The sequence below is a fragment of the Eschscholzia californica genome, unplaced genomic scaffold (assembly GCF_041429995.1).
Source record: "Eschscholzia californica isolate CP2 unplaced genomic scaffold, dmEscCali1.0.p SCAF_1, whole genome shotgun sequence".
Taxonomy (NCBI): domain Eukaryota; kingdom Viridiplantae; phylum Streptophyta; class Magnoliopsida; order Ranunculales; family Papaveraceae; genus Eschscholzia; species Eschscholzia californica.
In genome coordinates this window covers 75,373,938-75,445,526 of record NW_028238198.1, presented here as the reverse complement: position 1 = coordinate 75,445,526, position 71,589 = coordinate 75,373,938, and the positions used below count along the sequence as shown (strand labels likewise).

Here is a 71,589-nt window from a genome sequence, read left to right as displayed (position 1 = left end):
TCATCAAAATAAAGATCTAGCAAATATGAGATGTAAATGGGGGTGGGTGGTTGGTGATATAATAATAATGATAATAATAACAATAAGATATAATTTGAAATCATGGTTGCACTTAGCCGATGAGAATTGGGCTACCAATATAGTGATTGGTCTCAGCAAATGTTCGACATGGATAACATGGTCACAGGTCGTTTCTTTCAACATTTCAGATAACATAGTCACATGTCATTTTTTTTTTTTCAGTATTGGAGACAAATAATTGAATTTTAATTCATTTTTACTACATCAAAAGCATATTAGTTCATGTTAGGGGAGACTAGTTAATTCTAGTTACCTCCAAGAAGGGCAAAATAACTACAAGTACTTTTAGGTCATAATAACTAGTACAATTTTTATGTCATAATGTACCAACTACAATAAGCTATGTAGCCAACCCATCTCTAGAAAAAGATTGTTTTTATTATTGATTATGCTAAACATAATTTCATACTTGTACTAAGAAAATGAAGAAATGAAATACATGTACAAAAAATAAAGAAATTAATGAGACCAATAAAGCTGAAATCTTACAATCATTTTTGAGTGTGAAAATTCTCAAGCACTTGATGGGTGCATTTGACTTGGATACAAGAAAAAGAAGGGTTGGTGTGTTTGTGTAGTGAAGCAACCAAAGCCCTTGATATATGGAAGAACAATTGAAGAGCAACAAGAAAACTATGACAGTAAAAACAAATGATGTGGAAACAGAAAAAAGGGTTAGAGAGTTGATGATATCTTACTTTTATGGTTGAAATGGTGGTGACATAACTTAGTGGACTCCTTTAGGTTGCTTGGGTATGTTTCCAAAATTTTAGTCATGGGAGTAATTATGTTTACCTATCTAATCTTAATCATTCACTCAAAAATTATGATTGGTTGATCTAAATCTTATGAGGTAGCTCAGCTAGATTGTATGTAGTTTCTTTTCATTTCAATTTGTAATTTGAGTATTTTAGGACCATTGGAGTTGTTTAAACTTTAAGAATAAAAAAAACATTTGTGACACCGCATTGATCAAGTGCCATTGTTATAGCGGTTATAAATTTATGACGGTATATTAACTTTTGGTAAGTGGATTTCAAATATGACGGCTACAACCTACCCTAACCCTAAAATAGATCCGCCCTTGTGAACATGATGGGAGAATAGTCTCACATGGGAGAATTGGAGAAGGCCTATCTAGCAACCCCACATGTCTATCAACAATGAGCTTTTCTGAATGAAGGTGGAGTTGTTTAAAGGCTCAGCCAGAGGTGCCTCTATCTACCGCTTGAATAACATCAAGGCCGAAAACCAATAAGAAGGACAATCTTATAGGAACTTCTAATTTGGCTACAGGCAGGAGCAAACCATTAGCCTCCAACCCTGTAAAACTCGCTTAAAAGGCCCAACTTTTGATAATTCAACCCAGCCCACGCTCGTTGACGATAAATATTACTCCATTTGATTTTTAAAGGTCCCATAAATCCCAATCTTATGCCCCTTAATGTGATATTGACCAACATAACTTGGGGGATACCTTAAAATCAACTATGATGCCTCTTGGGATAAAACCTCTCCACTAACTTTTATTGGTAGTGTTATTACTGACCATGTAGGAACACATCTTGCCAAAGGATCCACCAAACTCCTCAGCAGATCAGTAGATGAAGGAGAGAGTAAGGCTTGTCTTTTTGGAATCGAATGGGCTAAGCTTCATAACATCAACAAAGTCATCTTGGAAGGAGATTCAATGAATGTCTCCAACTTTTTGAATGGAAGAAGAAGTTCGATACACTGGACTGCAACTCACGTTCTCAGAGAAGCAAAGAGCATAGCTTCATCTTTTGAACAAGTTAAATTTTTGTATGTTAATAGAAAGTTTAATGGCTTAGCTCACAACTTAGCTATTAGCTCTAGGAAGACTAATGCTTGTTCTTTTACTTGTCTTCCTTCATGCTCCTTTTCCCATTGTAATATCTATAACTTGGATCTTAATCAATAGATGTTACTTTGTCTCAAAAAAAAAAAACCAACATAACTTGGGAGAGGGTATGAAGTTTGGTATACAAGTGTGAGTTCAAATTCAGTAAGTATTTATGCATTTTGGGTAAGCTCAAAACTGTTGTAGGAGCCTCCCATCTGTAGCCTCACCCCTACAACCTAGGAGGCGCCTCCCAAGCACCCCCTCTTCTTCTCTTTGTCGTTTGTTCTTCTTTCTCTCTATACTGTTTCTAAAACCAGAAATTTCAATGGTGATTTCCCAATTACATTACTATGTTTTCGTAAGTCATGAACGACCTTAATATCTGCTAGAGTTATAAGTTTAATTTCTTCCTCCCCATATCTTGAATTCAATTCCTTCATCCGTTCTAATATTATCAAACATGTAGTTCCTAAGTGCATTCTCAACTAAAATTGATGATGTTATTAGAATATTAGTTCATCAACAAATAAAGTTTTATCTTTCTGCAATTTCTTGATCCATGAAATGAAGAACCCTAACAAATATCAAATGGTATTTTTGTTTTTTTGATCTTTTGAATCCATGAAACAAAGAACCCTAATCATGAAACAAAGAATTCTAACCATGAAACAAAGAACCCTAATCATTAATTGAAGAACCCTAACCATTATCAAATGGTAATTTTTGACTTTTTGATCTTTTGAATTCATGAAATGAAAACCCTGACCATGAAACAAAGGACCCTAACCATGAAAACACAAGGGAGGATGCATGAAACCATAGATTGATTAGAGGGCTCCCACAATCTCAATCTAAAACTAAAGCAAGGTCTCAGACTGGACAATTCAACTCCTCTCCGGCTGCCCACTCTAAAGAAATGCACTGGGCCGAGCGGGGGGCACTTACAGCTGTCGGGAATTGACTGTAGTCCAATACTTTTGGGAGGCTCCTATAGTAGTTTTGGGAGGTTCTTACAGCACTTTTGGGAGCTGGCTATAGAGGCACCCTAGGAGGAAAAGAAATCAAAATAAAGTAGTTGACCATGTCCAAATGGGAGTCCACTAATAAGGTAGAAGTCAAAACCCCGCCAAAAATCGTGTTGAGCACAAAAACGTTTCCCTTCTTCAAGAAGCTATTTTCTCTCTCTAAAAACTTCCCTCTCTCCCCCCCCCCCCCCTTTTAAAATCCTCGATCTCGATCTAAAGAAATTATACGAAAATGGCAACAAACAAACTCAGAGTAGAAGAACTCAGGGCCCAACTTACCCAACGTGGTCTTGATTCCTCCGGCACCAAACCTCATCTGGTAAACCCCCAACTAAAACCCCTATTTCTCTCTCTCTCTCATAACTATTTTTACTTTGTTCATCATTTTGATTTTTAAAAGTTCATTCATTTATTAGGTTAAAAGACTTGAATCAGCACTTGCTAAAGAAAATAAGGATATAGATAAACAATCAACAGATTCAACAATAGGAGATGATTCAGTTACTACTAAAAAGAGACAAAGGGAATCTGAAAATGATGATGATGATTCTTTACATGTTCCTCAAAAGGTTAAAGCAATTGAGACTCTACGTGATATGGGTATTCGTCAATTAAGAGAACAAGCTACTCTTTGTGGTATTTCGACTAGTGGGTCGAAAAAAGAACTCTTAGAGAGACTTTCTACTGATTTAGACCCTGATGTCAATGTTCAAGGTACTACTTGTTTTTGTTGCAATATTTAGTTTAGTTTTTATGGTAATCAAACTTATGATCTTCAAGAAATTTTAGCTCTAGGGTACTTGTTTATTTTGATTTTGGGGTAATTAATTCATAGTAGGAGAACTCAATTATTTGAATATCTAGAATAGAATTTGATTATTGTAAATCAAATGAGGATTTCGGAAAACACTTTGATATGTTAGGCATTTTGGTATCGTAATTTGTTTTAATTTATAGGTTTCTTTACATTCTGTGAACTTTACATAAAATTACAGTTTTCAGTCATTCATATTAATTGCATTTTTAAAAGAAAAAAGCAATTAGAAAGTGCATTTTGGGGGTACTCATTTCTCATCTTGAGAACGGTCTCGCGATGTCTCTTTAGTTTTGACAAGATCTGGGGCCTCTCCACTTATTGCCAATTAGACTTGAGTTGAATGTCCACGAACTTGATACGTATTAGGAGTTAGAAGTTAGAACATACGTGATAGGCCCATTTGAAAACATGTGGTCCGCTTCACCTAGTAAAAAGAGACATGTTTGGCTCAAAGAATGCGACATGTGAGAATACCAATGGAGAAATTGAAGTCCCATGACCAGATCTATGGCTTCTCTAGTCATTCCAAATTGGCGTTAGTCGTTGAGTTGTATTTCTACAAACTTAATACTCTTGCAATTAGTTCCAGATAAAGTACTTATGGGTTTTCCATTTTCATAATTTATAATATTGTGGTAGATAAGAAAGAAGAAGCAGATGGGAAGAAGGAGAAATTGGTCACGGCCACAAAGAAGGGTGCTGCAGTCTTGGATCAATATCTCCCCGATACCATAAAGGCAAACTACCATGTTTTGCAGCATGTAAGTAACCATTGTACTTACACATATGGTCTTCATTTGAGTTAACGAGGCAGTTTAGTGATATCCTAATAAGTGCAAATATTCTTATACACAAAGCTGAAGTTTTATGTAGTATGGTACTTTGTTACCTTTAACTTTAAGTTTGTTCTTTCTCTTCATTGCAGGGAGATGAAATCTACGACGCAATGTTGAATCAGACAAATGTGTCACACAATAATAACAAGTTCTACGTGATTCAAGTACTAGGTCTTGTTTCCCTTCCGTTACCCTCTCTTGTTTTCTTTATTTGAACACTCTATCAAGTGCCCGTTTTTTTTCCTAACGTGAGCAGAAGTAGAGTAATAGACTGCATGTTTTCCTAAGTTCGTAGTGCTTACTCGGGCTGTTCAAAATGAATTACAGAATCTGATGATGGTGCCAGCTTCATGGTTTACTGTAGATGGGGGAGAGTTGGAATTAAAGGCCAGGATACGTTACGTGGGCCTTATACATCACGAGATAGTGCTATTCAAGAGTTTGAGATGAAGTTCTGTGACAAGACCAAAAATCTGTGGTGTGACCGAAAAAACTTTGTCTGTCATCAGAAATCCTATACTTGGTTGGAAATGGATTACGAAGAAGCAGAAGAATCAGTTGTGAGTCTGTTAATGGAATTCTCTTCGTCTTGATACCTGTGTACCTGAGATATGTGATCTTCTACAATGTTGCTTAATCTGAGTGTCTAAGCTTCTACACTTCTAACGTTTTTTAGGTTCCGGAAAAGCTCAAAGACTCTTCCATCGCAATTCAACCTCGGGAGACAAAACTTGAATCTCGCATTGCTAAGTTTATATCTCTTGTTTGCAATGTCAATATGATGAAGCAACAAATGTTGGAAATAGGTTAGTTATTGTTCTATATCCCATAATGGTTTTAGAGTATTTCTGGTGTGACGTTTCATCTCAGTTGAGAAACTGGTCGATTGAAGTCTCCGCATACTACAATTCGCAGAGAAATTGATTTGATCTTTCTTATTCTTTTCAGGGTACAATGCTGAAAAGTTGCCTCTTGGTAAACTTAGCAAATCAACAATTTTAAAGGTACTTCTGGTTTAATATAGAATAGTTTAGATTTATGTTTTCATCTACGACTCCTTGTGATTGCATTAGTATGATTTATCTTACAGAATCTATTAATAGCTGTTTTATGGAATTGTAGTTTCTGAAAAGTGAAAACTGATTACCTTCCAGAATTTACAGATAAATGTCATTTCTTCTTTGTAATACTAATCTTTTTTTTTTTTTAGTACTTGTAGGGTTATAACGTCTTGAAGAGGATTGCCGATGTCATTTCCAAACCCAACAGAGAAGTACTTGACCAATTGAGTGGGTATGGCATATGTACTATTTTATGATCAAGATTACCAATCACTTGAGGGCCTTTCTATCAGAATGTCATCATCTTTTGTCATTTTTATTCTAAGTTTATGTAATGGTTTTATTGCAGAGAATTCTACACAGTTATCCCTCATGATTTTGGCTTTAAGAAGATGAGTAAGTTCCACTCTTGTTTTACACGTGACATGGCTCAATTGTTCGTTGTATGTTAATTGTGAAAAAGTGAAAGCTTTTTAATATGAATCCATATGATGGCAGGGGAATTTGTTATCGACACACCACAGAAACTTAAACATAAGCTTGAAATGGTGATTCCCATCTCTCACTGATTCCTTTTCTTCAAGCCTTCTTATCTTCATTTTTCTTAATAATTCATATTTTGAAGTTGTTCGAAGTCAAGGTTTTTGGGGCTAGATATTGCCTCAATTTGCAAATAATTATGGTTCTTTCCGTTACTTATGCTTAAAAGAATCGAAGACCACTGATCATCCTATAGATTGGCAATTAGGTTCAATATTCACCTTTTTCATTTTGTGGAGCATTTTAGAATTTGGTTACTATCTTTCATCATTTCAGTATGCTAGCATTGGTGAAAATGTTCATATATGTTCTTCTTGTAGGATTTGTAAAATTCCCATAAACCATGTATTAATTGCTCTGAGTTTATTAATTTTAGTTTGAATTTCTTGTGTAATTGAAGGTTGAAGCATTGGGAGAAATTGAGCTCGCAACTAAGTTGTTAAAGGATGACATTGATATGCAGGTACTCTTTTTTTCTTTGTGTTATTCCATAATCAATCATTCATAGTTTTTCTTTATTCCTCTAGTTCTTTTGCTCTTTCTCTATTTTCATAAGGTAATTGGTGAACATAGGTTTCATCCTCCAAATTCACATATGACCTAATTTGACTCTTCTCTAATAATAATAGGAAGATCCATTATATTGTCATTATGAACGTCTTCAATGTGACCTCTCACCAGTTGATGTTAAGTCAAAGGAGTACTCTATGGTAATTTCTTTTATTAATCAAAAGAAAATTAGTTCCATATACTGTATTATGTCCTTTTTCATTTAATTGGAATTTGGCGTTCTTATTTATCAGATAGAGAAGTATGTTCATAACACTCATGCAAAAACACATTCAAGTTATACTGTTGACATTGCACAAGTCTTTAGGGTATCAAGGCATGGTGAAAATGAACGGTTCCAAAAGGTAATAATTTCTAATGAGAATTTTATCCCTAAGATACGTATATTAGTTACTATTTAATATACTGAGTTCGTTTCCTACTGTTTTGTACATGCCGTAATTCACTTTTGCTTGTTTTGCAGTTCTCTAGTACTAAAAATCGAAAGCTTTTGTGGCATGGTTCTCGACTTACCAATTGGACTGGGATTCTGTCTCAAGGTACTTTGAAATAACTTTCCTACCCACTATAGATTATTACTTTTCTTGCAAAAGCCCGTTTGGAAACAACCACTCTGGTTTAAACTCAGAAATAGACATTGAAGGTCCTACTGTAGTTGACTGCTAAGGCTAAAGCACAAAACTATAGTTTGATGCCTTGGATATTTCAATCAGCGAAAACTTGTATTTGGATCATATGCAATGATATGTTTCATACCCTCATCCAACCTTTTGTGACTGAATTTCTCGGAACCCATATAATGGTTTTTTTTTTTCGATTATCATTTGTATGTTAGGAACTTAGTACGAGTGAAGGATAAGATAGATAAAGATACTATCTTTTGTCCATAAAACAGGTTTGCGCATTGCTCCACCAGAAGCTCCTTCAACGGGTTACATGTTCGGGAAAGGGGTTTATTTTGCCGACATGTTCTCAAAAAGTGCAAATTATTGCTACTCTTCTAGTGCATCCAGGGCTGGTGTGCTTCTTCTATGTGAGGTTGTTCACTTTACTGAATATTTTGATTGATTGAAATACTGCAGGGACATTCCATGGAACGCTCCAAAAAACGATTCATATTTTCCAAATTTAATACATGAACTGTACAAGACAAGTATCTATTTCAGTAACCTATGAATTGTATTGCTTCGACCATATGTGAACTGGAGACTTTTTTCTTTTTGCAGGTGGCGTTAGGTGAGATGGCTGAGTTATCATGTGCAAATTACGATGCTGATCAGTTGCCAGATGGAAAACTAAGGTTCGCCTTCCATCTATACGAATTCTAACTACATTTAAATGTGAATGATTAGCTATACAAGAATAGTTCCACATGGGCAAAGATAAGTGTCTCGATCGTGTAAGTAATATCAAAGACCTATATGCTCATCACCAATTGATTTGAGTTGGATGTACATTAAATATGGTATCAAAGCTAGGACAAATGATAGGCTCAATAGTCGTATATGCTCCATGTCACCCACTATAAAGATGTGTTAAACTTAAAAGCTCCACAGCTAATGGAACTTTAGAGAATAGTCCGACATGGAAAAGGAAGTTCCATTACCAATTGGTTTTGAGCTCGATCTAGGAGTAATCTAATACCACTACAATTTTTTGCGTTTGTGATGTTTATTGCAGCACAAAAGGAGTTGGTTCAACAGAGCCAGATTCCTCCGAGTTTGAAGAACTAGAAGACGGTGTCGTCGTTCCTCTTGGCAAACCAAAGGAGAAACCTGGACGAAGGGTATATTGCATCTCATATTAAGCGCTTAGACATGTTTTTGTTATAATTGCAAAATAATCACCCAGATAGAAATAAATTACGGAAGAAATACAGATTTGCCTGAAGTAGAACTAAATGCGGGTTTGTTTCAATTATGATTGCAGGGTAGTTTGCTGTACAACGAGTACATAGTCTACAATGTTGATCAGATTCGAATGCGATATCTCATTCAAGTTGACTTCAACTACAAGTGATAACATTTGGAAGTTTTCCACAGTTGTATTTATGAAGCTCTCATCCTCATAGTTAATGAGAGAAGACAAATTTGCAAGTTTGGTAGCTTCTTCCTATGTATTGTGGTTTTTTTGGGGGTAATGATGTATTAAAATACTTTTTTCCGAGTATAGTTTCTATGATATTTTGTTAGTCTACTTTACTCGTGTTTGCTGATGTTGTTTACTTGTTCTGTTGTTCATGAGGTTTTTGTTCTAGCTCAGGTAGTATTACTTCTGCACTCATGGCGTTTGGCAGTACTAAATCAATGGATATCCGAATATTCGACATCCCTCATCCATATTAGAATTTTAAAAAAATATTCGAAATTTCAGATATCGAATACAGATTCGGATAGGCCGCGGCTTTGGGGAATAAAAGAAAATCTCGGGGGAATAAACATATTTTCGTTTTAAACCAAAATTTGATATTGTTGTTATTAACCCCCTAATCTTCATCTCCTCACATCTTCATATCAAGTCACAAGAAAAACAAAGTAAATCAACCCACCAAATAATATATTCACATTATTGAAGAAAGAATTTTTTTTCACAAATCTCTTTTAAAAGATTCAACCAATCCACCTGCTCCTCTAAAATCTAAAATTCCTCTAAACTTTCATATGACTATCACCATCTTTACTTCATCCAAAAAATTCCAGGATTTTGAATTGTTAACCTTCTACCCTTCATTGAGAGTTAATCACCATCTCCATGTTTTCTTTTACAGAATAAACATCAGAGAAATTTTCTTTTTGTGCCTAAATCTCAATAAGAAACTCCAAGTTATTGTTTCTATAGAAACCCTAAATCAGGGAGATAGATATAGATAATTTAGAAACCCTAGATTAGGGAGAGGAGAGAGATAGAGAGAAAGAAAACGATAGAGAGAAGGGGGAGAGAGAGAGAAGGGGGAGAGAGAGAGAACGGCAGAGAGAGAGAGGGGGAGAACGACAGAAAGTGAATGGGGGAGAGAGAGATAGCGACAGGGAGGGGGAAGAGAGAGAGAAAGGGGAAGAGAGAGAGAGTTTGTTAGAGATAGGGTTTGTGAGATTTAGGGGGTTCACAACAATCATATCAATTTTTGGTCTAAACAGAAAATATGTTTTATTCCCCGGAGATTTTTTTTTATTCCCCAAAGCCGTGGCCTTGGGATATTTCTTATCTGATATCGGATACACTAATATCCGATCCAATAAATATCCATATCCGATAAGTAATATAAAAAACTAATAAAAAATTAAATTTATTCATAATAATATATAAAATGTATTGTTGAGATTTATTATTTAGATCTATAGGTTAAAAATTTAAAAATTTTGTTAAAGTTTCCGATATCGGATATCCATTAATATTATTGGATTCGGATATTGATTTATAATATCCGTTGGGTAATTATCGGATATCGGATAGCTTATCGAATTCGGATACGGATATGCAATCCGATAAGCTACTGTTTACCGGCCTAGTGCCAATTAACAAACATATCTATATGAAGTTTGTAGACGTTCAAGTTTTTTTTTTGTTATGGAGTAGACGTTCAAGTTAAACCATTTAACTATGATAGAGGGATCCTTCATCTTATATGACAAAAATGTTATTTTGTTCGAGTTATAGGCCAGTAAATTCCTAATAGACTTAGGTAGACCGACAAGATTCAGAGAGAGAAAAGAGATTCTTTATCATCATAATTGGTCGAGATTTGTTGGCTTACGAGACTTCACAAGTGCGATAACAAAAACCACTCAAAACTTAAATGTGCGACTTAAGAGTGAGAGAGAGATTAATTATATTTCTATTAAGATATCAGAAATGTTCAGAAGTATTGAGACATGAAGAATTTAATCAATCCCCCCTTCCAAAAAAACAGAGAAATACATGATGAGTAACTTAAATATCTATTATATGACCTGAAACAACAGCTGCTAAAAATCAGGACTAGCCATTAACCAAAGTTAGCATCATAATAATGTCTTCAATTCAATTTTGGCAAACACTAAGTTCTCTATTAGTTAGCTTCTTTGAGCCTTCTTATTAAAGCATCTAATGATTTCTTCTTAGTATTCTGCTTAAGTCCTCTTCCACCAAAGCTTCCAAACAATCTATCTGAAGGATCTTTCAATTTCTCTGATATTATAACCAATTTCTTATAATCTAAAGCATTATAATTCTTTTCTCTAATCACCGGATTAAGAAAATTCTCTGGTTGATTACTCAAAAGTAAATTAACCAATTGTCTTGATTCAACTAACGCAGATTTCAACTCGTTCATTTCTACTTCTGTAAAGAGATCACCTTGGTTATCGGCAAACGATTCCAATATCTGAACATCGATTTCGATCCCCGTTATAGCATTTAGATTGAATCTTTTCACTATATCTCCACTCAAAATCCCCATAATCTTTTCTGATATATGAGTAAGAACTTCTTGTAATACCCTTTTTAGTACCTGAACTGGAAGAATTTGCTGAGCAGTTGACACCAAAGTTTCAAGATATATGATCACTTCATTTACATATTCGTTTCCGTTCGGTGGAGCTTCATCTGCCATCCAATTGATATTTTCTGTTAATGACATAAACCCGTCGACTTTTTTCTTCAGCATACCAGAGAGCATTGATTCAGCAGCATCTCGAGCGTTTTTTAATGGAAATTTACTTCTACCTCTATCAGTCATTCTTAATGGGATACCCGAAAGTTGTGCAGCATGACGAAAAAAGAAATCACAAGCTCGTTCTAAAACCACCATATTTGCTGCAACTTGCATTGCTTGAGAAACCCCATGAACACTTGAATTTATAAGGTTTATTAATGCTTCATCTAAAACTTCGTTAAGAAGTCGATCCAAATACTTTTTGACGATGTCATAGAAATCTAGTTGCCCACCGTATGACATAAAACTAACTGAATCTTCAATAAATGATCGAACTAGACGACAACAATCAGGAACTGTTGATGAAAATGGAGCAATATAGGGAAATGCAGGGATTATATCAGAGGTTTGTATTTGGAAAGATAAGACATTCATTGAATACTCGTATTCCTTTTTCATTAACATCTGCTCAAAAGTATCGACAGAAAGTGCTTCTCCAATCAATTTACGACAATCGGATAATAAGAGTTCATGATACTTGTCTCTATGTTTGCTAAGAACGTCGAGCAATGAATCGACTAAGTACCCATGTCGACGTAATGTCACTCCTAACAAGCTAACATAATCTTTAATCAATAGTAAATGGTTTGCTGTTTGCATTCTAGAGAATTGATCTTCTAAAACAGAACACATTTTAGTAAGTGCAGTTTCCCAAAGATTTTCGACTTCAAGTTTCGAAATCAAACCACCACTAGTCCTTAAAATCCTATCTTCTACTATAAAGAAACCAGCAATTTGGGCAAAAAATGTTTGATGTGATTCAAGAAAAGGAGTCATTGAAGATACCTGAAAATCTGATGTTAATTGAAGTTTTCTATTCTCAACATAATACTGTTTGAACCTATCCTCTAACCCTAGGGTTTGATGAATGTGATATGCTCTATAAAGAGGTGTTAAATCAAATCCACCTCCACCATTACTAAACTTCTCATAACCTTCATCTCCAAATCCACCACTATTCTCTTCCTCATCTTCTTCTTCCAAAGCATAAACACAATCTCTCAAACTTAATCTACTTTGTTCTTCAGCTTGGCGTTGTTTAATTCGAAGTTCTTCCTCTCTCTGTCTAGCCGAAGACGCTTGTCCAATGGCTAATTGACCTAAATTCCTACAAACAATTCTAATCTCAACAAGCCAATCACCAAATTCTTTATTAACTTTAGTTTCAATATGAGATCGAATCAAAGGAATCTGTTTCTCTAACATTATCCGAATCGTTGAAGAAGAAGTTCTTTGTAAAAAATCTCTCTCAATCGTATCAACACACTTCAAAGCCATATAGAAATTATTACCAGATAAATGAAAATTCGTTCTAGAACAAAGTTCAAGTAATCGAACACAGATCTGAACAGATTCTAAAGCTAATCCAACATTATTACTAACATTTCGAGTTTCAATGAACGAATCAAGAGAAGTAAGTAAAGGAAAAGCGACGGATTGTAAAACCTTATTTGAACTTGAAAGTGATGATTTAAGTGAATCAACATCAGTAAGTAAAGATCTAAGATCATCAACAGCCATAATAAAATCTTGATAATGAACTTTACAAACATCTTCGATCTCTGATTCTTTAGATCGAGAAAATTGACGAAGACGATGAAGAAGAGTTTCAGGTTTACCTGATGTAAAAGCTTTACGTATAAATGGACCTAAATCTTCGCCATTACAGATCGCTGAGAATAAGAGAAGTTCATCAAGTTTGTCGGAATCGGTACCGTCGATATTATTGACCGGAACGACTTTCCGTCTGGTTTTCGGTGACTGCATAGTTGAAGAGTAGTTGGTGAATAGAGAGGGAAACTCGTTTAAGAACTACTCCGAGATCCACGAATTACGTTGAAAGCGGAAGATTTAGAGAGAGAGAGAGAGATGGAGAGTTTTTTTTAGAGAGAGAAAGAGTGGAAGTGGTTATGGTGGTGATGGAAGGAGATTGATGTGGACTACGAGGATCTGACTTTGACTTCTATGGTGACTACGATTGACCGTCAATTTTGTAGTTGTTGGAGTTTCTTATAAGTAAATGAAGGCCCTGAGGGCCGAGGGGTACATGGGGCAATTTATAAAGAGCATCTCGAAACTGCTACAGGCGCTCCCACATTCCAACAAACCAACCTTGGGGTGGGAAGGTACTCGGGTAGCCAATTAGTTTTTTTTTTTTTGGTGTTTATGTCAACACTATCAACCACTTGAGCAACCAAGTGTTGACTAGTAACCGAATTGTTAGATATCCGATCTAGAGCTCTTGAAGGCCAAATGCTAGCTTCTCCGGCCACTAAATTAAATGGACTACCTATAAGCAACAAAGTAAATAAAAGCCCAAGCTAGCATGTAGCAGCCTAATAGACCCGAGCACCTTTTTTTGTTGCAAAATAGACCCGACTACTTAGAGTCACTAGATAAGGACTTAGGTACAAGAACAACTCCAACCCAAACCTCTCTTGATGCCTAAAATTTGAATTTTGAATTTTCCCCTTTTCTACCAATTCAACAACCATATTAAATTTCTCATTATCTGTAAATACAACTATCTTTCTCTACAAACTCACCAAACTTCTTCTTCTATAACTTTCATACTCTTTTTCTAAACATTTCATCTTTCTCTACCATGGGATACGGATTTTACTTATTGAACTTGATGTTTGAAGAAGATGAATTGGCTCGAAAAGGGGAAGATGATGATCGTAAAATGTTAGAAAAAATAGAAATGAAAGTTACGCGAAAACCTTCTCGTCATGTTGGTTCTGTTTCGGGTCACCAAACGATAGATCATAATAGACAACTTGGTCATGAAACTATTATGAGAGACTATTTCAATGAAACTCGAACGTATGATGATGCAATGTTTCGCCCACACTACCAGATGAATCGTGGTTTATTTATGCGTATTCTTAATGCGGTTGGGGAATACAACTCCAAACTCACCAAAAGAATTGATGCAATGGGTCAAAAGGGATTGTCACCTCATCAAAAAATTACATAAGTAATGAGGATGCTTGCATATGTAGGTCCAACCGATTCACAAGATGAATCTTGTCGGATTGGTAAGTCTACTTTCATTGACTCTTTAAGAGAATTTGTAATTGGAGTTATCCATGCCTTCGACCCTAGATACTTGAGGGATCCGAATGAGTCGGATATATCTAGACTCCTAACACGTGGCGAATCACAAGGATTTCCTGGAATGCGAAGGAGTATTGATTGTATGCATTGGGAATAGAATAAATGCCTTGTCACATGGCACAGAACCTACACTGGCATGTCAAAGCCCCAACTATCATCCCAGGAGAAGTTTTTTTTTTTTTTTGGAAAAATCCCAGAAGAAGTTGCATCGTCAGATCTCCATATATAACATTCATTTTTTGGGATGCATGTAGCCTGCAATGACATTAATGTTCTTGAACGTTCATCGATTTTTGATAAACTGATAATGGATGAGAGTCCCCGGTTAATTATGTAGTGAATAACACACAATATGATACGGGTTATAATCTTGCTGATGGAATATACCCTCAATGGGGTACCTTAGTCAAAATTATTTCTAATCCATATGGCCTGAAAGAAGCATACTTTGTCAAAAGACAAGAGTCGGTTCGAAAAGATGTTGAACGAGCTTTTTGTGTACTGCAAGCTCGTTGGGGAATTATTCGGGGGATCGTCACGTTGGTGGGATGTAAATACAGTGAGTGATATCATGAAGGCGTGTATCATAATGCATAACAAGATTATTGAAGACGAAGGACCAAATGCTACAACTAATGTTGAGGGATGTAAAATGGGTCCGACATATCGTGGAGAAACTTTAGCGGACGAATTGCTTGATCGTCTTGGGCAAGTTAGAAGTCAAGAAATTCATACCCGGTTGAAGGCAGATCTTATTGAACACTTGTGGAACACTTTTGGTCGTTGGATCATTAATAAAAAAGTTTGTTTATTAATGCATTTTAATTATTAATGTGTGAGTAGTAATCGTCTTTAAAAAAAATTAAAGCTAATATATATTTTCTTTTTAAATTCAGATCGCTCGATGTGATCCAACAACCGGATTTGTTTCTGATTATTTATTATTAGAATTGTTAGATGTTGCTTCAAACAATTTGATAGTCTTAAACTTTTCAATTATTTTGTTATCTTTGATTTAATTTCTCTCTTTTCTTTAATTTACTTGATACCAATCTTCTGTTTTTGTGCAGGATTTAAAGTTATTTTTTTTAAAGGAGATAAAAAAAAGTCTTAGTGGAGAAGATAAACATTTTTGTGGAGACGCAAAAATAATTTGATATTTCTTTATTTTTGTGCAGCTCTTTAAAGAGAGTAATGTGATACATGTAATTTTTTTTTTTGTGGAAGTTACATGTAATTCTTTGGCATTTTGTATTTTTACATTTTTTTTTATTTTTGTGTAATTTTATCTCGGGTGTATTATTTTGTTCATTTAGGTGCATGTATATTTACAAATTACAACTCATTTAATTCTCTTAACTAGAGTTTTTCATGCTAATGTGAAACTATGTAACCTACCTGCTTGAAGATTATGTTTTTAGATTTCAATTTGTTTATTCAATAGTTTTTTGCGCAATATTTTACTAATTTTTCTTTTCTTTGGAGAAATGGTGAAGTTGTTTCATATTAGGAATATAAAGAAATGAATTTTGTGATGTATGGACATCTTGGTATATTTATTGACCTGATATACGTGCACCGCTTTGATGTAGTCGGTCGCGATAAATAAATTGTCACACCACATTCTATCTCAAAGGTCTTAGCCTAAAGGGATCTTGTTAATGTATCTCCGCTAGATACAGTTATATTGCTCTCTCCCTCTTCTCTCTTCTCTGCAACTCTCTCTCCCTTCTTTATGAATTTTGGAATCTAATATCAAGATTACTGAAATTATATGAGTTCTTAATTGGCAGGCAAGAATTCGAGATTGTTACCGAATACCGATTACAACGCCAATCAAGAGGGATTTGTCGTATGGCGCGGGAAAAACTTTTATATATAACTCCGATCTAATAAGTTTTAATTGAATAAGTCGGAAGCAATGTTTATCCATGTCGTATTACAAAGAAAAAGAAAAGTACTAACATAATCGACTCCATTTGTAATTTTCTCTATTCTTACCCATTGACATGCTTTTAGGGATATTTCTAATTAAACACAAGAGGTTTGATTTGGTATTATAAAACAAAAGTAGAAGTTAAGTTCTCAATTTGAGAATTTATGATAACTGTATATAAGTTGATATGTAGCAACAAGAGTAAGTAGTTAGGGTGGTCAGAGCTCAGAGGTATATTATTGGGGAGTTAAGTCTCAAATGGAGAAAGCTCAACAAAAAAAAAAGTCTCAAATGGAGAAAAATCCACTTTTAACAGTAGAGATAGGTCACTTTGAAAGTTTGAGGTGGTCACCCATTGTTTAATAGGCCAAACTAGGGGTGGGGATTTGTCTCGATTACCCGTCCACAGAAGACTATTCATCTGGTCGGGACGGAACGGGTGCAACTCAAGTTTGTCCGTGCGGACAACAAGACAAATTTGATAGGCATCTCAATTTTTCTCAGAAAAATGTCCGCCCATGTTCTTTTTTCTAGCTGGACAACATTTGGTCGGACACTGGGTATATATCGTAATTTGACCAAATCACTAAAAAAATCACTAGTCCTATAGTCTTTCTATTGAACACAGTACTCATCCAGTGCCGACACGAAAGGAACGTAGCGAGAGAGAAACCAATCATAAACCTAAAAGCCACGTAACCTCCAGGAGTCGAAACTAACGACATACAAAACACAGTTGGTGCAGAAAGGGTCATAAGAAAAGTACACCCATATCTTGGCCCTAACAAGTCACAAACAGCTCCCGTGGCAAGCCTAGAGAAGATACTCCCAGAAACGGAAGCGATACCAGCATCGCCTTTCTGTAGGTTAATATTATCGCGAATAATCGGAACAAGTGGGGCAGCAGCAAATGTGGAAACAAAACAGATGAATAAAGAGATCCAAGAAAGATGAAAAGTTCTCATGTGTAGGTTTGCGATACCAGCATCGCCTTTCTTTAGGTTAAGATTATCGCGTTTAAACGGAACAAGTGGGGCAGCAGCAAATGTGGAAACAAAACAGGTGAAGAAAGAGATCCAAGAAAGATGAAAAGTTCTCATGTGTGGGTTTGCGATACCAGCATCGCCTTTCTTTAGGTTAAGATTATCGCGATTAAACGGAACAAGTGGGGTAGAAGCAAATGTGGAAACAAAACAGGTGAAGAAAGAGATCCAAGAAAGATGAAAAGTTCTCATGTGTGGGTTTGCCAAAGAGAAGAGTTTAAAGACTTTAGTATTGTGTTCAGAATCTACTGGTAAGTCAAAGTTAGCTGTGTTATCACTTGGGACCATTGGAGATGCAACAGAGAAAGCAAAGGATTGTTCTTTACCATTTACTCCATTCATGGAGCTCCCTGGAGAACCCATTGCTTGACCACCAGCCATGTTATTGTTTCTCTCACAAACACACACAGATCTAGAGAGACAAAACAATGGGTTTAGAGAAGGAAAGGAAAAAAATAGAAAAGATTCTAATGGTTTAGAAAGAGACAGAGAGAGAGAGAGAAAGAAAAAGAGAACTAGGTAACCACTCACTAATTAAACAACATACTTAGAAGTAGGTCTTGTAATTGATGGTATTTTGGGAGATTGGGAATGAGTTATATTTATACTAGAAGAGAGTTGACATTATATAGTATTTTTAATATGTGAGATATTTATTAAGTAATGATATAGAACAAGAAAACTAAGCGAATTATGGTCAGAATTCATCTGTGATTTGATGTGGTTTCCTGTTTCATGGATCAGAATTATGAAAGTACGAATCACGACAATCTGTACAAAATTTCTGCGCCTAGAATCTTCACAGTTTTTCTCGTTTCTTATCATTTTTCAAGTGGGTTTCTCATGTTAAATTATAAATTAATTATTATACCGGTAACTATGTTTTGTATAGGAAATCTCTCTATATACATATTTACATACACTCGTAACGCTTTGAAATTCTGAAATAATGCGCGCTTCAGACTTTCTCTATGCAAGTCTATCTGTGAAAACATATACATGTCAGATATTCAATTTATATCGATTTTTCTTTTCTGCTCTTAGATGTTCCTTTCGCATTCGAGAAATTTTAGTCATCCCTCCGTTTAGTGCATCTCACAGCCCTCCGCTTGATGTGAAGACATGTCACTTAAGCGTGGAACAAATGGAGAGAGAATATGCTCAAGTCAGACGTCGTCACATCGGGCGGAGGGACCGAATGGAGGATAAATAAGAGAACCCAAGAAGGCGCATCCAGATAGGAGAGAAACCTCTTTGTATATACCCAAAGGGCAGATTGCCTTACTTTTATATTCATCTGCCATCTCAGAAGGTGTGATTACCTCAGCTACCTTTTTTTTTTGTTGAACTAGATTACCTCAGCTACCTAGTGAAAATACCAACATAATCCCTTCCCCGTATGTATTAATAAACACATTGTTTTGAGATATCAACTTGTCAACACGTCTTTTAATTAATCAACAGGTCCCCACCATAAGTAATAAGAGGAATTTTTCTCAAAGAAAAAGTAATAAGAAGACTTTAATGACAGGAAGTATTGAAAGAGGAGACTTATATTCTAACCGCCACCGTAATTTATTAATCTATAATTTATCTCAAATTGTTCCCAACAATTTTATAAATTTATAAACAAATTCGTTTTTGTTCAAAAATGTTTTGCATTTCTTCTTTTACATTTGACAAACACATACACTAACATTTTGACTAAAACATTTTTCAATTTGTCTTGTGTACAACGAAATGGTTCCGTATTTTTCGTTTTATTTTTCGCATGTTTTTTTATTTTCGAAAGAAACAATAGACTAATGCACCTTTTAATTTGTCTTTTGCAAAAATTAAAATATTATGCATAATATCCTTTTTATTTGACAACCCCATTAACGGAAAATTATATTTTGGTCAATGCATTACATATGTTGTTAAAAACATAATTATGTATCACTACAAAAAGCCCGTAGCTTATACATTTGTAACGACCATAGCCGTTACAAAAGACTTTTTGTGACAGCTTTATGGATAAAAGCCGTTGCAAATGGTTCTTGTACGACAAATAATAGACTATTTGGTGGTTGAGCCGCTACAAATAGTCATTTTAAAAAGAAAAAAAAATCTTGGAAACACGTTGAAAAACAGTTGCTATATTTTACGACTTTTTAATGATTTTCCCTATTTGAAAATCAGAAAAAATTTGACCCAAACAAGATAACTCATTCATCATCGGTTAAACAAGAACTCAAACAAAATCAAATTAAATTAACTAATAAACTACTTGAGAATCTCTGTAAGTTTCCTAAGAGATTGATAGTTGTTAATTAAGTAACAATGCAACACTGAATTAGTTACCAAGATCTTAAATGCAGATCTCTAAATGCATTTAAAATCTTTACAAATAGTATGTGATAGGTTTCATACGCAATGAGAGTTCGAGCAAATCTCTAATCGGCTTGGATCCAAGTTTTTGCAAACTGTTAACAACCCTGTCAAAACGATGAATATAAGCATATTAGCTCCTGCATTTGTTAATAAGTGTGGGAGAAGTCTTACCTCTTGAGCTAGCTTTTGGGGTGAAAGAGGCCCAAAACCACCCAACACTGGTATCAGAGCCCGGATAATAACAAGTCTCGGCCCAATAACTATTGAAGTTAAGAGCCAATGTGTGAGGGGGAGATTGTTAGGTTAATCCCACATTGGTTGTGGAAGGGGCAGGGTGTGTGTTAATAAGTGTGGGAGAAGTCTTACCTCTTGAGCTAGCAGGGGTGGCAATTTGGTCCGAACCGGCGATTTTTTTTTTCCAAACCCGCCCCTAATGGGACGGGTTTTACCGCCCCGTTAATTAAACGATTCGGGTTTAGTATGAAGTTAAGAAAAACTAATCGGGTTCGGGGCGGGTTTGGTATTAGATAGTAAACTCCGCCTCGAACCGATAAGTATGTTATATATTAAATATATGTTTTATTTAAGGTTATGTTTCTAAAACTTTAATCTTATATTATCAATTTAGTTACTTATGTTTTATATTATTTAAGTAGTTGTAGTGTTTATGCAAAAACTCAAAGTCTTACAAAATTTTGTTAATAATTGTTATGTTACTTCAAACTAAAATAACTTGTGTGAAAAAAATACTTTAAACCCGACCCGATCCGACTCGTTTTATATTAAACGGGGCGGGGCGGCGCGGTAATGGTTTAACAATTTTTAATTGGGACGGTTATGGTAAATGAATATCCACCCCCATTAATTATTGGGACGGTAATGGTAAAACCCGTTTACTAACGGGACGGAGTTGGGAAGGGGATGAACCATCCCAAACCCGCCCCTTGACATCCCTAAGCTAGCTTTTGGGGTGAAAGAGGCCCAAAACCACCCAACAACATTTAATTTTCTTTTAGCATCTCTATGAAAGATTAGCATTCTTATATGATAAAACATAGAGAGAATGTGACTTGAGATTTCAGTGTAACTTGATATAAGTATGTAAGTTGAATTCAACTGAACATCCTTAACAAAAAAAATAAATAAATTCAACTGAACAGTGAGTACCTTACTTTCACGGTTAATCTGAATAGTGAGATGTTACTTAAGACTTTGTTGCAGCTTGATATTCTAAGTATATAAGTTAATTTGGTGATGCATTACAATGAGATGGCACGTATAATATATTACATGTTGTACGCAGTTTCTGGAGTTAATAGGGCCGCAACCATTTTCTTGAGGTCCTCGCCTAGGCGAGTTTAGATGAGGCAGCTGCCTTGTCATCTTGTCCTACGCCTGATATCAAAATGTCTTAAAACGGTTTTGGTTGATACCGTTCAATGAATGTGTTAAAAGAATAGGGCACAAATCAAATCGATGATAAGAATATGTAACTGGAACAAATCATAGATGTTGCCCAGATTTCAATCAGGAAAAGATTATTACCCTTTTACAAGAAAAATACTGTAATACAAGAAAACGACAGATGAGACCTAGAAACTGATAGACGAGTCAGTTCCCTGCTACACTCTCGAGTAAAAAGAAGGTAGAGGTCAGAATAGTTTAGAAAACTCATCAGCGCATTTGTTTTTTCCATCTTTGACAAACATTACGGACATGTCAGGTGCTTCAGAGTTTAGAGGGCCACGAAAAGACAACAGAAGTAAAAACTGCAACATCTACGTCTCTTCATCCTCATAAAATTTGATAAGAATGCGAACACCACTAATAGTTAACAATCCTATTTTCGGCTATATAATAGATGCAAAAGACACCACCAATAGTGATATACATTACCTAATAAAGACAGGATGGAGAAAGAACAGTTCTCATAACAAAAGGAGAAATTCTATTCATCCTTCCATTTGGTCCCTCCCACAGCCCCGCTTGATATGGCGACATATCACATGAGCGTGGAACAATTGAAGATAATGGTGAAAGTATATGCTCAAGTGATATGTCGCCACACTAGGAGAGCTGGGGGAGGGACCAAATGGAGGGATGAATAGAATTTTTGTAACAAAAGACAGATTTGAAAAGGTACAAATTGTTATTCAGACATATCTACTCAACTGGAAGTTAATGTTTAAGTTCAAAATGGAACGAAAAGTGGTAGTTACTTGATAGAATTAATTACCAAATCTATTATAATAAATCAGCTCGGTCGGTTAGGGAGGGATAAGACTGATCGTCCATTTTTGTTGGGAATTTGATAGAGATCACATCCGACTGCTAGTATAAAATCTTCTTTTGTGTAAATCGACTCAAAATAGAAGGGTATTAGTGTCAATAATTAATTTAAAACTCGGAATCAATTGCAATCTCCCTAAACTATCTTTTTGTTCAAACTATCAAAATTACTCTCCACGTATTTTCTCTCTCACGATCTCCCACAATCTGTTACACTTTTTTTTTTCCTTTTCTGTGTTTCTCATTCATCTTCACCCGAAAGAAAAAAAAAAACAAATCCAATTCAATTTTTTTTTAAATGCAGGTTTCTCTCTATATCTTTACCTATGGTGTAAATTAGAGTTAAATGTGATTTACAGGCGTTAGCCAAAAAAAATTTGCCGTGTCCTACGGACACGACGGAAACCTAGTTACATATAAAGGTATAAGAAACGATCAGATTATTATCTTTTGTTTGGGCTTTCTTTATTGCCTTGATACCTGATAAGCATGTCACTCGATAAACCATTTGTAAAAACGTCCACATGGGCTTTGTGCAAAACATTTTAATTTTTGTCTGGTTTTAGCTCATTGGAGATCCCTAGCTGTCTTAATATAACTTTTCTTACAACCAATGCTGCTGGGCTTGGGCTTTATCTTGCCTGGATTAATCAATAAGCATTTCTTCAGTAACTGGGCTTCGATTAGGAAGCTGAACTTTTCTAACTATAACGGCACATTTCCTCCCATCAAAACTAATGACACCCTTAAGTTAGATTATCATCTAGTTAGCACAGCGAAAATAACCCACATAAACACAAAAGCTTATGCACATATATATATCTAATTACAATTAAATTAATTAAATTACTCCCCCACTCGTTTTGACAAGCACTAGCGTGAAAAAAATTACCCATTTCACAAATAACAAAAAAGCGAAGTAGAAAAAGAAAGTCAAATATGTCAAACGAAATACACTATATAAAAAGAATCAAAATTTAAATCATGGCTCTCGGCATTGTTGTGAGTTCACTCATTCGGCTGCACATAAATATCTATTTCTCTTGGACGGTTGCAGAGACATGGGCTTTAGACTTGGGCATGGGCCTGTTCAATTTGATGGTGATTAGAGGACAGAAGGGGTTCATGTTGGTCGATACCATTAGTTGATTTTCTCTCCGATTTTCTGCAGCAGGGGAACTTGTAAATGGCATAAAGAATCAGCTGAGCTAGTCCAAGTATGAATCCGGTTCCGTTTGGTATCTGTTCCATGAAAAATATCAAAATTCATTATATAAAATCACATTTGGTCTCTGTGGATTTGCGTCAACTTTTCAACAACTTTTGGTTATAGTGATCACCAAGTTGGTTTCCACCCTCTATGTAAAAGATCCGACACACAGAATCACATCCCTTAATGTATGTTCACATTTCAAAAAAACAAATAAATAAATTGTGAAGCATATTCACCTAATGACCTAAAATTAGCTTTTGAGGTGACCAAGAGACTACCCCAATACTGGCACCAAATAACATGGTCAACAAATTTGATAAAAGTAGCTAGTCTACCAAATTAATAATGGATCATGTATGACGAAAAGACATCGGTAAACTATAAACTCTCAATTTGAGAGAGAAATGATCAAGTTTTCAATTCTTTCGACAATTTCTTTTACCAAATTTACACGAAAATTGGCCATTACAGTTGCTCTCTTCTTTGTTTTACTGTCACTTGTCAGGATTTTTTCTTAATACTCACTGGAGAATATAGGACCTACATGGCTACATCATTATGTTATCTCGGAAGGGACATGAAAAATGTGGTGCCTGGTTGGCAGGGCCGTGCCTGAGAATTTGAGGGCTCAGTGCCAAAATTTAGTTTGGGCCTTCTATATAATCAAAATATAAAAAAATATACACAAATAATAAACACGCTCAAAATAATTTGACCATGTAAAGATAATTGATTGTTTATTTATTCACTCAAAATGTATTGTTTGAAAAGGCATTCGACACAAAAAAAATTTACTTGAAATTTTTCTCCTTATATTTTTAGAAGCGAAATCATCAACTAACGGTTCGTAATCATCTTGTCTAAGAATCCACTTTCAGTGCAGCAAAGCTAATGAAAGAATTGTTCCACTCACAATTTTTAAGAAAAAATTAACTATTAAGAACTCTAACAGACTAATCAATTTGATAGAAATTTAGTCGTCATGGAAATAGATGAGTTTTTTTTTCAAATGGAAAGATATGATTTGTAATAAGAAAGGAAAGAAGAAAAAACAATATTGTAATGTGTAATAATAATAAAAAGATAGATCGAGAATAAAATTTGATAAATAAAAAAAGCCCAAAAAAAACTAGAAAGAAAAATCCTAATACCAAGAGAAAGTAGGGAAAGAGAAAAAAATTTAATATTCCTAGCTAGGTTTTACCCTAATTACTTTACCCTAATGGTTGTAAAGTGGGGCCACGGGAGTTTACCCAAATTTAATTGTTGAGTAAGGTAGAGAGAGAAAAATTGAAAGGGACCGTCAGACATGGTTGTAAAGTGGGGTCAGGTGAATTTACCCAAATTACTTTCTCACGGAAGGTTACCCTAATTGCTTGCCTCTTTAATTTTGACTTCCCTTTTTGAGAGAAATGAATTTGACTTTCAAATGGGAAGGGAAATTAACTTTTTTGGGCCCACTGTGAGTGGGGGGCCCAGTACGGTTGCTCTGCCCGCACTGGACACCGCACGGCCCTGCTGGTTGGTGCTATTGCTACCTTCTAATAATATTATATATAAGTCGCCTACTCATCTTGGCTCCATCTCTCGTACTCTTTTTTTTTTAAATCGACCTCTCTACTTTTTTTTTGTTGAAATAATTATCTCTCTACCTTATCAACACTTTTTATTCGTCTCTTCAAATATGAAATATCTTACCCGATCCCTCTTAATTTTATCGCCCGCCCTTTAAAATATTACTAAACCTCTTACCAACTACACCCACCAAGTGGATATATATTCCAATATTGTAGACCTAATTTTTGTTTTTTATTCTTAGTATCTTCATCATGGATTGAATCGTTTTTGACCTCTTACAAAAGAAATTTAAATTCTTTAAATCCTTTTTAGAAAGAGAAAGGGGATAATATAGGCAATTCGCTCAAGTTCTTTATATTTTTGTAGGAAGAAAAAATATATACGTAGAGAGAAAACTTACTCCGAGGAAAAGGTCTTTTTGAAGGTAAGCATAGAAAGCCCAAACCCCACCATTCAAGAATAGAAAAAATGAGAGAAAGAATGGCATGTACTCCACGCTCTTACTTGTCACCACCATTTTCTGTTTACACGACAAAAAATATCTAAAATTAATATTACTTCACAATATAATCAATACTTTATCAAAAAATTAAACACATTTTGTATGATATGTTTCATATATTTTGTTTTTGATAAATCAAATAAGACAACAGACATGACTTTGATGAATAGCATATTTTACTTTTTTTTTTTTTTTTGTTAAGAAATAGCATATTTTACTTGGTTTTCGTCATTTATCTAGATGAGCAATAAGTGTACTCATTTTGTGTTTCTAATGATAATGATAACCTTTGGAGGACGACAACTAATACTCGAGATAGGTTGGTAATAAAAAATAGAGCTATCACTGATAAAGCCAAGGTCGTATCTCTCACCTTCACTCGACCACTTGCTCTCTCTCATCACCTTATATCTACCTCTTGTACTTGTATATCAACCGAAGTTGAAGAACAAAAAATAGTTATGCACAAAGTCTCATTGCACGAACCCTTCTAACGTGAGGAAAGTAACTACGAGTTGAATTAGTTAAAGTCTACGGCCAATCTGAATACAATTCCCTCGTGTGAAAATGTTGTTCAATAGATAATTTTGGTAGAAGAAACTTGCCTATCAATCTCATGTGTTAATTTGCAACAAAAAAATAAAATAAAAAGGTGGATGTAATGTGGCTGTCAGATCTTGTCTTTTATCTAAGGATTTATTCCAATTGATAGTTGGATATTATAAATGTGAAGAAAAGTAGATCACAAATTTAATTAAGGAATTAATTAACCAAAATTACATAATGCTTCTCCCAACATCTAAATTTCATCCAGTGAGTAAATTTTTTTACTCAAATATGTACCAATTTTTTTCATACAAAAATCATATTTTCTTTAGAAGATTGAATTTTATTTAACCTGTAAATTCCACTATTATTGACAACCAAGGGTTTTCATTGGAAATAAATAAAATATATATAAAAAAAATTATCGTCCGAAAAAAATCAAACATAAATTAAACTAACTTTTCTGAAATCTTACTTAAATGGTCAACACGAAAAAAAAAAAACCCAAAATCAAAAGTTAAAATTTTGCTCTTACCATGACTCCTAGAGGTGAAGCATACATAACAATATTCAATCCTGCACCCAATATTCCTATTGCAGTAATACGAAGATTGCCTTCCATTGCAAAATGTGTAACTAAAAACACCGTCAAGAAAAATCCCACATCCAGTCCCCCTGCTAATACTGCAGTCTTAACCTGAAACATTCGTAAAGATACGAGTTATGCCTAGTATATTTAGACAAACATATATATTGGAAAATACTTACCCTTGATTGTGATGTGTTTGCATATACTAGAAATAAGATGATGTATATAATTTCGACGATCACACCGAACCCATTAATGGTAGCAACAAGATAAGAGCCGGGTCTTGTAAGTCCATAGTAAGTCCATAGAGAAGAATTCAACAAAGTGCAAATGTAAGGTAGGCTTTCGAATTCCTCTGTCGATTTGTTTCTAACTATTCGATAAAACGTATCTCTGAACAAATTAAGAACATTAAATCACATAATCAAAATCAATTGATCAAGATATGTAAAGTTATGAAGCATAGATTTTTAGTTGAGAAGAAGTTTAAAGGAACTTACATGGGAGAAAGAAAGACCAGAAATGAAATTATGTTTCCTGCAAAAGATAAAGGTGAAATGGAAGTAGTCAGAAATTAAGGCTTAAGGAATACACAAACAAGTCACATGTTAAATTTGGAGCGGATGTGAATGTTTTTCAATTTTCTTACCTATTATTCCAACATAGAAACTAAGGGCATCCATCAAAGAAGAGGAAAAAGAGAGAGAGAAAGAGAGTTGAGAGAAAGAGAGAGAGAGAGAGTTGTGTGTGCTGATGAGGGCAAGAAATAAATGTCTCCCAGAAAGAAGGTAATGTATTTGATATTTGTAGATGGAATAATTATAATAACATCTCTGGTTGTCCTACATGATGGCCTGGACTTGTAAAATGGGGTAAATTCTGTTTTCTCTCCCCACCTGTGATCAACTAAACATTTTGGTCCCTTGATTGGCCAACATGGCATTTGATCCTCTGACTAACAGTAGTTACATTTGGAAAAAGTTAATTACAAATTTTGGTTTCAAGTTTTTCGATAACATATGTGTTGCATTCTCTTTCCCTCTCCACCTCTCACATCTTCTTTTCATTCTCTTACTCATGGTTTCTCAATGGAGACATACGTACATGATTTCCAACAATTGAAGTCTCACTCGCCGACCGATGAAAATGAAGAAAGAGGAAGTCACTCGTCGATAAAAACGAAAGAGATTGAGAAGTAGGGTTGTCCCTTTGTCTCTCTCTTCTTAAACCCTAATGGATATTGAGGGTGAAAATGATATATGACCCGCCCACATACATGCCCTATGTGATTAAAAGGACAAGGGGTAAAATCATCATTTTATATATCATTTTGCACATGAGAAATGACAATTTTGTTCCTTGTCATAAATGAGGCGCTCAACTTTGACGATTCGTATCTGTATGGAGGGAGGGGGCTCGCTCTCCTTACTATATCCTGATCAAATGAAGGTAGAAAGGTTAGAGTTCAGAATAAGATAAATAAGGGTTCTTCGAGTCGTCTCTATTTCTATCTCTCTTTGTTTCAATTAGTCGGCAAACTTCATCATCGTCAAAACTGAACTTTCTCGTAACATAGAGTGTTAACTATTGGGGTAAAGCGACCTGTTAGACAACCTAAAGAGCCAGTTGGTTATTTTTGGGGCAAAATAGAATTAACACTTTTCCAATTATAAAATTTCATGCCACGTTGCCAAACAGAATGGTAGTTGGGGGATACATAAATTTGGATAGGCATGTTTACATGGGTAGTAGTCTTTGTTCCTAACCCGAAAGTAGGGAAAGGCAGATCATATACGGTTGTACGTTGCTCTCCAGGTAACCCAGCTGCCACAGGCCCACAAATATGTGGATTACAAAGTGATCCAACCGGGTAAAATCCGTATCCCATTGACCCGTAAACCCGGGATAGACATTTTTGGACTTGCTTTCAGATTGAGTTAGCTGTACATACATGGACCCCACTTGGTGGACCCTCACCTGTAACTGTGAATCACATGTCTCAAAAGTCAAAAACTTTTAAATTTCTTTTATTCTTTAAAGAATTCCCATTTATCATTTTTTAGTACTTATTTTAAAATGAGTACTTTATCAGGTTTTAATTATAAATATTTGGATGAGGACCCGATCACAATAAATTTGGTATCGACAAAATTTAATGGTGAGCACATTTCTCCGATAATCTTTTCTATTTTAATCGCCCATCACATGGACTAATATTTTATTGTTACAATGGAGTACTATTATTTTGCCAACTCCTACCGTTTGACACGATCATTAAAAAAGTTAGTCTTTATGAAATTAAAGTCGACACGTTCTATGTTACTTAAATATGGTCCAATGTGTCCCTTGCCCCATTAGACTATACTTGTGTTGATGTCTTGCAACAAAAAGATAGTTGTGTTGATGTTAATAAGCAGTCTCATTCAATTTTGTTGTTTTTTTCATACTGTCTCATTCAACTCTGGTTGTGTTTTGATTCCATTATATACTTATTTATTTTTTGTCGTCGCTTTAGGATAAAAAGAAAAGTTTGAGAGACATAAAGATTTAGTCAATCAATATTGATTTTGGGGGATACAAATATTATAACCAAAAAATTCACTTGATTGTTTGTGGCCCCTAATCTTCGTTTTCCTCTTCACCTCTCCTCAATCAACACAACTTTCAACTACCACCACCACCGTTTCCGACCACCAAATTGTCTCTTTCCCTCCCATTATCTCTTCTTAATCGTCTTTTCTCTTCATCTCTTTCATCACAACTACGATCTTCTTCTTCGTAGGGTGAAAAATTGTTTGCTCGACACAACTGCAGAATTACTCTCGTTACGAGACTCACCATTGTCGGTCTATCCTTATAATTTTAATTTTTCGTAGAATTTTACTAACAAATCATCGGAATTTGATCCCGAGCTTTTTTTTCCCTTCCAATTCCAACTCCCCTTTAACCTCATTATTGATTATTACTTAGGTTAAGTTCTGATGTTAAACCCACGTGGTCAATTTCAGCATCCATTTTCTCTTAAGTCTCACCTACATTTTATGTTGATTTGTTCTTTACCATCAACTTTCTCAACTAAAACAAACATAATTTCCATTTACCAAAATCAACTAAATCATCAAGATCCTAACACTATGTATTAAAATCAGATTGAATTGCATAAGTTGTGACTCAAATATACTATAAAGTTTTATGCTCAAACGAGTAGTAATTAATTGATTATGAGAAGGAGTATCGCCTTTTAGGTCAACTGATGAGGGTATCTTTACCTTTTTCGTGTTGCAAGGGGTTTCTTAACAATTTGTGTTTTGAAAGATCTTCCACATTTGTGGTCAAACGTCCACGCGATGTACTCCGTAAGTCCCGTGGGCCCGACCATGTAGTCTTCGAGGTCTAGTATTTTAGAGAAAGAAGGAAGTTGGAGAGAGAGAAAAAAAAAATATATATATATATATATATATATATATATATGGAGAGAGAGAGGGAGAGAGAGAGAGAACGAGAACAAGAAATATAGAGAGAGAATGAGAGAAATGAGCAAAGAGGTAGTACTAGCAGCAAGAGAGAGGGAGATAGAAGGAGAGAGACAAAAATTGGTGGCCAACATATGGACAACCAATTATCTTATATGGACAACCAACTATCTTATATGGACAACTATTTTCGGGTCCGGTGCAAGTCAACTATGTTTGACTTAATTGAAGGAGACCACTTAAGGCCTTAAATATTAAAATAGTAATTAATCTGAGGACCATTAACTAATACAATAGTTAAAAATAGAAAATATAACTGTCATTCTTCTTCATATTCTTCATCACCATCTTCTTCTTGTTAGTCTTATTCTTATTCTTTTACGGCTACTACAAATAAATTACAATTTCTATCACTTTACGATCTTATTTATCAAATCCTAGATGGATGAGGGGGCTAAAACCCCTCAATCTCCACTCAAAGTTCTAACTTTTATTATTTTATTTTGTATGTATAAGATAATTGATTGTCCATGTAGAGTCATGAAGATTATGGAGCAAAAGATATCAATTTTTGGACCCACGATGAAGAACCCTCTGTGTCAAATTTTATTGACTAAATTTTTTGATTTTTCTTTATGACTCAAAGCCGTGACCACCTTTTTATTTGGGTCCGTGGGTATATAGCCCAAAATAATGTTAAAAAAGGATTTAGGGTCCAATCTTCCAAAAAAATGGATTTTTAGTCCTTTTGCTCTTGGGACTAAAAACCCTTAATATATATTACATAATTCCTTCCATGTCCTAGTCGTTTTTCGCGCGATTCTAATATGTGGGGCCGGGCAAAATTTTCAAACGGTTTAATGTACCTTGATTTTAGGATAAATTTAGGAAAAAATGGATAGATTCTCACGAAATTTTCTCTCTCTTCTATAATCTGTTTAGAAACAAAATCCAAACTTTTGCAAATCAATTTTCTCTCTCTTCTTTACAAATTTAATATGTAGATTTATTAGCCAAAAATATGGAGATTTATTAGCAACAAATCATAATTTCTCTCTCCTCTAAACAGATTTCGAAATCAAATTTTCTCTTTCCTATTATCCGAATCAATCAGAAACCAAAATCCTAACCAAAACCAATACGTCATCACCACGGATATTTCTAAATCAATTTTCTCTCTCTTCTTTACAGATTTGGAAACCAAATCAATTTTCTCTATCTTATTATGGAAATTTTTTTCGATTCAAAACAATTTTCTCTCACTTAACTTTCAGATTTGGAAATAGTATATAATCTAGGATCAATTTAGCGTGATTTGGGGGTTAATATACAAAACATATATGTCACTTTCTCTCATTTAACTTTTGGTTTTGGATATAGTATATTTTTGTGGGAACATTAAAGCAGCATTTGTTTTCGTTTTTACTCATACATAAATACTCATCAAATACAAATTATGAAATAAATACGTAAATTATGTATTATTTATGACGAATAAACCATCATTTGTCAAGTATACAACGTAATTTATCAAATGTATTTGGGTCTTGTTCAGTAAATTACACATAATTTCTTTTACATTACACATAATTTCTTTTACATAACACATCGTTTACATTCCGTTACAAAAAAAAACGTACAAAATCTTCTCTTGTTTAATAATGGTGCCCATCCATGTTGCCCTATTGCTTGGAATGCTAATGGAGGGGGCCGAATATGAGGCTTTTCCAAGGAATCATGATCAAGATCCATTCAAGTGTGCATTTCTTATGAAATATTTCGAGGAGCCAATCAAAAAGTCAAGTAACAAGAACAAGGGTATTTCAAGTTTGATTTGCTTATTTTGATTTGATGATTCTGCCTGGAACTCCATCTGTGATAACAAATGGAGAGAGATTAATACATATAAATTATATAAAAAAGTATATTATTTACAATAAATTACATGAACATTTACGTAAATTATATGTAATTTATTTCAAAGTACACGGGATTTACATATATAAGCGAAGTTGTTCTAACAATGAAACGAGTACTGTTTTTGAGATTAAAGCATAATTAATGTTCCATATAATATTCATGATATTCGTGATAAAGCATATATAATTTGTCAGAAAATACATATATCATGTTCTCATTTTGAAAAACATTGTACGGGAGATGTTTGCATAATTTACTATAAATTATGGTAATGTACGATAAAGTACATGTACTGTTAATTCTGTTATGAGGAACCGTACGAAAAAACCACGTTTCATAAATCCGTACGGATTGAAAACCAGATCTGAAGAAAAAGTACGAATATCATTAGGTTTAAACTACATATCTAAAGATATCTGATATGATGATTGATTGCAACAATAAGTATACTCGATTTATAGGAATTAGTAATGAAGGATTATCTCATCAATATCGAAATCATTAAAGAAACTTTTAGAGAGAGAAATACAATAATAACATACTCGATTTGAAACAGAATCATTAAAGAAGAATTTTGTTTACCTGAAAAACAATTAAGAAACTGATTTTGAAAAACTCTAATGAATATGAAACAATTTCTTTGTTTTAATGGAAGATTTTCAGTAGATTAAGATGTAGAGAGAGAGAATCAACTACTATAAACTGAAATGGAATCACAAAAACTTATATTGATTTATGTTTTACCTGATTAACTTGATATGAAGAGACATAAATGGAAATGGAGTTCTGAGCTTGTGTATTGGATTAGAAGACGAATGTTTGAAAAACAATCTAATGAAGATGAAACAAGATTTCTGAGTTTAATGGAGGTTTTGTTATGTGAATCGGATTTAGAGAGAGATAATAAAGAGGTTTCGGTTACTGAAAATAATGAATCACGTTTCTTTGTTTAGAAACGTGATTGGAGAGGGAATGTGGGAGATAAAAATGGAAGAAGATCTTTATAGATTTTGAAGATAAATCAGTTATAATATATATTTCTTTGTTTAAAAACGTGATTGGAGAGAGAATGTGGGAGATAAAAATGGAAGAAGATCTTTATGGATTTTGAAGATAAATCAGTTATAATATATGAGGAAGGTTAGATTAGGAATTATGATTTATTTGGTATTATAGGGATTTGTGTTTTTTCTCTAGATGACACCAAATGGACTAGATATCCATTTATATTATTTTTTTGGTTTTGAAACCTTTTATAGGATTAGAGAGGACTAAATGTCTTTTGAAACCTTTTATAGGATTAGAGAGGACTAAATGTCTTATTAGAGCCCGTTTTTTGGGCTATAAACCCAAAAATTCTTTTTATTTTCTTTTCAAATTTATTTTTTCCTAATTAGTTGGTACTGGGCCTTCGGGTGCCAATATTATAGGCAAGAGAATGATTGGCCTTAAACGTTCATGTGGAAAATTGTCATCTCATAAAACTTCTTTTTTTTTTATGAGAAGTCATTTCATAAAACTTGGGTTGAAGAATGGTGGTGGAGTAGTGGACCATCTCTCCAGGGAAAATCAGGCACAACTGCTTTGGCATCATAATATATTTGGGTCCTATATGAATGATACTTGTACATCATTGGTCATTGTTTGTATCTCACTGACCCAAAAGATGTTTTGTCATTTTGTAGATGTATCTACGACGTGATTGAGTTCTACTTTGCGATGGGGGGAGTCTAAACTCGTTAGAAGACTCTGAATGATTGTTTTCATGAACGATTGGATATTTAAGAATTATGACCACCGTCCATCTTGTGAAGAGCTTCGTGATTTGAATTTTATATGTCAATTTCGAAATAACAATTATATTCTAAACAAATTTATAATGTGATTTAAATCGTAGCTTAGCAGTAAAATGTTTAGTTATGTGCAAGTGTTTAAATCCCCCAGAAATAGTATTAGAATTTTTTTTTAACACGAGTTATGTAGGACTCTAATTTTTAATTCACCAACTTTTGGTGAAGTGGTTGGACACTCCTCTTAAGTCCATGAGGTCGTGGGATCGAGTCTCGGTGGAAACAGTTTGCCTTCAAGATTTATCTTATGTAATTTAGGCCATAAATTATGTAATAATTTGTCCGGTTTCGGGCCTCTTTGTTGGTGGGCTTTAGGCCTCATTCATTCTTAATTTACATTAGGTTGTTATCGTGTTTATTACATCTTCATGATGTATAAATGTATTGTAACGACTAACGTAGATCGTATTCCAACTCTTAAAAAGAAAAAGAAAAAAAGATTAATTCTACTTGGAGTCTCCCAAATATTTGAAGTGGCCTTGGAGGAGTTCCAAAATTCTGCTTAGATTATATTTCCAGTACATTTAAATATTTCATTTTGTCCACGGTTAAATATGACCTTACTGTCTTAAACACGATTTATATGGATCATTTCTGGCCTCCTACAGTGGAGAAACTAAGGAAAGAACTTAACATATTTGAACAGACCATTTACCCATTTTTTATTTATAAAGTTCTTGTAACAACCCCTCCTTCCACTTTTATGAACTGACCATGAGAAAAGGGTTACGATCGAATCCTCGATAATTAATTGATTGTAGAGAAGTGGTGAAGGTAGGTGGTGGTGGTGAAGTGAGAGAGAAAAGATGGTGATGCCGTGATGGTGGTTCCACTGGCTTTGGTGGTGGTGACCGCGATGATGGCAATACTCATGAAAGTGGTGGGAGTGTCTGCGGGTGGAGAGAAATTTTTTACTGGCACCATTATTATTTGTGTTAAGTTTGGCCATTAACTTAGTTGATCACTTTTACATGTTCTAGTAGGAGGGTGGGGTTCGTAAAACCAGTGGTGCACCGGTGCCTATATAAAAAATAAGAATTAGAGAGTTTCCGTAACTTGGATGTTATAGTGACGGTATGTCAATAGAATTAGTGGTGCCAAGTTTCGCGCGTTAGTGGTGGGAGCCCAAGCCCAAGCGCTTACCAATCAAAGAAGAGAAAGTCTATTCACCACCCTCTGAATCCATCAAGATATATAGCGTGAATCTCAAGGAATGGAGATCTTGAAATTGATATTAGTTACTTTCTCTGTTGAGAAACAATACGACAGTACGCACTCCTCACAAGGGACTGATAGAGAGAGAAAAGATGTCGGAGGAGAAGAAGAGAGGCGGAGACGGGGCTGATGCAATCTCCAAGCAATTCTCCGATGAGAAAAGATCTCCTGAAGTAGTAGCAGAAGCAGTCAAGAAGAAAGCGATCATCAAGAGTGCTGATATGAAGGAGGATCTGCAAAAAGAAGCAATAGATTGCGCTATCTCTGTTAATCATTTTCTCTCTCTCTCTGTTTCTCTAATATCTCTATCTTAAACTAGGTTATGATTTTCTTATTAGTAGTTTTTTTTAGTAGGTCTGATTTCGAGATTGTTCTGATTGAACGATTAATTGGATTTGCTGAAATCAGGCTTTTGAGAAGCTGAATGTGGAGAAAGAAATCGCCGAGCATATCAAGAAAGAATTTGATAAGAAGCACGGACCTACTTGGCATTGTATCGTCGGTCGCAATTTCGGTACTCTCTCTCTCTCTCTCTCTGAGTAATTACTTTTTTTTTTTTTGTTATGGATCATTTCAATTTGTAGTGCTCAAATTATGCTAATTATTTAGTTCACATAATACTCATTGATTATTAACTAATGACATCATAATGGATATGTATATATATATATCCTTAGTTTATGGCTGATTTAATGATTCGTTCTTCGCGAATTGTTGTAACAAAAAACGTTAGACTGGCAAGGAAGTTGAAGAAGATAGCCCAAAATTAAAGTGATTGGAAATGTACTACTATTCCACTAATCCAGTGATTAGATACAAAGCACCAGCTTAAGCTTCAATTTCAAATGGGTTTTATTTCATATGGTTGGTTTCTAGAGGTTGTGGTTGACTTAAACTATATAATATATTGCTTGGACTAGCTAGTTCCGTAGACAATTCTCTATTTCTCCATTCTCTTGAGTTACTTTTGTATATGTTAGAAAATATGTCATCTTTTTCATTTCTAATCATTGTTTTCCTAAATTTACATTTTATGGTATTATAACCTTCGACAAACCCTAGGTCCTAGCCACATGTAACGGCGTCCACCTGATAAAGTATTTTCTTTACTCTTTCACATGCTGCGCCACGAGTTAGCGTGTGCTAGTGACAGGCCCCGTGAATATGTTGGTCAGGATACCATACTATATGGTATTTGCGTTCATCAATGAAGTCACAACTCTATTTTTTTTTCTTTGCTACCCCGGAACCAATCTCCAAGGTATTCTGGTAGATTGGCAGATTACAGATACTAAGTCTTCAAATCTTCACTTTTTATTTCTACCAAAGCAAGAAAGATGAATCATCTTCATTCAATGTGATGCCCTTTGCACATAACAACTTTTGCAGATTGAAGGTGTTCGTGTTATACATTGGCTTATCACCTTATCTTTTGCTTTTGTTTTCAGGGTCTTATGTTACTCACGAGACAAATCAGTTTATTTACTTCTATTTGGATCAGAAAGCAATCTTGTTATTCAAGTCTGGTTGATTTTCATTGCAACAACGACGATTATGATGGTGAGTTTTATGTTATAATGCTTTAAGATTGTCTGTATGTATGGATTGAAAACCTAGCTTGTGAAACATGTAGTAAGTACTCTTAGCTTAATTTGTATATTCTTGGCTTAAATTTGTTTCTTCTTTAAGTTACTAATGTGAACCTCAACTTCATATCCACCTAGCATATATAATAACAGATTGTGAACAGGCATGGTTATAGTCCCAATATCACTTTTGGGCTAGGTGCAAGCTCGAGCTTAGAGTCGTGGCTTTATTTGGGTAATTTTTGTAGCATTTGCCAATAACAAAACTCTGTATTTGTCGGGCGTGAGTACAAAAGTGAAGCTCTTAATGGGTAGGCCTTGGATCTTCATAGCTAAATAGAGTTGAAGATGAGCTTGTTAGGTCATAATCCATTTAATAGACATCTTAAAGATCTTGTTGATATAATGCTTGAACTCACCTTTTTCTTGCCCTTCCATCAATTCTTTCCCCCAGCTAGGTCTAAATCCAAGTACCGGTTAGGTGTATCTGTTAAAAGAAATTGTAGGGTTCACCTGTTCAGTTTTCAGAATTAAAACATGTGAGAAACTACATCCATTATTACATGTACCTATTACATTAATGAACCCTAAAAGACCTCTACGAAAATGTTGTAGGCACCTGGATTACACATGGACCCTCATTATTTGTGCTTAATCCGGAGGCCTACATGAATAAATAGCCTTAGATTCTGGGTCGATGTATGAATTGTCCAGAATCAGATCTTAAGTTTTTTATTTTTATTGTCTGAATTTGATTTGTCCGACTCACAATAAATAGTTGCTCGGCATTTAGGTGAGTCAGACATCACAAATCCACAAAAATTCATATTCTGAAATTTACCCTAACTTAATTAAAACCTCAAATCGGACTTTATAGAAGAAAAAAATTAGATGTTTCTTTTCTAAACATAAGTGTTAGGGAGTATATTACTCCTATGAGCCAATCACTTTCACCTATCCCATCTTTCACTCTTCCAAAAACTGGAGAATGCTAAGTGGTACGATGACCATTTTGTTGGGTTGTGAACAGTGTTTGTTTGTGTTGTTTTGTTTCAAGCTTGTAGGGGCCAGTAGGGCACATTTCTGGTATGTAAAGACATACTCCAATATTTGAACTGTTCACTGAATTCGAATCATAATTCCATTTATGCATTTAGAAAATGTTTCCACTTTCCACAACAGTCCCTAAATTCTTTTCATTATTTGATGTAAATAACATAAAAAAAAAAAAACTTGATTACAATTTAAAATCAAATTAGGGTGTAACAGCAACACACATTGATTCGATTTTCAATCGCTTGGGTGAAAATAATCTTTTAGAATTTGAGTGATGATTTAAAAGACTATTTTCGCACGTCTCCTTTGAGCTAAACATGTATCTTTTGTTGGATGTCTAGGCTTTGGGCTATCATGTTTGAGACTTCTGCCGTTTAGTATTTATTTTTTTCGAGCCAAAGATTAGTTACTAGTATGATATATGATTTTGTAACAAATTTATTTTTAGTCTAACACCAAATTGTTGTTGACTACGTCTAATTCATTTGAATAAATAACATTTTTTTAGTTGTATGATAGCAATTTTGTGACCATAGTTCTCACTTTTTTCCCCTCACTTCATAATATCTCACCATTAATAATCATTAACAAAGTAATTAAGAAATTAAGTAGACTATAAGCCTTCAATTACCAAAATACCCTACATTTTAGAAGCTAAAGACAAAAAGGGTACAACCGGAATTTCAAATACTTTCTCTCTCATCTCTACTAAATTCATTACACAAATCCATGCCCTCCACCTGTTCGATTACTGTTCCTGGACTTGCTTTGACGATTGGATGATGATGATGGTGATGAAGAAGATGATGAATAGTTCTCTCTGTTTCTGTAACTTTCTTCATCTTCATCATCCATTACCATCTGCTTCCATCTGCATTCTTCACTACAAAATGCTTTATCTCCTCTGGTTTTTTTTTTCAAATAAACAAAATCAAAGTTTTGTTAGTAGATGATTGAAGTTGGAACTCAAACAGAAAACCCACGATTTGATTTTTAATGGGTAGTTAGGAAAATGAAGATCTGGGTTTAAGCTAAAACCTGTAAAAGTAAAGGTTTAAGATGAAACCCAGAGAAAAAGGATGGAAATGGAAGTTCGAAAATAGAACTTAGAGAGAGAGTGGTACTCACTTGTACATATAGATGTCTCTTCCAGGCAAGAGTCTATGATTGCAGAGAGAACAAGCTTCAAGAAAGTTGATTGTTGTGATTTGTTGAGTTGATGGTGATGAATGTGAAGAAGAAGAAGAAGAAGAAGAAGAAGAAGAAGAAAAAGAAGAAACAGAGGAGGGTTTGATGATCTTTTTTGTTTTGTTAATAACTTGTGGGAAATTTTTGTTACTAGTATTTACCTTTTGATGATGAGGTTCAAGGATAACACTCAACCCCACCATCTCTCTCTCTCTCTCTCTCTCTCTCTAGAACAACTCTTTGTCTCTCTGTGATTTTGGGGTGGTGGTTTTTGGTGGCTTTAAACACAAAGAAATGATGAAATGAGGGAGAAGAAGAGATGGGTTATTGGGTAGTAGTGTATAGGTTTAGGTTAGGATCCGAACCCGTATAGGAGTAGTAGATTGGGCTAATCAGCAGCAAGGACGAATATCGTGGTGGAATAATCTAACTCTTGTGCTATTTTACAGCCACGTATCCATGTCATTAATCCTTGACTCTGACCCCAGGTCGGGTTTTAACCCTACCCCTCTATCATATAGTCTGATAGTTCAAGACCTAGACCTTGATTTGGGTTAATAATCCTACTGCTCCTTGCATTGTGCCTGGTGTTTGAAAGGAATTGTAACAAATATACTAGTACAAGAATTGATGTGTAGTTAGAAAATCAAAAATGGTGTTTGCCCCGACAATGGAGAAAGCATTTGTACTTTTGTAGTTGGCTCCCATTAGTTCGGGCATGTAGAGAGGAAAATGTTTCGATCAATGGGAGTCGCATGCATCAACTTCCTGGTTGTGGTCAGCCCTCATTTTCGAATCAAATAACATTTCTCTTTGAATAACTAATTTGACACTATGTTTAACGACCGAGAATAGTCGGCCCAAGCCAAACAACTTCGCTTTGTAACATGCGTTGAAATTGTAGGTTGACTACAATCTTTTGCATTACGCAGGCTGTATTTTTTGACCAAACATCATAGTTGATACTATATTCAAGGTATTAAAAAAATATCATTGTAGATGCACAACTAAACGAGTGAATAGTGTTATGTCATTGTGATTATATCAATCGACAAAAACATGTCCCTCAATGTAGAACACATGTTTCCACGAGTATTTTTTTGTTGAAAGATGTTTCCACGAGTAGCTGAATATGAAAAGACGAATTGGAATTTGAGGTTGGTTATATGAAGAAACATATGATATAAACATGGATTTTGTGTGACAAATTGATCTCAAGGATGTGAGGTGAAATATCTTATAGATAGTTGGTTAGTGGAGTGGTTGAGGTTTGATTCTAATAATGCCATTTTCTATTCATAGTTTACGGTCGATTCGAGGACGATAATAGCATGTTGATGACGAAAGAGTGTGTTCAGATAGCTTCAATTTAATTAGCGGACAATTTAAATAACTTAATTTCGATGACGATAATAGCATGTGTCTATCAATTTCGATGCCATATGTGGTTCAATTTCGGTGCCATATGTGCTTCAATTTCGATGACGATAATAGCATGTGTCTATCAATTATTTTGTTTTTCCATTTGGAATTATGGCTACAAATAACTTAATTTTAGAATTAGAAAACCAATCAATCTATATTCAAAGGGTCTTGAATGCTAAACTCTATCTCACAAAAACTACTATACTATATTTTAGAGGACACCCTGTTACTACAGCAATGCCATATGTGGTTCAAAAATCTTGTTCGGGCATGAGTCCACTAATAATTTGGCACTACTCTTTTCCCAACCCTACACAACCATGTCTTCATTGGGATTACTTCCCTGCCATAATTATGGGGTCACTTAGAATTTTCTTATCCTAAAGTGTAGGGGAAAGAACACTGGATATGTCATGCTAACAAACCTAAAAACCATAAAAAAAAACTTCATGTACTTTACATATTCATATACTATAAATTACACTAGAAAATCTAAACAAAGGACTATGGGCACAAAGATCGGAATAGGGGTAGGTTTTGGCCCGCGGTCCAGAATTCGTCCACGTTTGCCCGCGTCCGAACGGACCATGGACTCTGATGACTTAATCGGTCAAAATCCACCCGCCCAATAGATTTTTAGCAGATATACACAGGCAAAAAGGCCTAACCGTGCACAATTCCAGTCTATTAATTTATTTGTTTGTAATGTCTGATTATCCTTTCGAATCAATATGAACCTTTATATGTTTCCGTCAAGATGGTACATGTTTCGGTCAAGATGGTACAGTTAGATTAGATGCTATGATATATAACCCTCAAAATCATGAGATATCCAACCCTTTCTTCCACCTTCTCTTCGACTCTCTTTCACTCTTGTCTCTTCCGATCCTCGACGACGAGACCCTAACCTTTGCTTCTTTGACTTTCTAATTTGAGAAACCCCATGTCCTAACTCTAAAATCGACATCATGTACATTGTCAACGGAATTTGTAACTGATTATCTTTTATTTTGGTGTTATTAGTATGTTGATTCTGTCCACTAAGTTAATAGAATTGGTGATTTTGTAATCATTCTTTTATTTTGGTGTTATTAGTATGTTGATTCTCTCTTTCATTCTTTTGTCAAATTACAATGTGTAACTAGTGTCTGACTGACCAGTGACCGGAATGTCTAACTAAAAAACCAAATACGGGTGGACACTTTCACAGAAAAACAAAACACAACAAGACAGTCTGGTTGTCCGAATGGGTAAGTCTGAATTGCATTGGGCAAGTCTGAATTGCATTTGTTCTGCCTACACCGGATGAGTATTGTCCCTACACTATCCGTCTGGACCGATTCCGACCTCTAAATTGGAATTAATGAACTCAAGGCACTGGAATGTAAAAGAGTTACCAACCCATAGTTGAAATAATGATTTTGGACATGAGAGGAATGTAAAAGAGTTCTACCAACCCATAGTTAAAATAGTGAGTTTGGAGTGTGAGAGTATTCATGTACCGTAATGGCGTAATCGAAACTTAAAATTTAGAGAAAGACTATAACTCTTACCACTCTAACCAAGAATTGTTGGCGATAAAAAAAAATTGTCTGTAGCCACTTAAAAATGATACATTTCCTTGTGTATCAATAAAAAACTTTACTATTACATATCAATTTAAAAATGAAATGACTAACGTAATAGAAGTTCCAAATTTGAGATGTGCACAGAGATGAGAAAGTAAATATAAGGTATTAATGGTATTGATTTAGGTTGTCATAGGTAATAAATAATAAATTTGTTGGGTTTTAAGTTCTTTATTACGAATTTAACAAAAAAAAAAGAGTTATTTATTATGTTGTTGGATTTTAGGACCCTTTCATTGGTAATCTCATTTCGCCCGTTATCATGCTTATCACATATATGTATGTATGTTATGTAATTAATAACCTAAAAGTAAGGGTTAATTCTAATTTGACCCCCTAAAGATGACCAACTCACCAAAATGTCCCCTTAAAGATGATCAACTTCTAAAATAGCCCCCTAATTCATTTTCCGTCTGTTTACCGTTAGAAATTAATTTTTTTTCTTTTTCATTACCAATTTTACCCTTCTGACATACTTCCAATATTTATGGTTTCAAGATCATTAATCATGTCATTCATTATTAAATTCCTGTTTTTCTTAATAATTAATTTTTTTTCTCTTCCTAATTAATTTTTTTTCATCTCCTCCATCATCTTCAACATCTTCTCGTCCCCTTCAATAGCTTCTCATCACCTTCATTACCATCATCATCTTGAACATTTTTTTGTCTTCATCATCATTATCTCTGGAAATGAATCCATTTGCTTCTCTATACTTTCTCTAAACTAGTTGGGTTTTTTTTTGCTTCTCTGTACTTTCTCTCTCTACCTTCACCATCATCATCATCATGATCATCTCTAAAGATGAACCCATTTGTTTCTTTGTACTTTCTCTCTAGATTATTTCTTTTTGCTTCTTTGTAATCTATCTCTCTACCTTCATCACCATAATCACCATCACTATCATGCCTGTAAACAGTAGCTTGTCGGATCGGATATAGGCATATCCGTATCCGAATTCGATAAGCTATCCGATATCCGATAATTATCCGACGGATATTATAAATCAATATCCGAACCCGATATCCGAAACTTTAACAAAACTTTAAATTTTTAACCATTAGATCTAAATAATAAATTTTGACCATACATTTTATATATTATTATGAATAAATTTAAATTTTTATTATTATTTTATACTACTTATCGAATACGGATATTTAACCGAATATTAGGGTATTCGTACCCGATAAGCAGATATCTGAATCCGTATTCGGTATCCGAAATTTCGAATATTTCTTAAAAATTCGGATCGGATGCGGATCGGATGTCAAATATTCAGATATCCATTGACAGGCTTAATCACCATCTTCTTCATCTTCAACATGTATTTTTATCTTCATCGTCATCATCTCTATACTCTCTCTAGATTAGTTGTTTTTTTCTTCTTTGTAATTTCTCTCTCTAACTTCATCACCATCATCATCTTTATTTTCAACATTTATCGTTATCGTTATCTTCATCAACATCAGCTCTAGAGATGAACCCATTTGCTTCTCTATACTCTCTCTAGATTAATTTTGCTTCTCTGTACTTTTTCTCTATAGGTTTGGATTTTGAAGCAACAAATCTTTACCTTTTCTTCACCCAAATCTAATCCATCTTCAAGTAGTGGTGATTTATGAGAAATAAAATAAATTTACAAAAAATGATTTAGAGAAAAAAAATCTAAAAGAAATGTTGAAGATAGTGATGATGAAGATGAGGTAAGTATTGAAGATGTAGTAAGAGATGTTGAAGACTTGATATTGAAGATTTGGAGAAACAAGAAATAAAAGACTTGATAATTGAAGATTTGGAGAAGAAAATTAAATTGAGAGAAACAGTAAAATTAGTAATAAATTGATAAAATTTATAATAGATGTTTCTGGGGCAATAAATATTGGACAAGTAATGTCAGAAGGGTAGAATTAGTAACGAAAAAGGAGATGTTAATATTTGACAGCTAAATGGACGGAAAAATGATTTAGAGGGTTATTTTAGAAGCTGGTCATCTTTGGGGGGCTATTTTGGTGAGTTGATCATCTTTAAGGGGCCAAAATAGAATTAACCTTCAAACTGAAACGTAGTCCATTTCCTGATTACTGGACTACAAACAGAAAACAAAACTCATCGGCTATTTGGCTTTTAATGCTTCAAGTCAGAGACACCATCAGGAAGAACTGTTGTTGGGAGGTAGGTAATGGGGAATCCATACGAATTGAGATAGATCCCTGGGTGCCTACAATACAAGGATCCATTCCACAAGTCAATCATCAAAGACATTACCAGATATATTGCGTTTCAGAACTAATGATCAACAATGCATGGAATGAAAATCTCATAAAAATTATATTGAAAAGGAATCGGCAGATAAAATCCACAAAATACCCACAGAAGACAAACTAATTTGGACGCCCTAGATCAAAGGTCAGTTCTCATGAAAGTCGTATTACAAAGGATTAATATCAGATCAACAACATCAACGAACTCCATCAGAATTTTCATGGCAGAGACTTTGGAACAAAAAGAAGGGGAATTTGGCCAAAACTCCCTAAGAAATTATGATTTTGGTTAAAAAAGATTCATCAAAGTTTTTTAGGCTTCACCTCCCTGATGGCAATTATGTAATTTTCAATTTCAGTAAAAAGACCAACTTAACCCTAGTCTAAGAAAATACCTTGCAAATTGCAAACACCTTGCATGGTTTTTGCAAACACCTTGGATAGCCTTGCAAACAAATTGCAGAGCCTTGCGAACACCTTGCAGAGCCTTGCAAAAACTTTGCAGAGCCTTGCGAACACCTTGCATGACTTTTGCAAATACCTTGCACAACCTTGCGAACACCTTGCAAAGCTTTGCAAATACCTTGCAAAGCCTTGCAAACACTTTGCAGAGCCTTGCAAACACCTTGCAATGCCATGCAAATTAGTTTTTGAATTGATTTAACATGAAATTTGTTACAAATTATTATATTTTGTCTAGTAGAATTTTGTATCGAAAAACTAGCTAAAACTCATACAAATTCATAATAGTCATTTTATAAGCTCTAGCACCATCATTTTACTTTTCTTCGAAAAACTTCCAAAGCTTTCATGAAATTCTCAATTTGAACATAAATACCAACCATGATTGTCCAAGAAAAAAAATATTTCTCACATGCATTTCATCTAACAACTTTATAGCTATTTCAACCAACCTACGTCTTGTATAACCAACTAACGTTGCATTCCAAGCAACAACATCTCTTTCAAGCATTTTATCGAACACATTGCTTGCATCAACTATACTTTCACAACTTCCATATAAATCTAACAAATAAGTTTGAACATAAACATCAAAACTAACAAATTGTCATCCATCATTCATAACTCAATGAAAATAAAGCAATGAAGAAGTTGTATTATACCTTGAAACACTATCAAATTCTCCTTCCATTGAAAGTATATAAAACTTTCTCTCTCTAGAATTTAGAACCAAAAACTAAATCAAACCCCTTAAAAGTCTCTTCAAACAACAAGCAAATAGATTAAATCACCAAAACCTAAAAGCATCAACCTATCTTATAGCCAAAATCGATTCAAACCCCAGAAATTTTAATCGGCGTCGACAATCCAACTTGGTTCGTTCATGAGAAAAACTCATGTTCCTGATTTATTAGTTAGATTATTACTAGGTATTTCTAATTGAATGAAGGGTAATTTTGACTCTTAAAAAGTTGGTGCCTTTAAAAACGTCCTTCAAGCCTATTTTTATAACTTACTTGGGGCCTAGCTAGTTAAAAAGATGGGTTGTCTTTTTAACAAAAAAATACAAGAAATTGGGCCTCCGGCCCAATTTCCTTAAAAAGAATTGAACTTAAAGTACTGGTATTTCTATAGAGATTAGTAAGTAATGGTTTACCTCTCAAGACTAACATCAGGAAAGGCAACATACAGATAGATCCTCGATGTATTTTGTGAAACAACGAAGATGAGACCTCCAGTCATTTCTTCCATTCGTGTCCAAAGCTCAACGAAATTATTCAGCTAGCAGCAGACTTCGAACCACCCCTCACACAAATGAAATACAAATGATCAAGCATCTGGTATCAAATACAAAAAATGAAAGGTGATCTACATATACCTGCTTTGGGGGTTTTGAAAAGGCAAGAACAACAAGGTCTTTCGAGATTTAAGGTTAGATCTTAACCAGATCCTCCATCAAGCAAAGATGAAAGCGAAAAACCTCACAAATCTATCAACCATACTTCCTGATCTAGAAATGACTATCACTGATCGGATCCCTCCGCCGAAAAATGTTATTAAAATCAACTATGATGGAGCTTTAAAGACGGAAGGGCGACCATTGAAGTAGTGGTAAGGAACCACCAACACGATATTATAAAAAGAGAAGGCAGGAGCGTCTCTGCTCATTCGGTTATGGAAAGTGAGGTTAAGGCAAGTCTGTTGGCGTTGGAGATAGGGCAATTGTTAGGGCAACATCGAGTTATATATGAGGGAGACAACCAAGTGTTGATCCACTCCTTGATGGACGGTAAACAGGGGCGATGCCACATAGGGGCATGTGGGGGGCACGCGCCCCCACAGCCCATGTTGCTTTTATTATTTGCTTACACAGATACACTCCAAGTGAAATATATATCGATTAACGCACCCTATATATCAATTCTTCGCTGCAGCTTAGTTGGTAAAACTTGAGAACCCATTTTATATAGTTCCTAGGTCATGGGTTTGAAACCAACAGGCCTCAACTTTTTTCTTTTAATTTAACTCCGGCTCCAATTTTCTTTTGCTTTTCCTTTGTAATTCAACTATTTTCCTTTGTTTCTTTCCTCTTCCTTTTTGTATTTTAAATTAATGTGGATATAAAAAAGAAGTCGATAACATTTTCTGTTTATAAATAATTATATTGCTTAATTCTAATAAGGCGTAAAACATAAATATTTTATGCTAATATATATTTTAAATTTTATACTGTACTAACTCTTTTGTATAAATATCTATGTGGCAGTCGCTCTTCTTTTAAATTTAATTTGCGCTTCAACTACGTTGATATGGTATGAATTAAAGTGTTTATATTGCTCTAGGTATTTCATATTTATAAATCATAGATCCACCATTATTTTCAGGTACGAGCATTGTTAAAACTAACTACGATATTGAATGATAAATGTATAGATAAATGACAACTTGCGCTTACGATGAGAATGATGCAATGATTTGAGAACTATTATAATGATGTATATTCGTCTTGTACGATTATAAATATGTATTGGATTTTGAATGAACCACTAGATGTATATTTTTGAATAAGTATATTTGATTTTTTTGAAGAATTATGACTAAAAGGTGCCCCCATTGGGATAAATCTCTGGCCTCGCCACTGACGGTAAAGATGACCCCCTGTGGAGGATAAGAAAACACGTGCTCGAAGTTAGAGAACTCCTACAGGCACAACCCGAAAACTATTTTGTCCATTGTAATAGAAAGGCCAACGAAACAGCGACGACCCAACGATTTATAGATCTTTGACGACTTTTACATTATCTGTCTTTCGGAACAATATAGTTTTCGGTCTTTGTTAACTTCATATTATGTTCATCATAGCTGGCTTTCAACTTTTTAATTGAAGTTAATTTCCGAAAAGGAAAAACAGTTGTTGAGGTATACGATGTTGGAAGAAATTGACTAATCAACTCTATTGATAGAATGGTAAAACTGGCTTCCCTAGAGATACGTAAAAAGCGATTTCTTGAATCATTATTAACCGTGGATGATGTAGAGAGAGTTTATTTTCCTGATAAAAACGTTTCGGTAAATAACAACTGATACGACATCTCACCGGTACCGTACGGAAACCAGCTGTATCGCTTTTTTATAAAGAAGCCGTACAAAGATTCTTAAATAAAGCGGTTCTGTTCAGGGGCACCTGTCCACCGCACAAAATAGAAAAAAAACGTATATAATGTTATTTCGACACTTATCTTCCACGTGTAAGTTAATAAGAGAGACTGGAGGTGATTAGCTGGTGGGACCAGTGGAATCAAGAGTGAATCTGTTCCAATTTAGAAACTTACCCTCATCAGAATCTTTATTCACGTCTGTACGTCCATCCGTTTATCATGGATGCTGGGGTTAACAGACATTAGGGACTTTTAGGTAATGTGAGGTTTATATAGGAATTATCTACTTTTTTCTTTCTTTTTGAAAGAGTAACTTTCTTTCATATTAATTTAAATCATCACCAATATATAATACTTAATACAATTTGGAATGTTTTTTTTTTTTGAATTGGTAAGCGTGTGCCTCGAGCCCTTGACCTCTAAGTTGGAAGACTTACCTCTTACCACTTGAGCCAAGGGTTGTTGGCTACAATTTGGAATGTTATTCATGTCCCATAAACCGGACATGTTTCTAGAGAGAACCAAATTAACAAGTTAATGAGCAACATAATTACAATGTCGATAACAATGAAGGAAGTGAACTGGCTCGATAATGTCTTCAAATTGATGTATGTCTGGCACGAATGGTCGGTATTTCAATGGAATCAGGTTATCCTCTTGGTAAATACATTCAATCAAGGCTAACACATCACTCTCAATGATGACTAGTCGAAGACCCATATTAACTGATAGTTCGAGTCCGATTAATACATCATCTACATTTAAACCCTACCAAATACTTTTTGCTACTCGGGTCCTTGGGGAATTTAGGTGTCGTTTGACAATACTAAAATAAGTTACTTTTTGTGCTTATTTAAGTAGAAAAGTAAAAAAGTTAGTTTGGTAACGTAAAAATATCTAACTTCACTTAAGTTAAAATTTGACTTTCTTTTAAAGTTAATATTTTTAACTTTTGACTTTAAAGTTAAGTAACTTTTCTTCAACATATGCACAAACTTTGCTTTACCAATTTTTTTCTTGGTTCATTTCTGCTCCACCACCATATCCCTACCACCGTACCTCGACCACCACCATCACACCTCAATCACATCACAACCACCACCGCTTCCATCACCATACTTCAAAAGCTCCACCATCACCACCACCATCACCATCACCATCACCATCACCACCACCACCACCACCACCACCACCAATATCACCACCAATTCTTACAAAAGGGTAATCATGAAAGTCATAAATAAATTTGATTGAAATCAAGTATCTTTCTGAGAAAAATAAAATAAAAAAGAAAATTACATAACCAACTAACTTTTCGACTTTTTTACTTGTAAATAACATTTTTGCCAAACATATTTGTGATAATTTTTTACTTTTTTGAAGTAAAAGAACTTCTACTACAAGCAAAAGTACTTATACTTTTAGCTGCCAAACGACACCTTACAATTTTTTGTCAAATATTCATCTGAAAGAAAGAGATGGGAAGGAGAGAGAACAAAAGGAGAGGAAGACTGGAAGAGGATGGAGAAGGACTAACTTGCCGACGAAATTTATGGGCTAAGATGGTCGGAGATGTAGTCACTTGTTTTTTTAACCTTTGACCTTTAAAGTGGAAAACTAAACCTCTTCACACTCTAACCAAGAGTTGTTAGGTTGATTTGAAACATATTCCATAAATATGAAAATAACGCCAGGGAATATGGTGTTTTGTAAATTATCTAAAGTAACTTTTGTACAAATTGTAATTTCGTGCTAGTTCAGTCAAATCTGAGAACTCGTTGTTTACTGAGGGTCCATGTTAAGATGTAAGGAAGTTAGAGAAGCACCCAATATTTCTATCCTGCTCACCCATCATACTCGATTTGGTTCAATCACTTTGCCAAGCAGCCAAGAACAAAAGAAACTCTACAAAATCTGATACTTTTTGTTTTTTATTTCTTTGGTAGGGGCGAGCAAAAAACTATCTAACCAAATAGATTGAGGAAAATATAATTAAGAACAACAAATATAGAACTTCATTTATTTAGTTTGATTTTAGTTGATACATTTTGAAACTGCTCAAACTGACCTGACCGAACTCGGTATAATTTTTTTTTCTTTTTTTTTTTACTATTTCATAACACATTCTACATGATGAAATTTTTAAAATCTTCTCATTGAGGTGGTATTTGGTGGGGGAGCTAATGACAGAAATTTTAGAGAGAGAAAGTAATGGGGGTGCCATCTAGGGGCTTTTCCTTTTTTTTTTTTTTTAAGTAAAAGTGGTAATTGGTGGGGGGAGCTAATAACTTAAACTTGCGGCGCCTATAGAAGGTTCCTAAGGGTATAGGGCACTGAGATGGCCCGGAAAGAAAATTTTGGGCGCTTTCACTAGAGTTGTTAATAAGTGTTTTAATTTTGCAACTTTAGTTCCAGAAATTATTCGTTCCATTCACTTGTTTTTTGATTCCAATCTCCGAACAAGAAAACCAGTGACGGCTTTCAGTTACCTTTCTCTCTCTCTCTGCAAATATGTTCCGCAAGTGAGTTCTCATCTCTCTCTAAGTTTTAGGGTTTATATTTGTTCTTCTCAATGTATTGTAAATCTATTCACTCTTATCTAGATCGAAGGAATTAGATGTATCTACTATAGATTCACTACACTAATTGGTTTGGGTTTCCAGGATTCAGTACCTCATCTTTTGTATAAATTAGAAAACTATAGTTTGATTTGATTTCCGTTCAGTGATCCAACCAACAAAGATAATCTATCAGGATTCAGGAACTTTACTACAAATAAAAAAGCAAAGGCCTTTCTTTTGACCTAAGAGTTTGTTTGGAGAAGTGGGATTTTTTTTTTCCAATTTTAAGTTAGTAGGAATGCATGTAAGGAATGGATAGACTAGTTCATATTAGTTTACAAATGCATAACAAAAGGTTTATCCTTTATTGTAGAAGCCCTAGTTTTGTTTCTGTGTATCAATTTTGATTAAATTATGTAATCAAAAGAACTATTTACTTGTAAAATTCAAATTTTTAATAGGTTATGTCGTTTGTTTGAAAGTAGGACCAAACGAACAATACCTAGACAACCCTTTTATGCTAAATATATTGTGGGTGAACAATCATAAATATGCCTATGTAATTTGTTATCAAAAGAATCTTTTTGGGTCCGTTAAATATCTGTGGCGATAAACTAATTTGTTTCAGCCTTTACCCATGATAAATTCGCCTGTCATCGTTTCTGCGTTCATTATAACACCAAAGTTAAGGTGTTGAATATTTCGGATCATTTGTGGTATTTTCTATTTTGTCGAAGAGGATTAGTTTCTCTCGTAGTATCAATTGTTTCAGTACCATTTGTGTACTTTTTGAAGTATAATTGTACCTTTAATGTAACTTTTGCACATCTCGGATTCTCTTATAAGATTGAGATAAAATATGCGAATGTGAGCTCCCAACCTTTCAAAATTTTGAAACCTTAGATATACTTATATTGCAGCTTATTGTCTCAAAAAGCCTCTCTGTTTTTACTTTTAAATCTATTTCAGGTTCACATACGAAGATGTGTCAGCCCAAAATCAAGTCAAGGCCTCTGTCCAACGTAAAATCCGGCAAAGTATTACGGACGAGGTATGGTTATAAGATGGCTATCAAGAAAATATATATAGCTTTGATGTCTTACACCCAACTGAGCTACCGTTGTCACTAATTGTACTTCATGTGAATTCTGATACTATTTCCCCTTTTCTTGTAGTACCCCGGACTCGAACCAGTGATGGATGATTTGCTCCCGAAGAAATCACCTTTAATTGTTGCTAAATGGTGATTCAACATGCACACTTTTTCCTTCAAATACTTGATATGTTCAATCTATAATTTATGATCTTTGATTTAGTCAAGATGGCATATCAGTCTTGAAGTTTAGAGTTATATATTTTTATTTTAGGCATTTAGCACGAACACCCATCACTTCGTCAATTTTGAAACTCATTTCTGTGCATAGGACAAAGGATTCTTTGTCAATCGTGCACCGGTCAATAGAAACAACTTAATCGCATTGCATTCCTTTTCTATTAACTTCCGGCCAAGAGCTTTTGAACTGTATTAGATGTCATAAGAACGACAGTTTTTGGGGATGCCGAGAATTTATGATAACCACTAAAGAAATTATTGGCATATCTGGTTTGAACTTCTCACTTCATGAACCGAGTTCTTATTTCTTAGTAATAGATTTTATTGGGCGTGGTATTAGGTCAAGCAGTATGCTTATTTTAGTCCTATAGCTGCTATCTTTGTTGACCTCTTCAATGAGGGATTCTTAAAGTGATAAGCTTTGATGTTGTTTTTCATTGTTTGGTGGGACATTACTTACATTTTTATCTACACCTTCATTACTGTCCAATTAGCCTCGTAGGATATTTATGTAGAAAAGTAAAAAAGATACCAAACTGGGATAGATTTGAAATCTCAGTATTTCAACTCGTAGTCTCTTTTGTTCATTACTTGATTAGGAACATAGAAAGTATATTTTTACATGTATGGGATGCTATATCTGCGGTTTATATTCATTTTTCCGTTGATTCTTAAACAACTCTGACAAATTTATATTTCTTTTTTCTGTAGTCAAAACCATCTGAATTTGGTTGTGGTCAACAATGTTCCATTGTTTTTCAATATTCGAGATGGCCCATACATGCCCACTCTCCGACTTCTTCATCAATGTACAATACCTGACCTACTGTTACTTTACAAACAGAAAGTTTTGTGTTTTTTGTTCTATTGTTTCTTTGACATTTACCATTGTAAGCTTTACAGATCCGGATATAATGAAAAAATTACAAGTCGACAGAGGTGCTATTAAATATGTCCTTGCTGGTGCAAACATAATGTGTCCCGGTCTTACGTCTCCTGGAGGTGCTTTGGATGATGAGGTGTTGGAAGAATCTCCAGTGGTATGCAAGTTTTTTCTTGTTCTGTTCTGGATCTATAAGGATATATGTGTTGGTGCTCTTTCATTTCTTCAGTTTTCGGTTCTTCTCTAGTAATCATCGTTGCTACTTATTTCTATAATTATCTATCACGTTGTCCGTATTTCGTTTGTCACATTCTAAAACCAAAATCTCCCAGGCTATAATGGCGGAAGGAAAACAACATGCCCTTGCTATCGGCTTTACAAAAATGTCAGCGAAGGATATGTAAGTTGCATTATTTCTGTCTACAAGCGCGCGCGCACACACACACATATATATATATATATATATATATTTGATGTAAATAGTTTTTCAACAAATAAAAGATGCAAATAGCAGTAACAGGACTCAAATTCATAGTTTGCGCCTATTCAAATCATGTTAATTTTCTTACTGCGCAGACGGGCTATCAACAAAGGAATTGGTGTGGACAACATGCATTATCTCAATGATGGACTTTGGAAGGTATTTTTACGGAAAATAACCACCATATCATCATTCCAGAAATAGTAAAAACCTCGGAATTGTCTTCATGAGGTTGAAGAAAATGACTCGAAAATCTTTTGTATGAATTGCCGTAATTAATGATTCTCCATTGTTTCAGATGGAACGACTGGATTGAAGAAGTACAAGGAGCAGCTGTAGCACTTTAAGTTGTGTGGCTATGTCGAGTACTTGTAACTTATATAAGTTGTTATAATCTTATGAGCATGATGTTGCATCTTTTTCGTCAAATAGTTTAATTACAAATTCAGGGGACGAAAGAGTTAGCGTGATTTTGACTCTACATATGCTACTAATTTATCAAAAAACCAAGAGAAAAATTGCTACCAGTGTGGTTCATTGAAGCATTTCTGATTTTCTGTTTTTATGATTGATATTCGTGTACACAGGATGCAACTTGCACATACATGAAAACATATATAAACGCCTTTGATCAGAACTATACCGATACATAAAGCCAGCTTAGTTATTTTCTGTATAGCATACTGAATTTGCGGTGATACTATGCCCAACCACGTCACCTGGCTGGGATTCACCAGGAAAGTGGCTGGGCGTAGCAACACTTTCTTACTTAATTAGTTCAAGAGGTTATCCGCCTACACCAGAGCAACAGTGTATTCATTACAGTGTGATAAGTGATTCTTCGCTGCACTGAATAGGAGCGAGTAGAAAGAAAAGTTGAGCTATTGCCCTTAAGAAAGACTACTTTACTTAACCATGGTGGTTTGTCTCGTGTAGTTTTGTGTAGTCCGGCATGTGTTGTTGAAATAAGTCAGCAAGGATATTAGCCTAACCACCATCCCTTTAGGATATTTCATTTGAATGTTATAGGGTGCTGGGCCCAATGACGACTAAGGGCATCATGCCTGTGTTTACAAAGGCAATGCCCACACTAACAACACAAAAATTAAAAAGAAGTTAGAAGAACAGGGAGGGTCGCCAAGAGAGTAATTTCGCTCTATGAGGGGCGATGAAAAAAAAGAGATTGACGGAGATAGCAAGAAGATGAAGATGAGAAGAAAAAAAGAGACGGATTGAAGGGGAAGAGTTTCAAAACCCCTCCGAGTCGATTACTATATCTCCGTCCACTCATCTTCATCTCTCTCTCTCTCTCTCTCTCTCTCTCTCTCTCTCGATTCCTTCTTAGCTCTCAATTTTTCTTTTCCATCTCTTTTTTTTTCATTGTCATAATAGACTCATAGGGCGATAGGCAGAAGGAAATTTCTCTTTTGAGGGGAAGAGAGAATTTGGTATAGCAAAGACTTTGGTCCAAGCGAGCGTACCAAGTCAGAATGGTTTTGTGGTTTCCGCGACGACATTTCAACAGTCACGGTGAGAACCAAAAAAGCGTCGCATAAAGTGGTTGACAAAAGCATCGGCTTGAGTGACGAGAAAAAATACGTGTCAAATTTGATTGAGAAACCTCCTCCTACCTAGAGAAAGTCTCGGTATCTATCTGGTAGGAAAGGAGAGAGAGAGAAAGGTTTGATCATGGCGACAGCATCTTCCGCTTATCAGAAACTTATATCTGTTGGGACTAAGATCGTCGCCGTTGGTAGAAATTATGCGGCTCACGCCAAAGAACTCGGCAACGCCGTTCCTAAGGTTCTCTCTCTCTCTCTCTCTCTTTCTCTCTCTAGACCTTCCGCATTTTAATGATCAGATCTCTGATCTCTAAGACACTTCAAGAACCGAATTTTAATAGTCTAATCGTTAGTATAACGCAATCAAAATTGTAACAAATCATGATTTTGTTTGTATTTTTGGAATCAAGTTCCTATTTAATACCTCAAAAACGATTTTGTTCCAAATAAAACCAATTAGGAATTGAATGAAAAACTGATTTTGTGAAGTGGGATCAGCTTCTATTGTCAAGTAATTTAAACTTTGAAATTATAGGAGCCGGTGTTGTTTATGAAACCAACATCTTCGTATTTACAAAATGGAGGAACAATTGAAGTTCCACATCCTCTTGGATCACTTGATTACGAAGTCGAACTAGCTGTTGTAATTGGTCGTAAAGCTCGTGATGTTTCTGAATCTGCTGCCATGGATTATGTTGGAGGTATTCTTTTACATTTTCATACTTTAAACCACAATACAGCAGCTAATCTTCATTTTGCTAAGATAAAATGTTTTTACACATTGAATGAAAACTTCTTCGAAAATTTTGTATTGGTTTACTATAGTCAATCGAAAGGGTTATGTGAATATCGGGATTCGATTGAGTTTTTCGTGGATGTCCGAACAAGCTGCGAGTATGTATAGACTTTTATGTGATTTATTGAATTCTTTCTGGTGTTTGATTTCGATGTAATATTATTCGAGGTAGTGTGTTTAAGCTTCAGCCTACTTGATGATTGAATCGAGTTCAAACTTCAAAATGGTAATTTGGATATAAAGTATAGGTTTTTCACTTTTGCTAGCACTCAAACAGTATGGCGGATTCTAAAAAGATAATGGGTAACACTACCCATATCCAATCGTTGACGTTGGTCTAATATATTTTACTTCGGAGATGTATCCAATGGTTTTACCAGGGGATAGAGTACTTGACACAAAGAGCAATTGTTAGTTTTTATCCTTTCTGACAGCCAACTTATTGTTTTACAAATGCTGTAAATTTTTAGTCTTTTGATGCCATACACAGCTTTTTGGAGTTTGAACATTGGTTGACTGGTTTCTTCTAATGGAATCAAATCTTATCAGCATCTTTGTGCCTTCGGTTTTAGTATGAATTGGAAATCCTGCACTGTTATGTCATATTTTTTTGTGCTAATATGAATTAAACCCAGGAGTTAGGAAGAATAAAAGGAACACTGGATAATGGGAACTCTAGAAAGATATATTAGAATAATACTAACACCACTCTAATTGAATACAAAACCTTTGTGCTTAAACCATTTCCATCCCTTACCCCCGAAGAAGACAAACATTTGAAAAGCATAATCAAGTTATCATAACAAAATTGTCTACCCCGATAATGCCAGTATTCTTAGATTTCCAAATTAACAAGTCTATTTTGCATGGGGTTTATTCTCTCGGGTATTGGACGACATCAAACCTGAAGTTTGGCTCAGTTGCCATGCCATCCTGCAATATCTAAGAGATGACTCACCCATTCCTATGTGAAGTCTGAGGGTCATTAATGCATTTCTCTAGGATCACTATATGATCTGGGTGAAGAATTTGATGCTTAAATCTGCTGCTTTTACGCATGTTTCAGGTTACGCACTTGCCTTGGATATGACAGCGAGGGAAATACAATCTTCTGCCAAGGTAGTGTATGTTTCTTTCCATCTCTGCAAGATTAAAATATTAAAGTGCCCTTTTTAAAGATTGTTGGACGTTTGTTCATTCTATAGTCTATACATATGTGAGCCTCTTTACATTATGTTACATTTCACTTTCTTTTTCCCAATAAGTAGAAATTTTCAGTTCAATGTTTAATTAAGTCTCTAATCTGTCATCATGAAAACAACAATGATACATATTATATACTTTATGATACGTATTATCTACTTTATGATACATGATCCTCGATATAGAATTGCAGATTCATACATGATATATCACGAAGAAATTTAAAAAAAAAAAAAAAATCACGAAGAAATTTTAAGACAACACTTGTTTTAGCAGTAAATTTTCTTGAAACCAACAACCACTGATTGTACATGTTACCACTTAACCAAAGTGAGCTTCACAACAACCGTGTTTCTTAATCTGTCTTATATAAACGAAAAGGCCATGACTACAACATTAGGTTAGTGCACGTATTCAATGCTGGTATCGGTCTTTTTTGTTGGATGTTTATAATTTTCACTACATATAATTTGTTCTTGTTTTTTATGGCATTGTCGCGTTTCTCAGTCTGCAGGTCTTCCATGGACAGTGGCAAAAGGGCAAGACACCTTCACTCCAATTAGTTCAGTTGTAAGTAATGGAACCGATTTTCTTTTTTCCTTTCTCTCTGAAGTCTGGACATCAACACATCACTGTAGAAAAAAAAAATTTGTGCCCAAGTATCTTTCGCTTTGTCTTAACTTAATATATATTCTTAGCTTATATTATAATGTCCTCTGCAGTTACCTACATCAATGGTGCCAGACCCCGACAACTTGGAGTTATGGTTAAAGGTTCTACCTATGCTCTATTGTTTAGTCATTTTATTTAATAAAAATTTTACATGTCTCTATTCTAGCTCTCGGTAAGTTCATACCACAGATCCACAATGTCTTATAGTTACCAATTGTAAATGGAGTATTGAGTGGTTTTTTTTTTCTTCACAGGTGGATGGAGAAATCAGACAAAAAGGGCCAACGAAGGATATGATCTTTAAGATTCCATTTCTCATTAGCTATATAAGTTCTAAAATGACACTTTTTGAAGGAGATGTCATACTAACAGGTAAACTAGCTTCAATATATCTCTTGTAAATCTATTATCATTTTATTTCAATTTATGAAATTATTTTCTCAATCTTAATCGAACAAGTTTTGGGTCATACTCAGGTTTGGTTCTTGTTTCCTCACTGAATTTTGTATATAATTTATTATCTGGTTAGGCACTCCTCAAGGCGTAGGTCCTGTAAAAGTAGGTCAAAAGATAACTGCTGGAATAACAGATCTCTTGGATATCTACTTCGATGTTCAGAAGCGTCAAGGACTAGGAAGTTCTTGAAATGATGCTCCGTCTGTTGCCTTATGACTATACGGGGATAAGTAATTATCTCTTCACTTGACCTCGAAGCTTTCCAGCTTGATCAAGTTTGCATGTTTGTAGGTTTTTTTTGTAGATCCATCACGACCTGATGAAGTTATACAACTCCCTAATAAATTTTAACGAAGTTTTGTTACAAGTTAAACATAACACTGATTTTGTTCATGGCTCATCTCGACATATTTGTCTCTGAAGTTCATATTTGTTAAACGAAACGGTATGCATAGATGGACAACCTGTATGCAGACAAGTGAATCCTTCCGTCACGAGAGGGCTTTAAGTGGATCCCTCGCAGATCGGACCAATTTAACCAACAACCAGCTTCCTCACCTACTAGCCGCCCTTTAAATGTAAGAGTACTTGGGTCAATTATGTACTGTTGTACTGAAAGAGACCCACCAGATATCCTAAATATAAGGCACAAAAGTGCTTACTGAGTTGTCTCTGGATGTGATGGGTTTTTGCCGCATCCAACATTTGACAGGGTTTTTTTTTTTATATCTCCAAACAATGAAAAGAATGTGAACATATTATTTCACAATTCGGCTTTACTCCCTTTGAGCTATAAAGAACCTTCTCTCCATCTTTGTGGATCTTAGATACTAAAATCCATATATTTTTTTTTCGATAAGATGAACTACTCAATATAACGTTGGAATGTTTAACTTCAAATGTTAGCAAAATGATGAGGACTCAAAGAAATTATTTTATGTAAATTATGTCTTGGGAATGCATCAGCCATCATTAATGTACTCATGGGCTGAGTCGAAATGGGAAGAAGTTTGTAGGGTGTCCCAAGAGAATGATCATTTTAGACCTACTTTTACATGTGAGATATTAATGATATATCTTCGTCATAGTGAATGTTAATTGTTTCCCATGAGAACAATGACCCCATCAAATACGAATATACAATGATTATTTTTTATCCGAAATCATAGATTTAGGTGGAGACAGGTCTACTCTTGAAGAGCATTGTGAAGCTTCTAAGTGGAGAGTTTCAGAAAACCACTCCAGCAAAATCTTAGAGACACAGGGAAAACATTAATATAGTCTAAGATTCTACTTCCAAATCTAGTTGTTCACTTGTTCTAGAGATAAAATAACGGATTATTCAAGTAATAGGCAAGACAACAGACAAAAAACAAGTATATTGAGAGTTTTTTACTCAAACGAGATCAATAAAGTAAATCTAGGTTTTAATATTTATTAGATTTTGTCGTGCTAAACATTTCGAATCTAATTGAATAATTTTTAAATTTTCATATGCACAAAAAGAATTGAAAAAGACAATATGATACTGTAGAATCTGATGTGTTATCAGATCTCATAGATTCTGATTCAAGACAAGAAAGCAGTGTGAGCAAGTCCATTGATATGTTTGAGAAAAAAAAAATGAATTGTTTATCCTTCAAAGAATCACCCATGGGGAAAAGGCAACCTTATAAGCTAATTTGTATAAAAAAAAATAAACTGCATACTCTTTCTTCATTTTTTTTTTACTATCATCATCACAACTACCATTGTCTTCTCATAAGTCTCTCTTCCTTGTGTCTGACTGTCTGTCCACCGTAGAGATAATATTCTGCTTCGACAGCCTTCGTAAAAAACGACTTTTGTCGACCTGAGAGCGGAGATGGATCACATAGCAATAAAACATCTCCCAAAATTAAGTTTTGATTTCTTGAGAGGTGCTACATGAGTCAACCTAGAGTGACCAGTTGTTTAAAAAGTTTACCGAACACTCTTCTACATCGGGCCCTTCACGTTTGTGAGTAATGTACCCTAACACGTGTTCTCGTGATAAGTTATATATCTATTATACAAAACAGATACTTGTGACTAGGACAAAATGAATGCTCTTAGATGGTGACTAGGACAATGTGACTAGGCATACCAAAACATATGATTTGCTGACTAGGACAAAGATTATGACAAATCATAGTCCTCCCTTCTCTTTCATCTATAATCTTAACCTTTAGATCAGTCTTCCACTCATTAATAATTAGTAGTTAATTACTAAATTAGTTTCAAATTCATGAACCTATTAAGCTTCCCAAAGAGCCATTGAGGAAGATCAACAATTGTATTGATTTTATTCAAAATATATCTTAATAAATTTTAATAGCTAACTAATAAATTAGTTGATGTTCCAGAAGTTATTAAACTTCTCAAAGAACGATTTAGGAAGATGAACAAATCTCAGTAGTGATTAGTAGTTGATTATTAAATTAATTGTAGCTTCTTGAACCTATTAAGCCTCTCAAAGAAAAATTTAGGAAGATGAACAATTATGTTAAATGTTATGTCCATAAAATATCAATTTAGTATTAGTCAATTCTAATTACTAATTCCGTAGCATTTTCATGAACCAAATTATTTTTCCCATATATAAGAAAGAACCATTTCCCCATACGTCGAAGCAACAGTTGATATATTCATGGAAGGAGAATTGATACAGATCAAGTATTTTATTAATGTTATGCTCATATGTTTCATTCAGTGATGAAAAGTTTCAAACTATCAATAATGATGATGGGTATTTGTTCTTTAGTATTCTTATTGGATTTTTTTCTATTAGGATGATGAAATATCTAAATGAACAGTAAGAGCAATAACTGATTTTGTGGTATCATATACTGGTACGCTCATACAAGATTGATAATCAAGTAAGCGGATATAATCTCAACAAAAAAAAAGAAGTAAGCGGGTATAACTGATTGGTGCAACAGTTGCCTTCTTCCTTTTACTGATTATATAATTGAAAGATTAGGTTTATTGCCTTGGTGGAGACTCATTTTCGTATCTACTCGTACCTTCATGTTCACTCTTGTATTCTGCTTTTAATATTGAGTCATTTCCTCTTAAATCAAAATGAAAAATATATATGAAAATTATATTTCATACCAGAACTTATACTTTGACAAATTTTTTCGTGTTTGTACTCCAAACAAAATTTTTGGTTCCGTTTCTAATAACAAGGTAGAACATGTTACGTATTTATCAATTTATCTCACAATTTAATTTTGTTAATATTTTCTTGTTCTCACTTTGAATTGTTGTGATATGGAGTTGGTTTGATAATCCAACAAACAAGAAAAGAGGGAAAGTGAAGTTACAATTTTTATAATAGCACCCCTTTATGAATTGATGGAGATGCCTTCTATGTCATAGCGAATTTTTGTTTGCTGAATATTATGTGGCTAGAATCGTACAATTCTAATTTTCATGTCTTTTGTAAGACATACTTTAAAAAAACTTAAACATATGTCTACTACACCTAAGTTGGAGTTTGATTTTTTTTTTTAAATGGGTCTAGATTGATTGTATTAAATTGGACTTAAACCTATAATATGGGGGCAGTTAGCTATCTATAAAAGAAAACTAGAAATATTTTTAAAAAAAAATTGTAAATAGATTTAAACATCAAAATCAAAAAAGTTTTGTAATTTCAAAACTTTTAAATAACTAACGACAAATCTTATACCTCTAGACAACTACACCTATCTTTAGAGGGTATCAGGATACTAATAAAAAAAAATAATCGAATATCATGTCTACTTTTTCGCGTTGTTTAAAGGGCATTACCCCGCCAGTAGGACGGGGGGTCATGCTTAAGACATAATTTGATAGCCACATAGACATTTTAAAAGGACAACTTTCCTTTCCTAAAAAAAAAAAAGGCAACTTTCCTCTTTCATGGTTCAAACAGATGTCAAATTTGATATGATTTATTTATCGTTTAGTCCAGACCTTTTAATTGAATCGCACATTAATAACCAAAAGCTTTCGCCCATCTTTCACGGTATGTTCCTCTCCTATGGGTCGATTCATCTTTTGAACTTCTCTCTGTTCAGTTGAATTAACTCTACCCAGTTCTAGGACAAAATGAAAGCTCCTCCGGGTAACTTGGTGACCACACATACATGTGACTAGGACAAACACTATTCATTCAAAACAATCCATTCATTTTGTTGTTGTCCATCTACACTTGATTGTCCCTTCAATTACCTCTTCGTTGTCCCTTCAATTACCTCATTCGCATACCAAACATGACATTTTCCTTCTTCCTCTCAGAAATTCATTTTTCTCTCTCAACAACAAAAACTTGGGTAGCCACACAGACAACTATTCTTCCCTGTTTGTCTTCCTCGCCTTATCAACTCCTAACCGCGCCCAGTGAATCTCAAACACCAAAATCCCTCCCCTCTCGTGCAAGCGCTTCATTGAATATGCACTCTCAAATTCTTTGTCATATCTCTCATTCCTCTCTGTCAATGTCCATCCCTGTCTCTCAAATCCTCTATTTTTTTTTACTTTCCCATTTATCCCTTTCATCTAATCCTCCTTCCTTACCTCTTCATCCCCCACTCTCAATATTTTTGTAATTATTTCATACTTAAATTCTCCGCAATATCTCACCTTCCTCTCTCGATGTCTCACTCTCTCACTCTCTCACTGTCTTAGATTTTATGACATCTTTATCTACTTGCCACGCTGAAATTATTATTGTTTATTTTTTTGCATTTTTAGAAGTACCGAGTATTGGACGAGATTGAGTGAATACTTTCATCCTCCACTTGTCCATAGTTCTTTTTATTTATGACACAACTTGTTTGGGGAAATGACTCAACCAATTGAATTTTATTTTCATAAATTTTGCTTCCTGGTTACCTTTGCTCCTACAGTGTTCCGTGTTTTATTTGATATGTACCGTAATCAACATTTCCAATAAGGTGCAAACTACCTACCTGGTCAAATTCCTCCATGGAACAACTTTGTTTGAATATAGAACTATTTTATAACTGTATCTTGGCTATAATTTACACAGTTTATCCTTCATCCTCTCAGATCTACATTAGAAAATTGATTGTTACCGATTCAAAGCTTCTTTATATAGCAAATGGATTGTACTCTAATGGGCGTGCAACCGATTCTAACTAAAAGAGGTTGTAGGTTTGATACTCGCAGATTGTTGTTGCCTAAATTTCTTATGTTCCAGTTATATCAATTGCTTACGAGATTATTTATTCTTATGTGAAGTCATTGATGGTGTAACAGGACAACTACTTGAACAAAATTTCGACGTTTTCAATCAAATTTCATTTCGGATAATATATGGCAATGGACAACAATCTCTTCACGTTCTCATTTGGTATGACTTTCTTTTGTTAACTTTAATCAACTGCTTATTATTGATTTCTCTCCTGGATGTATTTCTTCCATTGCAGCGGTAGCAAATGAATTAATTTCATCATCAGATGCAGACAACACCAATGTAGACATGAGGACAAGAAGAAGATTCACTATTAGGAGGGACCCTTTTTTTCGGTATCTCCTGATCACGAGAAACTCTCTCGACTCTTTTCTGATCACTACGGTGCTTCCTTTGTCTGTCTTTGCTCTGGAGGAAGGTATCGCTCTCCTCCCATAACAACCTCATAGTTCGAATTAGTCTATAAATTTTTGTTTATCAATTAGATTGTTCTTGTAAGCCGTTTTGAGTAAATCATGTTCAAATATATTAATTTTTCACATGGATGTTCGATTTTGCTTCTAATTGATATTGGTGGTCATTCTGAATACCGATGTCCTGATTATTGTAGTAAACCGCCAGCATATTAATGCAAAGAGGAGCATGAAAAATAAATAAAAAAATGAAATCCTACCTTTGTTCCTATAATATCCATGAACTATAAATTGGTAACCTTCCATACATGCCTGCAAATTATATATTTACTGGTTGGGTTATTTAGGTGGGACTTTGCATTCAATATTCATCCGCTTGACCGGTCTTTATTGTTATGTTGAGGCTAAGGAACATTGCATTTGTGGATTTCAAAGATGAAAACTTGACTTATGAAGCAAAAGACAACTAAACAAGTACATATATGTTTTGCTCTTATTACCTTTAATTTTTGTTTGATTAACTTTTACGGTTAGGAAAAGAGAAGAAATTTCTCTTTAGTTTTCCATTTCTTTGGTAACTTAGTAGGGAAAGAAGTCTTCCCCCTAAATTACGTACCAACCTGACATTAAGCAAATTAGTCAAATTTTATTCAGCAACTAAGCCAATATCAACAGATAATAAGGATCAACAAAATGAAGCACAAGTTGTGAAGGACTCGAGTTGTCTACCTGCATAGTTGACCAAAGATGTCGGCTTTACTGGAAACCAAAGTAGGGGAGTCAATATGGGGTCTCTTCCTGTTAGTGAACCTATAGCTACAAGATTGTCGTGGAATACACATTTATTCCTCATCTTGAGTATGTTACTTCCTTCTCCTTTCTTTGGTAATGAGTTTTCATTGTAAAATTGTGAAGACATCCTCATTTCTTGATCCAGTCATCTAATAGTGAAATAAATTATTTGGTTTGTCATAAAAGTTAGTTTCATGTTCTCCTCAGTCCTCATTAACATCCTTCCCATTTTAGATATGTATATCTTCCTCCTGATCGGAACGTACTAACGAACATCGTGAATGTTCTTATTGTAGTTGCTTGGCTTCACACAAAGGTTGAATCATTAATTTTCTGTACGACACACTAACTTTACTCATCTGTTATATTATTTTTTTACCTCTTTAATTGTTTTCATTTTAAAAAAATTGTAGGTTACCACGAACATCGTGAATGTTCTTTTATCCATATATTTAGTTTAGTCTTGTTATGTTTAAGTTTAAAATTATTCAACAATTCCGTCAATGCAACTCCTTATTTTTGTTCAGTTACAGTTAAGAAGGTCGTCTTATAGCTACATTGGTCTGATTGAGTTGTCGCTTAAATTTAATGTAGGTTATCATGGTGCCATAAAATCAAGTTGAAACATTTGGTGCAGCAAAGGGTTCTTTTATCCATATATTTAGTTTTCCATATATTTAGTTTAGTCTTGTTATGTTTAAGTTTCAAATTACTCAATAAATCCATCAATGCAACTCCTAATTTTAGTTCAGCTATAGTTAACAAGGTCGTCTTATAGCCACATTGGTCTCTTTGGGTTGTCGCTTAAATTTAATTTCATACGCATTTGTATGGATGTTTACAATCACCATAAGTAAAGAACATAACTAAAGCGTTTTCGTTTCAAACTCAATAGGACAACAAAAGTACTATTCAACTACACAAGTCATTAGGTATTTTATTACACAAGACATGGAATCTTTAGTATATTTAAGTACTTTGGTCTCTATTACTGTAATTTAAATTTTTTATTGTTTCCGTCAAGACATAACACATGTTCAACTGTAATGTCTATCTTTCGAAACTGGTCACGTCCGGTGCTACGCCTTATTGGGATGCTACATATAACCTTCTAATCCGTTAAAGTGTAGTATACTAAATTTCTTCGTCTTTTCCCACAATTATGCATCATCTGACAATCATTGACATTTATCCTTCTTGATACTCTAATTATTCACGTTACGAACCACAACTAAACAGAGTGTTGTGGGCAATCTACAACTTATAACGCAATTTCTTTATATCTACAGGTCACTTTAACGCTAAGTTAACTACTCCATGCCTTTTATAATTGGTAATGGATTTTTTTAAATACCTTCTTCTAGAACATTAGATATGGAAACGTCACTTGGATTGTTTGTTCTCATTACAGTCTACATGTCGCTAGAATAGATTTCTTCAAAAATCCACTTGAAAGTTTATTTTATGTAACTTTTTCTAGGGATAGATATGTATTTCATTATTATTATTTAATTTACCAATTCTGTAGTTTTGAATTTTGATTATTGGAGAAAATATATTTCCAACTAATATCTCAACCATATGGAGTTTGACTCCACTTTTAAGGTCGCAAAGTCTTTACAAACCCTACATATTAATCGGTTAGCGTCCGAATGGTGTTTCTTTCATTCAAATCCAAAAAAAAATTTCATCTATAACATTTTGTCACGGAACACCATAATAGTGATTCTAAACCCATATAGGTATAGTTGTTACCCATTAAATTTCGCCTCTTTTTCTTTCTTCATGAAAATATTATATCTTAATGTTTTGTTATATTTGTTTCACTTGATTTATTTGTGTATTTGAAATTTAAGATCATGAATGTTTGGAAGAAGTAATATACGTTTTCTTTCTTCAATTAAATTTAAAAATTTCAGAATAATTATGTTGACATGGTTAAAATTTCTATTTCTACTCTTGAAGGATACTGATTCCGAAGAAGAACTCAAGGAAGCTTTCAAGGTTTTTGACAAGGATCGTAATGGTGTCATTTCAGCTGCAGAGATAGGCCCTATTGATTCATTTATATATTTGTATGATCGTTATTTGTTCATTTTATTATTACAAAAACAATACAAAATTGGGTTCTTCATACTTTGTGTACATTGTGGTTTTGCATTTTTTTCTTAAAGGTCTATAATATATTGACAATGGTGTAAAGAGTGCACCAATCGAGCAAAGAGCTCTTACATCAAAACTTATAATATGTATTACAGAAGACACTAAGTTATCAAAATATTTTCCGACCATTGGAAGATATCCTATCATAATAAATTGTATTTGTTTTTTATACCAACATGGAGCAGCTAAGGCATGTGATGACAAATCTGGGAGAAATTGACTGATGAAGAAGTGGGCGAGATGATCAGAGAAATATATGTGGATGGGGATGGCCAAGTAAACTATGAGGAGTTTGTGAGGATGGTGTTGGCCAAGTAAACAGGATTACGCAATGTGAATCCAATTATTTTCAATGGTTTTTCTGTCTTTAGTTCTTATTGTGAACGAGGTGATGTTGACAAGTTTGCTTGAAAATACCTGTACATGTCTATTGGGGGCACAAATCTCCGCAGATTTATTGGGGGCACAAATCTCCGCAGATTTATTGTTTCTCACTCTAAAACCTATCATCATGAGCTTTGTTGAACAATTTCAGGATGGCTGCTATAACTTGAAAGTGTGCCTCTCATCCTCGGCGATTTATGGCGTGCTAATGGCAGATTGATGCATATCTTTAAGTTAATATTGTGGTGTTTGAGTTTCAAGTTGTACCTAAGTCTGCAACGTGTAATCTTTCCAAATTCGGAACGCCCATGGTTGTACTAATTGCTGCTTAACAACATGTTACGTATGCCCTTCCTCTTCATTGAAGTATAGTCTGCTAAATTTCTTCTCCATTCTTCCACCCTTCTGCACCTCCTAACAATTATTTGCTTTCCTTGCAAGTAATTGTTTGTGTGAAGACAACTAAGGAGAATACTGTGACTGATCATAACTTATAACACAATTTTATTATGTCTACAGGTGAATGTAAAGCAAATGTTTGTATTTTATTCTTATTATTTACTTTTTTCAACTTTGTAGTTTCAAATATATCGAAGAAAAACAAATTTAGGGGATTTCTCAAGCATACGGAGGTTGGAGTTTACGTTTGAGATTCGAATTTCATTATAAACTATAGATATTCTTACTTTACTGTCTAATTTGTATTTGTTTTATCATGTACATCACATATACAACTTTGTTTCGACAAGATGATATTTTTATTGTTGGAACACAAAAATGAATAGTTCTCAACTCATTTATGATATAATGTATTGTATCCATAGTTACATACAATGTGTTAGATAAATAAAAATTGTAACCAGTTCTACGTATCTCAATTTCATTTTCCCAATATTTGAATTTCATAAGGGGCATTGCCCCCGCACGTAGTGCGGGGGTTATGCCTAGTATATATATATATATGGAGTACATTATATACAATATCCAACTGATAGAAAACTTGTTCAACAAAAAAAAAAAACTGATAGAAAACTGCATGTCTTAAAAGTAAGGAAAATGATAACTTACCCATCTTCCTTACCCCCAACCACACCGTCTGCTGACGTGTACAAAAAGGAAGATGGATAACGTTAACTTGCCGTTATTCAACCTGTGAGTGTGACTGTCCTTTCGTACATAGAGAGAGCAATCCTGGCCGTCCGTCACTTTCGAACCAATCAAACCGTTCATCAAGAATGCGTTGAACTAGCACTTCCTCAACTTCAGTTTGGGAAGGTAAGATATTGATGGAATTTGAATTAGGGCTAGAGGATGAATCTGGTTTAAGGGTTTTGTATGAATCTGGTAATATATTGATGGGATTTGAACTAGGACTAGAGTATGAATCTGAGTAAAACACAAGCGCCCATGCATTAAGGAAGAAGAAGATGGGTTTAGATTTAAGTGTTTTGTATTTAGAACCCTAGTATTTGTTGGTAGTGAAGAAGATGAAAGTGGTTGCAGAGAGAGAAAGAGAGAAAAGTTTGCCCAATTTCCATGTATTTCTAGTATTGGTTGGTAAAGAAGATGAAAGTGGTTTTAGAGAGAGAAAGATAGATAAGTTTGCCCAATTTCCATGTATTTCTAAGGTTTCATGATTATGGAAGTCCGAGATTAATTTCAAATTCTTCAAACGAACCCATTGATACATATTCTTTGTTTCTGCAAGAAGTTAATACACAGTAGAGTATGAACACTCAATAGTGTATTATCTTTTTTCAGTTTCAACCATTAATTTGAATCAGATCTTTAGGTAGTCTTTTCAATTTCTTACTTAATCATCTTAGCTTGATTAAAGTTTATACAAGTAATAAACTAAAAGTTAAACTTGAAGTTTGATTCAAATTCTTAATTAGGGAGTATTTTTGAGAAATTGTATAAACATGAAGGTCTCCATCAATGGGTGTTCGGCCAAAATAGAAATAGAACAGTGAAGGAGCTTTGGCCAGATTCTAGGGTTTAGATTTACTTGCAGTTCATCTCACCCACCAAAAAGACCAAACTAACCTTACTCTCCGTCAGTTAACAACCAAGAACCTTCCAAAAGCACTCGCCACTTTCCAAGACAAAATTTCCTTCTTTTGGACACGTCACCCCAAACGGTAAGGTGGGGAGTAGGCTTGACGGGTAGTGTATCACGATTGAGATTCGAATTTCATTATAAACTATAGATATTCTTACTTTACTGTCTAATTTGTATTTGTTTTATCATGTACATCACATATACAACTTTGTTTCGACAAGATGATATTTTTATTGTTGGAACACAAAAATGAATAGTTCTCAACTCATTTATGATATAATGTATTGTATCCATAGTTACATACAATGTGTTAGATAAATAAAAATTGTAACCAGTTCTACGTATCTCAATTTCATTTTCCCAATATTTGAATTTCATAAGGGGCATTGCCCCCGCACGTAGTGCGGGGGTTATGCCTAGTATATATATATATGGAGTACATTATATACAATATCCAACTGATAGAAAACTTTTTTTTGTTAAGGTGTTCGATTAAATTAATAAACCAACGTATTCTTACAGTACAAAGAGATTAAAAAATAAGGGATTCTGCACCACGATTCTGATTTATTCGTCTTTCTAGCTCGCTTCGCGAGCCTGTCAGCTGGAATATTGCAATTTCTATTGACGTAGTTGAATTTAACTCGATCAAGATCATTTAAGGTTTCCTTTATTCTCTTGATGTGAACTCTCGATTGCCAATGAACTACATGCTCTGGATACTGTAAATGGCTGATGATATTGATGTTATCGCTCTCAATTATGATGTCTTTATACTGATGTTTAACTGCCCAGTGTAGTCCTTCAAGGATGGCAAGAGCCTCCCCTTCTTCGCTATTTCTGCTTCTGGTTATAGTGGTATGAGCTTCAACGAATTTTGCGCTAGCATCATGAATAATTAAACTTATACCTGTCATTTCATTCACATTAGTAAAAGATGCGTCTACATTCATTTTCAGCCAAGGATGTTCTGGTGGATTCCATTTGTTATTCAAGGGTTTGGTAATTTTATTATTCGATATCTTAATATTAGGAAATTTATTAATCATTCGTATGATGTGTGATAGATCAGTAATTTCATGTTGGAAGCAATGATCACATCTAGTTTTCCATATGATCCATAAAATTGTTGAAAGAAGATTCTGAAAAGATTTATCTTTAAATTGAGGGGTAAATTCCCAAGAAAAAATCCATTCTGTCAGGTTCTCTATTTTCTCCGAAATGATATTAAAATGGAACCAGATATTTTTAGCCAATGGACAGTGAAGGAGTGCATGTTCAATAGTTTCAATCGCCTCGCAGTTGGGGCAATAAAGATTGTTATTAATAAATTTCCCTATTCTCTCCCGCACTGGGAGCGCCTTTGTACAAATCTTCCAAATGAAAATTTGAATTCTAGGAACATTAGGAATATTCCAAATGAACTTCCAGTTAGGTTGTTGATTAATGGGTGAATTAATACTAGTGCAAAGATAATTATACATGGATTTAACCGTGTATTTACCCGATTTTGTCAGACTCCAAATCCTCTGATCAGCTCCATCCGGACAAATCGGGATGGCTTTAATGAGATTCTGGGTAAGTTGATCAAAAGTATTATTAAGCGCTATATCATCCCACCTATTATTATTGATAAGTTGTGCTACTTTGATGAAATTAGTATTATTAGTAGAAACGTGTGAAAGGTTAGTACCCGGAATCCAGTTATCTGTCCAAATATTAATTTGAGAGCCATTGTGGACTTCCCAGGTCGTCAACTCATCAATCTTATGTATATGCCTAGTTATAGTTTTCCAAAGCCAAGAGTGATGTGCCTTAAAAGCTCCGGGGGATTCCGTGTTAGGATAATATTTATCCTTCAAAAAGCGGACCCACAAAGCATCAGGCTCGGCTTTGAGTCTCCAGGCAAGTTTACTAAGCAATGCTATGTTATCAAGCTCCGTACGATGAATTCCCAAACCTCCCAAAACTTTAGGGAGGCAGATGGAAGACCACGATTTGGTACAAATCCCTCTGGACTTACCCCACCAAAACGACTTCTGAATGGTCGTAATGCGTTTGCAAATGCCTTTAGGAATGGCAAAGCATTGCATTTGGTATCGGGGTACGGCAGCAGCTATTGTTGAGATAACAATAGTGCGGCCAGCTTGAGAAAGGAATGAGAAGTTCCATTTCTCCAGTTTATTCTTAATATTTTGAATGAGATCCTGGAAAGCACTCTGCTTGTTAGCTCCGATGAACAAGTGAGCCCCTAGGTATTTATCCGAGGGAGAAGCGTATTTGACCTTCAACGAGCGCATTATCATACGCTTGAACTTCGGATGGGAGTTTTTCGAGTAGAATATGTTAGATTTCTTATAGTTTATCATTTGTCCTGATGATTCGCAAAAAATCATAAGGATGTGCTTGAGAGTGTGTATGTTGTCTAGAGAGTTCCGACCGAAGATTATGCAATCATCGGCGAATAGAAGGTGAGAAATGGTCAATTCCAAGTTGTTAGTAGGGAAACCCTTAAAGGATCCTTGGTCCTGATTGGATACTAGAAGTCTACTCAACCCTTCCATAGCCAAGATGAATAGGAAAGGGGACAGAGGGTCACCCTGACGAATGCCTCTGGTCGGGTAGAAGGTACGCCCTGGATGACCATTAATCAGCACCGCCATAGAGGAAGTAGAGATACAAGTGTTAATCAAACTAATCCATTGC

At 34.6% G+C, this 71,589-nt stretch overlaps 6 protein-coding genes across 8 annotated transcripts; 4 read left to right on the top strand and 2 right to left on the bottom strand.

Annotated features, from left to right (window-relative positions):
• The first annotated feature begins 3,043 nt into the window (after positions 1-3,043).
• Positions 3,044-8,990, top strand: PARP2 (poly(ADP-ribose) polymerase). 2 transcript variants are annotated; one of them, XM_086655609.1, is made up of 18 exons: positions 3,044-3,289; positions 3,387-3,684; positions 4,427-4,548; positions 4,713-4,794; positions 4,951-5,183; positions 5,300-5,429; positions 5,572-5,627; positions 5,843-5,916; positions 6,034-6,080; positions 6,183-6,232; positions 6,625-6,687; positions 6,854-6,934; positions 7,028-7,138; positions 7,258-7,333; positions 7,690-7,832; positions 8,021-8,094; positions 8,475-8,580; positions 8,724-8,990. In XM_086655609.1, exons 1-18 carry the CDS (start codon positions 3,203-3,205, stop codon positions 8,811-8,813), a joined length of 1,923 nt encoding a protein of 640 aa, XP_086511735.1. In that variant the 5' UTR covers positions 3,044-3,202; the 3' UTR covers positions 8,814-8,990. The 2 variants fall into 2 exon arrangements, with proteins under 2 accessions (XP_086511735.1, XP_086511736.1); XM_086655610.1 differs by having other exon boundaries at positions 3,078-3,289; positions 4,442-4,548.
• Positions 8,991-10,606: 1,616 nt separating this feature from the next.
• Positions 10,607-13,491, bottom strand: LOC147569169 (exocyst complex component SEC15B-like). The gene has a single exon (XM_086655608.1). It carries the CDS (start codon positions 13,249-13,251, stop codon positions 10,840-10,842), a length of 2,412 nt encoding a protein of 803 aa, XP_086511734.1. The 5' UTR covers positions 13,252-13,491; the 3' UTR covers positions 10,607-10,839.
• Positions 13,492-23,064: 9,573 nt separating this feature from the next.
• LOC147569168 (bidirectional sugar transporter SWEET17-like) lies at positions 23,065-28,124 on the bottom strand. The gene is made up of 6 exons (XM_086655607.1): positions 27,323-28,124; positions 27,174-27,210; positions 26,853-27,066; positions 26,620-26,781; positions 25,437-25,556; positions 23,065-23,487 (listed from the first exon to the last, which is right to left on the bottom strand). Exons 1-6 carry the CDS (start codon positions 27,354-27,356, stop codon positions 23,314-23,316), a joined length of 741 nt encoding a protein of 246 aa, XP_086511733.1. The 5' UTR covers positions 27,357-28,124; the 3' UTR covers positions 23,065-23,313.
• A 7,006-nt stretch (positions 28,125-35,130) lies between these two features.
• Positions 35,131-36,803, top strand: LOC147569167 (uncharacterized). The gene is made up of 3 exons (XM_086655606.1): positions 35,131-35,397; positions 35,540-35,645; positions 36,580-36,803. Exons 1-3 carry the CDS (start codon positions 35,224-35,226, stop codon positions 36,660-36,662), a joined length of 363 nt encoding a protein of 120 aa, XP_086511732.1. The 5' UTR covers positions 35,131-35,223; the 3' UTR covers positions 36,663-36,803.
• A 13,386-nt stretch (positions 36,804-50,189) lies between these two features.
• On the top strand, positions 50,190-53,683 carry LOC147569166 (pseudouridine synthase and archaeosine transglycosylase (PUA) domain-containing protein). Its single transcript, XM_086655603.1, has 8 exons — positions 50,190-50,420; positions 51,429-51,510; positions 51,635-51,702; positions 52,504-52,601; positions 52,696-52,832; positions 53,008-53,075; positions 53,252-53,315; positions 53,455-53,683. Exons 1-8 carry the CDS (start codon positions 50,410-50,412, stop codon positions 53,470-53,472), a joined length of 546 nt encoding a protein of 181 aa, XP_086511729.1. The 5' UTR covers positions 50,190-50,409; the 3' UTR covers positions 53,473-53,683.
• A 604-nt stretch (positions 53,684-54,287) lies between these two features.
• On the top strand, positions 54,288-58,789 carry LOC147569165 (Fumarylacetoacetate (FAA) hydrolase family). 2 transcript variants are annotated; one of them, XM_086655604.1, is made up of 8 exons: positions 54,288-54,419; positions 54,502-54,959; positions 55,254-55,419; positions 56,581-56,633; positions 57,225-57,287; positions 57,440-57,490; positions 57,644-57,761; positions 57,919-58,238. In XM_086655604.1, the coding sequence occupies exons 2-8, from the start codon at positions 54,846-54,848 to the stop codon at positions 58,032-58,034; spliced, it is 681 nt and encodes a 226-aa protein (XP_086511730.1). In that variant the 5' UTR covers positions 54,288-54,419; positions 54,502-54,845; the 3' UTR covers positions 58,035-58,238. The 2 variants fall into 2 exon arrangements, with proteins under 2 accessions (XP_086511730.1, XP_086511731.1); XM_086655605.1 differs by adding an exon at positions 58,644-58,789 and having other exon boundaries at positions 54,293-54,959; positions 57,919-58,049.
• Positions 58,790-71,589: the final 12,800 nt, after the last annotated feature.

Bases quoted from the DNA above. Each gene is read 5' to 3' on its own strand.
- LOC147569169 (XM_086655608.1), bottom strand. From the start codon at position 13,251: ATGCAGTCACCGAAAACCAGACGGAAAGTCGTTCCGGTCAATAATATC.
- LOC147569168 (XM_086655607.1), bottom strand. From the start codon at position 27,356: ATGGATGCCCTTAGTTTCTATGTTGGAATAATAG. The intron at 27,067-27,173 runs GTAAGTTCCTTT...TAATTTGTTCAG, and splicing joins CTGGTCTTTCTTTCTCCCAT to AGATACGTTTTATCGAATAG. The intron at 23,488-25,436 runs GTAAGTTTTCTC...TTCATGGAACAG, and splicing joins AAAAAGACCTTTTCCTCGGA to ATACCAAACGGAACCGGATT.
- LOC147569165 (XM_086655605.1), top strand. From the start codon at position 54,846: ATGGCGACAGCATCTTCCGCTTATCAGAAACTTATATCTGTTGGGACT. The intron at 55,420-56,580 runs GTATTCTTTTAC...CGCATGTTTCAG, and splicing joins TGCCATGGATTATGTTGGAG to GTTACGCACTTGCCTTGGAT. The intron at 56,634-57,224 runs GTAGTGTATGTT...CGCGTTTCTCAG, and splicing joins AAATACAATCTTCTGCCAAG to TCTGCAGGTCTTCCATGGAC.
- LOC147569166 (XM_086655603.1), top strand. The intron at 52,602-52,695 runs GTACAATACCTG...TAAGCTTTACAG, and splicing joins TCTCCGACTTCTTCATCAAT to ATCCGGATATAATGAAAAAA. The intron at 52,833-53,007 runs GTATGCAAGTTT...AAAATCTCCCAG, and splicing joins TGTTGGAAGAATCTCCAGTG to GCTATAATGGCGGAAGGAAA.
- LOC147569167 (XM_086655606.1), top strand. From the start codon at position 35,224: ATGTCGGAGGAGAAGAAGAGAGGCGGAGACGGGGCTGATGCAATCTCC. The intron at 35,398-35,539 runs GTTAATCATTTT...TGCTGAAATCAG, and splicing joins CAATAGATTGCGCTATCTCT to GCTTTTGAGAAGCTGAATGT. The intron at 35,646-36,579 runs GTACTCTCTCTC...TTTTGTTTTCAG, and splicing joins TATCGTCGGTCGCAATTTCG to GGTCTTATGTTACTCACGAG.
- PARP2 (XM_086655609.1), top strand. From the start codon at position 3,203: ATGGCAACAAACAAACTCAGAGTAGAAGAACTCAGGGCCCAACTTACC. The intron at 3,685-4,426 runs GTACTACTTGTT...ATATTGTGGTAG, and splicing joins CCCTGATGTCAATGTTCAAG to ATAAGAAAGAAGAAGCAGAT. The intron at 5,917-6,033 runs GTATGGCATATG...GTTTTATTGCAG, and splicing joins GTACTTGACCAATTGAGTGG to AGAATTCTACACAGTTATCC.